This window comes from Crinia signifera, chromosome 2, assembly GCF_055691185.1.
Source record: "Crinia signifera chromosome 2, ASM5569118v1, whole genome shotgun sequence".
NCBI lineage: Eukaryota > Metazoa > Chordata > Amphibia > Anura > Myobatrachidae > Crinia > Crinia signifera.
In genome coordinates, this window is record NC_139218.1 from 209992520 (window position 1) to 210064608 (window position 72089).

Below are 72089 nucleotides of genomic sequence, written 5' to 3' on the forward strand. Positions count from 1 at the left end.
GGTACAATCGGTACAAGGATTTTTAGCCGGTACAGGCCGTTAAAAAACGGTACTGTACCGGCTAAAACGGTACAGTTGGAGGGTATGGTACAGACACAATGCCGTGGCTGTTTATGATAGTCTAGTGCTGATTCAGGTATGTGATGAGACATTTGTACATTTGTACAAACAAATGGTGGATATTTTAGGGGAGTGACTGTGACCATACTGAAGTAAGTGGCTTTTCTAAAATACAAAAACTTTATCTGTCGAGTGACCATTGGTAGGCTCCTCACTATGGTCTTATTCCACCAGACGACTCCAACAAGGTGCTTCAACTAAATGCTCATGGAAATTGAAAACCTCTGCCAATTCCTTCCAGGAAAGTATATGTAAACTAACCAGCAAACCTGACAATTACTTAGCTTGGCTGGACCGTGTCATTTAATTGCCAGCTAAAGTAAAGGTGCCCACACATGGTAAGATTTTTTAAACAATATGGCCGCTCAGTCTGGTCGGAATGACCAATCGTTTAATGATGATGATTATATGATGTGGGTCCCCTTGGGTCGTTCATCGAGCCTGCTGATCCACACCTCCACCGCCTCTGCACTCTGCTGCCACACCTCCGCACCCTGCAACCACACCCCTGCAGCTGGCAGACAGAGAGAGAGGCTTGTGGGGGCAGGAGATTTCAAATGAATAGGGTGGCTGTTGATTGGCTGAGAGAGCTCTCTCAGCCAATCAGTGGCTGCCCTATTCATTTGAAATCTCCTGCCCACCACCGGCCTCTCACTGTCTACCATGGCAGGGTGCAGAGTGGTAGACCCCAAACACCCTTGATCATGGCCACAGATGAATGATTAAGTAAACCCTCTGATTGTTTACTCAATCATTCTGCGTGTGGCCCTAATCAGGGGTGCTCTGGATTTCAAAGGAAATTGGGTAGATGCTAGATTGGATGTGGGCACCATTACTGTTTATATCTCTCAGAAAATTCCTTACTGATCTTTAATTGTGTAAAAGGAAAACTGAAAAGAAACATACTGTAAACAGAAACACACTGTAAAAAGAAACATACTATAGATCTGTCCAGCAGGGCTTTTAGCATATTTAGCAGACTAACCATGGGGTGAATGGATGGATATTATCTACCATTTAAATATAGGTGCTCATTTATCAATGAGGGATAAAAATCTCAGTGAATGATAAAACTTGTTGCATATGAAAAATGGTACACCAGCCATTCAGCTACCAACTACCATTTTTCAGACATGTGATATGAGCTGAACACATGGCAATTTGAAGCTGATTGGATGGAGTACCATTTTATCATAAGGTTTTTATCATCTACAAATCAGATTTATCATTTGTTGATAAATAAGCCCCATAGATTGTACATAATGTATATCAGTATCTCCCAGACTGTGGAGCTTATTCTGATCGGTGCGGCCAAACGTGCGTACGTACCAAAACAACGTACGCTATCCGTACGCGGCCGTTGGGGTTAAGTCCACCCACAACTCAGCCGCATACGTACGGCCAGAAATATCGGCAAAGGGGAGTGGCGTACAATTGAGCGTACGCCAACGTACACAGACGGGCCAGCCCTTACACTCCGACAACTGGCGTACAATTGAGCGTACACCACCATTTACGGACGTCTCTCGGCCGTCTTCCCACCGACTTCTTGCGGCTATCTGAGCGTACGCCAGCTTGCACGGACGGGTCCCTATTGTTTTCAATAGAAAAGTCAGCTTATGGCACCGCTCGTGAGAGTGAGCGTACGTCCGTGTACGCTGACATACCCTTCACATATATGGACCAGCATATCTTCCCTTTCAACTATAATTATGAAAATTAATTAATTGATTGAATTAATTAATGTGCAAAATAGTGGCCATGGGATTAAAACATTGCTGAAACATCCTTTGTAGGTGTTAGATGTGGTTTATGTTATTGTATCATAAATACAAAACCTATGTTTGTATTAGAGTGAACACGTTGACACATGTCGACTTGTGTCGATTGAGTGTGCTACTGTGTAAAGTCTATGAAAGCACGTAGTGAATGTGTATAACTGTTTAACAAATACCTACCTTTGCATATATAAGCAGGTCTTACAAAGATTCTTACCTTAAATTAAACAAACCTTTAAATGTAGAGAAGTATAGAAAGATAAGCTTCCAATGTGTTAGAGTGATGTGTGTGGCTTGCAGGTAGTGAAATCATGGTTTGGACTTAATAGACTGCAGCATTGCTTATTACATTCAGGTGTATGTGTTTGGTAGTAATCCGCGTAAATTAGCTAACCCAGGCGCACGCTGGCATGCGGTATCTGTAGGGGTGGTTTGAGATGGCGGTTGGCGGCCGCCTGTTTTGTGTCCGAAATGAACGGTGCTTTAGTCGATCGTGCGGTAGTAGCACCGCTCATTTTTGGTGCACACCCCCGTGTACGCCCATATTTACGCCCATTTTCCCTCATTATTTCGGCCGCTCCCCTCATCACGCCCCTATGCCGCCCCCAATGCCCGTACACTCGCGTACAGGTTTTTTCGCACGTAGAGACCCGTCCGTAAGCGTTGTGGAGTGTTCGTGCCTGCGCATTAGCGAATGTACGCATGCGCAGATCATTAAAAACCCCGGGACGTGCGCGTACGGCCCGGCCGCTCCAACCAGAATAAGGCCCTGTGTGCCATGGCACCCTGGGGTTCCTCTGTTGGATAGTCCCGGTTGGAAGTCCAGGACCAATGCAAATTATTTCTGATCATTGTAATAGGCAGAACCAGTGCTAGTAGTTGCCAATAATAAGCTATGTGGACAAACAGAAGTAATTCCTGTCACTCACTACATAATTAAACCTGAGGATGACATATAAATACAATGTACTTAATTTACATTTGTTTTTCTGAATTTCTCAATAAGAAACTTTTATCCTAGGGATGCCATGAATAGATTCTAGTGCTCCAGGGTGCTGTGATTCAAAAAGGTTTGGAAACCAGTGACATCCGTGGTTCTGGGGCTTAATCTTCAGTCCAGTCATGAAATACTGGAAAAAAGAAAGGCAAAAACACTAACAATATCGTAATACGTATAGGGAAATTAAATACTATTACATTTTACTCATAAAACTTGTGGTATCCAGCACATGGTCTTTAGTGAGACACTATCATGTTTTTATGCTTTTTGAGTGAAGTTACCTTTTATTGATTTTGCAAACAGTCAAATCTCTCTAATGTTCTCTGGAATGTTCCACTGGCTGGAATGTGAGTACTGTTGTTTGTTCAGTTACCAGTTTGAACCTGCAATATTACAAGTGTGAAACATGGGTTTGCTTTTCTCAGTAAAATAATCATTTTCACACGCCCGCATAAAAAAAATAATATAATACTGTTACCATGGATACTGTGCAAGGTATGCTGGGATTTGTAGTTTCACAACATCTGGAGGGCCACAGTTTGAAGATCCATGGTCTAGGTCGACAGTTACTAGGCCGACCACTAACGGTCAACAGTGACTAGGTCGACACCTAAGAATGGTCGACATTGACAGAAGGTTGACACAAACTTTAGGTCAACATGGACTTGGTCGACCTGAATAAGGTTGACAGGAGTTTTTCATTTTTTTTTGTCTATGTCGACATGGACACTGTATAAGTGTACTGCATCCCCTCACCACACTATTATATTCTCACTCTATGCCCACTTGGATAGCAAAGTATGAAAAACCACCTTTAAAAAAAATGAAACTTATGACGACCCATATATAGGATATGTCGATCATTCTTAGGTGCCTACCTAGTTGCTGTCTACCATTAGTGGTTGACCTAGTGACTTTCGACCTAGACAATGTCAACCCAGGGACCGTTTACCCTTTCATTATAGATGGAAGGAATGTGCCAGCGCTGGCTGAACAATTAGGAAGACCAGACGGTTTCTCAAAAATGTATCAATTTATTTTAACCATATAAAAACAATCAAGAAAAATAATAAAACACACATTAAAAAAATAAAATGAGCACAGGATGCTTGTTTGCTAGTGAATTGCGGAGCTCCACAAGTGTGGAATTCTTGTGAAATGAAGTTATAGTTATATTACCATCTGTTGTTCTCTGGTGTAAAGGTTGTGGGCACCAGGAAGAGCTATTGAAAGAAAGACCATCTCTCATCTTTACAAGTGATGCCCCTTCTCCCACAGACGTCCATCATCTCCTAAAATTCATTTGGAATACAAATCGTTTGGGGACTCAAGCCTAATTCCTAATTATCCAGCATCAAGGAGAAGACGCCAAATAGGGAGACCTGCTATATCCCTCATTAGGGAACCATCATATGGGACCTCATCATCACATCTTCCTGGTGCCCACAACCTTTAGACCAGAGAACAACAGATGGTAATATAACTATAACTTCATTTCACAAGAATTCCACACTTGTGGAGCTCCGCAATTCACTAGCAAACAAGCATCCTGTGCTCATTTTTTTTTTTTTTTTTTAATGTGTGTTTTATTATTTTTCTTGATTGTTTTTATATGGTTAAAATAAATTAATACATTTTTGAGAAACCGTTTGGTCTTCCTAATTGTTCAGCCAGCGCTGGCACATTCCTTTTTTCTTTACTACAAAATTTTGGGCTTGACAACCCAGTGCCAGCAGCTGTTGATAGCGCACCACTCACCTTGTTTCTTTCATTATAGATGTCTAGTCATATGTAGAATAGCTAGGAAGTGTTTTTTAAGTTTCTCTCCCAACAAAGCATATGCCAGAAATTACACCTGAGTGTATTAAAGCCATAAAAGGAATATCTGGCCATTAGAGTCACTAGATGAAAGGGTACAGGATGTAGTCGGGATTCCGGTGCTAAAAATCCCGACAGCACCGTTGGTACTGACGGTGAGTAGTAAGGTTAGTTTCAGGGTTAAGCACTAAAATGATGGTTAGGGTTCGGATGTGGGACTGGACATTTAGGTTTAGGCTGCTGAAGTTGATGGCAAGGGCTAGGCCAGCGATTCTCAAACCGTGGGTCCTGACTCCAGAGTGGGTCCCGCGCTTCTCAGCATGGGGTCGCGACTCCATGTTGCTGACCATCAGGCTGATGACTTTTCTAATCTCAGTAAGTGATTCAAGGAGTTAGAAAAATCTTTTGAATTGTCTGTTATTTTAGACTCCTCCCATCATTTTGTGCCTCCACAATGCTGTCATGTATGTGCTGTCTGTAATTATTTTTATTGTCTGATGGGGTCCCAGAGCAAATAGTTTGAGGACCCCTGGGCAAGGCTGTGGCAGGGGTGAAATATGGTTAAAAAGAATACTCACCGAAATCCATTTGGATTTAAACCATCAAGATTTCACAGCCAGTGTTTAGTTAAGCCACCTTGCAAATTAATGCGATTTCTGTGCGAATGGATGTGTAAGGCTACACATTCACCTGCAGCCATACAAATATCTCCAAAACCTACCGTAACGGGCCCACTATATAATTATTTTTACACTGGCCACAACTCATCGCAGGTAGCCTTGTACTTACTCGGTGGTGCAATCAAAGGCATATCCAGGATGTTACTGCCCTCACACACCCTCCCCTAAAATGCTCAGGCATGCCTAGTGTTTTCCCAGGCACTCCTAGTGTTTTTCTATGCATGGCTGCATTTTCATTCTAGCATTCCCACTAAACAGTCGGTTGCCACCCCCAGACATCTACTTCCTGTCAATCATCACAGTTGCTGGACTTCATCGCAGGATGGCCTTGTGCAGGCATACTGTGAACCATACGCATGTGCAGAGTATCGATAATCGCACAGCTGTGCAAATTCAAAGCTGTGCAATCAGGTCTGAATCAGGCCCCGTACTATTAGCAGTTTACACTTTGGCTGGCAATTGGGTACTTGTTTCCTAGCACGGCCACACCGATTTACATCGGGGTGGTCGTGTCGGAAAAATCGGGTCGATCGCATCGCATGCGATTTGGTCGCATGCAATGCGATCGTCGCGACCGACCGATTTTGGACCCGATTTTTTTTTTTTAATGAAATGTAAATCGGGTCCCTGGGACCCGATTTTACATTGTATTCAATGTAAAAATATTCCCAACCCCCCCAAATTTAACGGCGTACACCGTACCCCACGATAGACGCCAACCCGAAGCGTGGCGAGCGCAGCGAGCCCGCGAGGGGCGGCGGTGCGCGTCCTCCGACCTTTTCATTCCCCTACTATCCACGTCGGCGTGGAGTTGAGAATAGAATAGTGTGGCGAGCACAGCGAGCCACCGAGCCCGAAGCGTGGCGAGGGGACGCGGATACCTTCACAGGTAAACGCGTCCCTTCGCGGACTTCACAGGTGTCCGCGTCGCCACGGACACCTGTGAAGCCCGCGAGGGGACGCGTATAACTGTGAAGGTATCCGCGTCCGCTCGCCACGCTTCGGGCTCGGTGGCTCGCTGCGCTCGCCACACTATTCTATTCTCAACTCCACGCCGACGTGGATAGTAGGGGAATGAAAAGGTCGGAGGACGCGCACCGCCGCCCCTCGCGGGCTCGCTGCGCTCGCCACGCTTCGGGTTGGCGTCTATCGTGGGGTGACGACGGGGACATCTATAATGTGAAATGGGTCATATTGGCCCATTTCACATTTTTCACATTTTTTCACTATTTCAATGTCAAAAAATATTTTAACATTGAACCCGATGGAAAAATCGGGGGCATCGCGTCGTGACCATTGTTAATGGTCCCGACCGACGCGATGCCCCCGATATTTTACCTTTCCCGACACGATTTCAATGTTAAAATATTTTTTAACATTGAAGCCTATGGGGAAATCGCGGGCATCGCGTCGGTCGCGTCGGGACCATTGTTAACGGTCCCGACGCGACGCGATGCCCCCGATATTTTATCCTAGCCGGCCAAATGGACCTGATTTCAAAGGAAATCGGGTCCATCTTATGGATCGTGTACCTTAACTAAAGGTACACGATCCATAAGATTTGTGGCCGTGCTAGGAAACAAGTACCGGCAATTGTATTAGTACAATATAGTTGGCAAATTGGAGATAATTTCTCAAATATTTGCTTTATTAACCTGACTGAAAATAGGAGTATGCCTACAGTTGGATACACTGAAATTTAGCAAATGTGTTTTTAAATGGTAATTTTAAGCCCTACAAATATAAATGATGAACAGTTGAACTGGGGCCTAATTGTAGACTAATCGACAAGTAAAGGCGTCGCCCACAGCAACCAATCAGATTCTCATTATCATTGAGATAGTTCATTCAACAAAATAATTAGAATCAAATTGGTTGCTATGGGCAAAACCTCCACTTGTTCTCTTTAAAAGGACTGATAAATCTTGCTCTATGAATCTCCACCATTATCCTTGAAAACTGTGGAATAATGATACTGACCTTTTAGAGTGTACAGACGGTTAGATTTGGCTTCCGATGTTCCCGATATAGTGAACATCGGAAGCCATATCGCATGCAAATCGCATGCTTTTTTAGGGCTTGCGAGCCCGATGCGCTGCCGAAGCATGCTCCCGTGTGAGCGCAAATCGGCAGCCAGATAGAGAGGGCAGGCAAGACTATATAGAGCAGATCTGCACTATATAGTGTAAATTGTGCCCCTCTAGCATGCCGTGAGATGTGAGTCCCGATGCGATCTGATCGCATTGGGACTTGCATCTCATGGCAGGATCTGCCGTGTGTACACACCTTTAGTCCTATGCATTCCTCAATTGCAGCAGTTGGCAGGGCTCTTCATGATTCTTCTCACTTGCAGAGTATCACTGTCATTATTTCAAGTGTGTGCTAGGCTGATTCATAGTTTCTTGGTATTCTAAGCAAAGTTTTAAGGTGTGTTGCCTTTGCAATTTGATCAGGATTTTTGAGTACAGACCTGCAGTCTTGCATGCACAGTCTATTTTTCAGTTTGATGGGAGCGCGCATCGGAATTGAATCGGCATCAAAATTTTCCTAGATCACTTAGAAATTAAGCACAAATCACTCCGTGTGCGCACTTCATAGTGATGGCGACATCACCCGTCATCATCGTCAGCTCAGATCTTTAGCACATGCCAACCCTTTCCACTGACTTATCTCTTAAATACAAAACCTGCCCACCAGGGGGGCATTGGGAACTAAAATTGGTCCTGGAAAATTTTCTAGAAGTGGTCTCACCTGCGCGGCACCAAATTAAATGTGAGGTTATCATACTCACTGTAAATCTGTAATTACTATATTTTATTAGGTGTAGTAATTAATGTACTATTTTAGTCCGTCGGTACCCTCTTATTCTCCATAGATGTTTCTATCCCCCAAATCTGTGTGTATTTCCAGATCAGATCGCTCTTGCCCTAATATGGTCTGCCAGGAAATACCCAGGAAATAATTCACCAAAAGGTTATGTCCCATTACCATACTTTTGTTCCTGCTATCACAGGAGGGTGTTAGCTGAGGGACAATCTTCACAGGGGGTGATCCAATTCCCCTGCTACCAACAGGAAATGTTCACAGGGGGTAATCAGGACATAATGTAATCCGACTATGATTGTGTCTCTACCTTCAGCTCCTTTGTGTCAATACCAGACTTAGTGGAACCCGGCACCACAGGGGGTGATCAGCCCATAACGTAATCTTGTGTTGTATTGTATCTTGCTCTGCATATCCCTGGCCACTTCCAGACTTACTGGAACCGACCCAGCAGGGGTTGAGAGCAGCAGTTGGACAACTGTGGATTGAAGGTGGGATATACCTTATGCTTGAATCCACCAATCAGGAACTTGGGCAACCCCACAGATGATGCGATCACCGTGGGAATTTGAGAAGTTTTTAAAATGACTTGCAGACTAGCCAGGAGGAGAGATTTTGATGGACTGTCCTGGACTAAGAGGTTATGCTCTGTCTAGGTATCGTGTGGACTTTTCTGCTATTACAGCTGTGTGGATAAGTGATAGTTTGCCCTGTGGAACTGATCTGGGACTGTGACTATACAAGGACTGTCTGTTTGGGCCTGCTACCCGATAACGTTTATATGCTACATTTGCCTCTTTTTCCTGTCTTCATCTACTTTCGTGTGCTGTGATAAAAATAAACCATATTTTGGTTTCATCTGCTCGGTGTCTGAGTGATTGAGGAACCTCGTACCCTCACATTTGGCGGCAGCGACAGTGGGATCATTCAGACACCAACCATCGAGCACAGAAAGCACAGAGAACAGAGGATCAGACCATATGTAAGGAAACGGAAAATGCAATAAGGTGATGTTCAGCAAGTGAGCAGGTGTCAGTCCTGTGAAAGGGAAAATGTTTCCAAGGGAAGGAGCAGAGGAGCTCAGGGATGGAGGTTCTTCAGTGTATCGGCAGGCTGGTAAGCCGGATCTGTTATTTATTGTCAGAAAGATGCATTATATCTGGGAGTACTGGCAAGAAGCTCAGCAGATGGTCAGCGGGTGGAGAGTATCCAGCATACAGGACAAGTTGTGTTACCTGGGGGATGCATTCCTGCACTGTAAAGGTGAGGCCACCTCGTGGAATCTGCTGGGAGAGCCAGAGTTTGTAGAATTTACAGAGGAAGTGATTGCTACAGTTACCCAGATGCTACAAAGAGGACAATATTCTGAGGCTGAAGGACAAGTCCAGAATAAATTGATGCCCCAGATAGAACCAGAGGAAAGGTCTAGAAGGGGGCTACTGCAATCTGGGCAGACAACCGAGGGGTCTGCCACAGAATTAATTGTTACTGCAAGAGAAGGGTCGTTGTCAGGGGGGCCCCTAACTGCCCTTGAAGAAATGAGTATGGAGGAGCTGATAGCAGAATGTCAGCTGCGGGGTATACCAGTTCAATCCTGCACTCGCGGGGAAATCCTTCAGCAGATCCTTCACGATCAGGGAGATCCTACAAATGCATTTGCTGATTATCGGGCATGGATCCTCCATTTCGGTGCACAGCTGAGTGTGTGGGAACAATTGCAGTGTCTGGAGGAGTGCTTCGTGGTGGCAGAGGAAGAGGCGATTGATCGCGGGCTCCTGGATACCCCAGCATGGCAAGATCAGTGTCGCAGGGGGCGTGATGAAAGGCACCGCCTGCAACAGCTTCTCCCACAGCCTAGGGGAGAAGCTGCTCAGTGTTCTATACAGGGGAAGGTTATCCCCAAAATGAAGGAAGTGAGGCCTCTGAGCCAGGCACCCCGGGAGGAGCTGCACTACTGCTTCCCTTTTGCTGAGGTGGGAGATGCAGAATTATTAACCTGCTGCCAGGGGATCTATGAGGACTGCGTCCAGGAGGAGATCACCGTGGTTAGAGGAGTATCCAACAACATCCAGGCCACCAGCCCACCAGTCACAGATGACGTCGTGTTTCGGGCTGCCCAGCATACTCAGCTGGGGAAGGAGGCTATCGCGGAGAAGGAGCTGTGCGCAGAAGTAGCTGCAGGTGAGCATCTGGCTTTTAAGGGGACAGAGCTGACACAGCCTGTCCTGCAGCCACCAGCGGAATTGTTTGTGATGGAGGGTCCCTCCTCAGCCCTGGACATTGAGACCAAATGCTGGACTGAAATTTGCCATGCCCCTAGTTTGGGTTTGGGGGAGGAAGGACATGACGGGGTGGTGGAAGTGCCAGGGCCAGAGCCCCTATATTGGCCTGCTGTTTGGCCCCTGTTCCTTGGGCAAGAGGGGGAGGTGGAAAGTGGTCCCTGCCCCATTGTGCCCGAGGCAAAAGTATTAGTAGGTTACAATGTTGCAGAGGGGGGGTACCCAGAATCCGAAGAAGAGGAATCGCTACATCCCTTGTTAGTTCCAATGTATGACTTAGACTGTAATCATGCCCTTGCTGGTTCTGCAAACCAGCCGCCTTTTACAAGATGGGTTTGGTATGATGTCACCCTGTGGGACTCAGGTGGTAAATCCAAACCCCAGATTCTCTGCTCTGCATCCCGCTATTCCAGGTTGTTATTGGTTCCAGAACAGCTTGGTACCGGGACTACAATAGTAGGGGAAGGAATGTGAGGTTATCATACTCACTGTAAATCTGTAATTACTATATTTTATTAGGTTTAGTAATTAATGTACTATTTTAGTCCGTCGGTACCCTCTTATTCTCCATAGATGTTTCTATCCCCCAAATCTGTGTGTATTTCCAGATCAGATCGCTCTTGCCCTAATATGGTCTGCCAGGAAATACCCAGGAAATAATTCACCAAAAGGTTATGTCCCATTACCATACTTTTGTTCCTGCTATCACAGGAGGGTGTTAGCTGAGGGACAATCTTCACAGGGGGTGATCCAATTCCCCTGCTACCAACAGGAAATGTTCACAGGGGGTAATCAGGACATAATGTAATCCGACTATGATTGTGTCTCTACCTTCAGCTCCTTTGTGTCAATACCAGACTTAGTGGAACCCGGCACCACAGGGGGTGATCAGCCCATAACGTAATCTTGTGTTGTATTGTATCTTGCTCTGCATATCCCTGGCCACTTCCAGACTTACTGGAACCGACCCAGCAGGGGTTGAGAGCAGCAGTTGGACAACTGTGGATTGAAGGTGGAATATACCTTATGCTTGAATCCACCAATCAGGAACTTGGGCAACCCCACAGATGATGCGATCACCGTGGGAATTTGAGAAGTTTTTAAAATGACTTGCAGACTAGCCAGGAGGAGAGATTTTGATGGACTGTCCTGGACTAAGAGGTTATGCTCTGTCTAGGTATCGTGTGGACTTTTCTGCTATTACAGCTGTGTGGATAAGTGATAGTTTGCCCTGTGGAACTGATCTGGGACTGTGACTATACAAGGACTGTCTGTTTGGGCCTGCTACCCGATAACGTTTATATGCTACATTTGCCTCTTTTTCCTGTCTTCATCTACTTTCGTGTGCTGTGATAAAAATAAACCATAGTTTGGTTTCATCTGCTCGGTGTCTGAGTGATTGAGGAACCTCGTACCCTCACATTAAATTTAGTCAGAACCGGCACAAAAATAGGCGCGATTAATACCTCATTACCTTGTAGAAGCCATTGGCTTCAATATGCTTGTCAATATGGCGGCCCCCATATCTTTAAGCTACTGCAACAAACCACAAACCTCCACATTTAAAATAATACCCCACCTCCCCCCACTGAGACAACAAAAACTGTACACCAAAACCTTCTTCCAGCAGACAAACAGCTCATTAAAATAATCCTCCAAATATCACATATATTCCTACTATTCCATTTAAATTAGCCCAAAATGGGCCGGTACTAAAATTGGGGAAAGCTGGAAGTGATTTGAATTCACTTGGGGCATCCCATATACTGTACTGTCAGATGCTATAGCCAAAAAACTGTGAAATGTTTGCTGTTTTTTCAGTTATTCGAAAATAACTCAAAAGCATTTTTGGACAGAAGCTACTATACTAAGTTGTACAGCATTACATTCTGCCTCGAATGAGTACCAACACTTTGAAATTTGAGCAGGTATTTGTTTGGGAAAATGGTGCAAACTCAGTTTACTCTTATTTTGGATGCCCCAGGTGAATTAAAAACACTTTCAGGTTTCTTCGAATTTTTGGAAACCAAAATCTTAATTTGACTGGGCTATACCCCACCACAAATGGAGTCCAGTAGCACATGATTAATTGTTACATCCCCAGATAGCACACACTCCTGTCCTTTTAACATATGTCACCATTTAAATAGATGGGCTCTGCCTTAGAGGAATTCTGCTATGTGAACCAGCAACGACTGTTTGTGTGGGAGACAGGAGGGTGACGGGGCCACTACCTTGGGCAGGGACACATCTTTAAAAAAAAGTAACTCACAGATGGTCCCACAGGTTCATGGGCCTACTGGAATTATTCCTTGTAAAGTCAATGACCAATCGCCCGAGCTGCCCATCAATTTTCCAATCAAATGGCCATCTTCCCCCCAACTAAACTCTCAAATGCTCAGATTTTCCATAACGTATTTGCTTACATATGCTTAGTAGTTCTTCCACAGAAGTCCCCCTACCCTTCAAATTTTCCTCTGTGTATCTGTCCACTGGTTCTTCTTTTCTTGTACATTTCCTTATTTTCTATTATATGGGCCTATTATTTATACCTGATCGCCATCAGTTTTCCCTCACATACCCACTATCTCATACCATATGCAAATTCTAATCATGTTCTCAGACAAAAAGCTATTTATATTTTAATTGTAATTGTCTTGGGCAGGGCATGTTAATTTCTATAGCTAGTGTTGCAGGAGATTCCTAAATCAAGAATGCATATTGGGCCTGATTCAGCATGGATCTCTAATTCTGGGCGGAAATTCTCTAAAGCAGAAATGCAGTAAAAACCCCGTTATCAGGGGTTATACCACATTTCTGTATTCTCTGTTGCCCCTCCACAGTGTCAGCGCTGTGGAGGGACTCGCCAGCATAGGCTTCTTACTGCAGTGCTGTGTGAGGAATCCATCACGGATCACTTTAGCTTGCCCTGCAGCTGGAGTCGCATCGCAAGGGACAGCTCTTATCGCAAGAGCTGTCCCTTGTGTTAATAATCGCATATGTTAGAGCATATGCAATTATTAAGAATGTGGTGGCCGGCGAAGGGGGGCGATACAGGGCAGCAGATGTTAGAACTCTAATGGGCAATAAAATGTGCACTGCTTGTGGGGTAAATGTAACATGTGCAGAGGAGAGAGTTAGATTTGGGTGGGGTGTGTTCAAACTAAACTCTAAATTGCAGTGTAAAAACAGCCAGTAAAGAAACGAAAAAAAAAAAAAAAAAAAAAAAAAATATATATATATATATACACATATACACAAGTACATGTTCTGCACTTAATTCACTCATAACCCCCCAACACTTTCTGAGCAATATTTTGAATTTTTTTTTTAACCCTTCCACTTTTTGTCTCTATGGTTACCAAGTGCATGAAAGTAAGAACAGCTACAGTATATAAGCCTATGATAGCGTGTATTGGTAACAATTACATCTGCCCAGCAGAAGTGATGACGGGGCTCAGAAGAAATAATGATAGGGACTCAGCTGGAGTGATGACATACTGTAATGCTGATGATCTGAATGTTTCACATTCATATCTTTACATGCCACACAGATTTTTGTTTTAAAAAACATGTATACATATTAAATACATATTGACATGATTCATTAGACATTAATCACTTTCTGTTATATAAAGACACAGCCATAGTTTCAGAAATACTTAATTTATTGCATTTCCAATGACAAGATATTTTTTGTTTTTACAAAACATGGAATATAAAAATCTAAAAAAAAATAAATAAACATTTTTATATTGCAATACAATTGCAGCTTCCATATTGCTTCTGTTATAAATATACTATATATAGATTATATTTATTGTAAATTGTACAATAAAGTTTTGAAAGAGAACACATTCTACACAGTACTGAATAACGCATTCATCCATCCAGCATCATGCCTGCTTTAATTCTGACATGGTATCCGGTTTTCCTGGGCAATGTGGGGATGTGGGACAACACTACTAACTTACACTAGGTGGATGTGCAGCTTTACATTAGTACATTACATTATTTACTGTCTAGATCAGGGGTTCTCAAACTCGGTCCACAGGACCCTACACAGTTCACCTTTTCCAGGTCACCCATCAGGTGCACAGGTGCATACATTACTCAATGGGGGGTATTCAATGCTGCAGCGAGCGGCCGGCGAGGGGGTTAAACAGCGAGGATTGCAGAAAACCAGCGATCCTCGCTGTTTAACCCCCGCGCCGGCCGCTCGCTCTATTCAACGTTCTGGGGAAATCCTCGCCGTCACAGGACGGTGAGAATTCCCCAAAACAGCGAGACCCGCGGCTACTGCAGAAAACTCGCTGTTTTTAGCCGCGAGTCTCGCTGCTTCTGGAGCCGCATCCGCCAATTCTCCCTCGCTCAAAAAATGGAGAATGGGGAATTTGCGTATGCTGAGGGTGTGTTGAATACTGTCAGGGTGAGTGGTGACAGCGAGCAGAAAGCCCTGCTCGCTGTCACCACTCGCAAACAGCAATGAATACCTGCCATTGACAAATTGTAAAAGATCCACAGGTGGAGCTAATTAGTTCACTTGCAATTATATGAGGAGACCTGCAAAACTTGCACTTTGCGGGGACGTAAGGACCGAGTCTGAGAACCCGTTGTTCTAGATTACAGCCTGTTTACATTTCAGTAATAATAATGTACAAAAAACTAGAACACATAACATAATATTTCTTTTTGGAGTCTCAATAGAACCTTTGACAATTCTCAGGATCTTTCCTGTGTGCCATTTGCATGACAAGAGATGATCAGAAAACCATAATTAGCTAAATGTTTCTGCATTGCAGTATTTCGCAGTTCAGAGACCTTGATGCTATTATGCACTTATCAAGTTTATAGGTCTGACCTTTACACTTGTAAGGGAACAATAACGTTATGTACACTACTACACTATAGCAAATAAGACAGTTATATAATGAATGGCAATGCTTTCAGCTAAAACATTACTTTCTCCTTGGAAAATACTTTGCTATAAATCAGCATTTAAAAGCAGTAGAAAGCTAGAACTACAGTATGTGAAAAACAGTGACGACTCCAGATATAAATCTGTCCTTGAACAGTCATTATGTAAAAAGCTTGTGTTTCTTGTTTCTCTCACATAAATGTTCTTGTTCTGGGTGGGGATTTTTCATTGGCTAGGGCGCTCGCAGCCTGAGTGACAGGCAGGGGGCATTTGAGTTTCATGGGTGCGCCCAAAAAAATTGTGGGAGCACCGATAGAAACACTGGGCAGAACCCAGCAAATGCTCGGGGTAGGCAGATGATGTCACATGATATCAGCGCCCACCCAATGAGGCGGAAAGTGTTCAAATGAAAAGTAAGTCCTAGCTTACTTTTCACAATGAACAGAGGAAAAATCATGGGCACATGAGAGGAAATGTGTAAGTGTACACATCCGCTCACAGTGGAGCATTGGCATTCGGATGGCGGTGTGGAGCAGCGTTTACCTTCACGCTAGACAGCTCTTGTAAGCAGCCTAGCAAACAGGTCTGAATCGGACCCTTTATCTCGTTGCTTTATTACTCTCCAAGACAATTGTCTTCTTCATGTCACTTTAACTGAGTTTTTGGAGGTGTGACATAGATGGAAGGGTGGATTAGGTCGATCTCTTCATTTAACTTGTTATTGTCACGACATGTGTCTTGCTTCTGGAGGAATGTGATGACCTTCTTAGATTGATATCTGGACGAATGATTCCTTTCGGCAGAACATTCACAACACCTCTTGCCCACCAGATATCCTATCTCAATCAAGTTCAGTAAGATGCAAATAATAGAAGTGATAACCATAAATAGGGTGAATATGTTTTTTTCAGTGGGTCTTGATATAAAACAGTCTACAATATTGGGACATGGCGACAATGTACACTTGACAACATTGGGGAGAGTGTAGTTCTGGTAGATATGGTGGAAGATGTAAAGGAACCCTGAATCCACTGCAGCTTTAACTATGAGACTTATGAGGTAAGTCCACCATAAACCACCTCTTTTCTTTCCAGTGTCTAAATACAGGCGTCCACAATTCTCCCCCTGCTTTTCCCTGTGCTTTCTCTCCCGATCTTCCCTGTAGGCCACATGCATTATTACAAGGAGAGATGGGCAGGTGACCATAATTAGCTGGAGGGCCCAGAGTCTTATGTGTGATACTGGAAAATAGTTGTCATAGCAGACATTGGTGCAGCCTGGCTGTCGTGTATTGCAGTCAAAGTCTCCTTGGTCATCACCCCAGACCCTCTCTGCAGCCACCACATAAACCAGCAGCCGGAAGATAAATACTACTGACAGCCAGATTCGTCCAAAGGCAGTGGAGAAATGGCTTGCTCCACTTAGGAGACCCTGGAAAACTCCCCAATTCATAGTTTATCTGTAAATAAAAAGAATCACAGGTCATTCATGTAATATGATGTTAATGTTCCAAAGCTTTAAATACAGGGGACCAGATGCACTAAACTTCAAAAGTGATAAAATGGAGAATGATAAGCAGCCAGCCAATCAGCTCCTACCTGCCATGTTGCAGACTGGGTTTGAAAAATGTAATGCAGGAGCTTATTGGCTGGTTGTTTATTACTCTCTATTTTATCACTTTTAAAGCTTAGTGCATCTGGCCCAAGTCTTTATTTTTTTTTTAAAGGAAAAGCGAACTGAAACTTGAATGTGTATTATGGATCTTATGTTAGAAGTTGAGTGACAGTCACAGTACACCATCCAGGCAGTGTGGTATGTGGAACATTATTTATGAAGTTACGGGACAGGATGGAATGGCTGGCATCTGTAACATCTGGGTTCCAGGACAATTTCCAGAAACCTGTACCACCAAACAGAACTATCCTTTCTTTGTTGGAAATGTTCTGACAAACAGGGGTTGTGGCTATTTATTATAATAAGGTTCCAGCAGACCCCACATCACCACAAGCAATTACAATGTCAGTCATATGATAGACAAAGTTTCAGTTACCTTTTTGTTTTTAAGGGGCAGATTTATTAAGCTTGGAGAAGAGATAAACTGGAGATAAAGCGGAGAAAAGGTAAAGGGCCAGATGTATCAAGCTTCAAAAAGTGATAAAATGGAGAGTGTAAAGCAACCAGCCAATCAGCTCACATCTGTTATTTTTCAAATCCAACCTGTAACATGACAGGTAGGAGCTGATTGGCTGGCTGTTTATCACTCTACATTTTATCACTTTTGAAGCTTGATACATCTGGCCCAAAAGGAGATAAAGCACAGCCAATCAGCTGTGTTTGAAAAAGACAGTTGGGAGTTGATTGGCTGGTGCTTTATCTCCTTTTACCTTTTCTCCGCTTTATCTCAAGTTTATCTCTTCTCCAAGCTTAATAAATCTGCCCCTAAATCTTTAAAATGCCACTAAGAAATGCATGCATATGACCTGAAACTAAAATGCAAAGAGGAAAAATATGTCCCCCACTCCCACAGAGCACTTGCTAAGCAGATCAACTTTAGCAGCGGGTACTAATCATCAGTCCTCCCTCATTCGCGTTCCGCTGTGATCTGCATGAGGTGTGATATTTTGGCACCAGGGGAATGTACAGTAGGTGTTTGTATGTGAAGGGAAGGGGGATAATACTGCACATAACAATTTGTGGCCCTGGGGAGAGGTGGATAGCTTAAACATATATTAATACTGACATAAAGAGGTGTCCACACATACATCTATCCTCTGTGTGCTAGAAGTCGCTTTGCAGATAATGGGCAGTATTCAATGAAAAAAGTTCTCTGTGCATGGCGAGAGATTTTTTCTCTCGCCATGCACTCTCCGTGTTCCGGAGCATCCTGCTCCCACTATTCAATGTATTTAAGACTCGCCGCCACACGTGGCGAGTCTTAACCCCTGCAGCGGACGAGCGTCCGCGGCAGGGAGCTGACAGGGAGCCGTGGGACGGTGGCATCCAGGGAGATTAAAGTCTCCCTGGATGCCCCAGAACATATGTGGAGGGGGCTCCCCGGGACCCAGGCAGCACAGGCTGCCCCCCCCCTATAGCCAGCGGGGGACCCAGTATTCGTTGCACCCGATCGTGCATATTAATGATCGGGTGCAGTGAATATATGAATATCTAATGAGCGGCTCGAGCGCTCCGGCCCCCTGCTGGCTGCACTTTTTATTAAATATATATTCATGTGCTATAAGCACATGAATAAAAATAACATGCCCCTTCACAGAAAAAAAACCTGATTTTTTTACACCAAAATTAAAAAAAAAAAACTTTTAGTTTAAAAGTTCACATTCCAGCTCTCCATCAAAAGATGGAGAATTTCTACACGGAGAGAGACGGCGAAAATCACTTAGAAAGACGGCAAATATTTCACATTGAATAGGGTGGTTCACTTTTGGAGAGCAAAATGCTCCGTCCAAGGCGAAAAAAAGCAAAAATTCTCCATAAAACACGGAGAATTTTTCTCATTGAATACTGCCAAATATGTGAGCTCCAGGTGTCTCAATAGTGCTGAGTGCCATTGAGTACAACATTTTCCCATTACAATGTGTATTAAAATAATATGTGGCATACCTATATTGTGTGTGTGACTGCGGATGTGTGTATTACTGAAAACACTGTAGGGTAGCATTGCACATGCAGATACAGCCATGGTCAGGGCCGGCGCCACCACTAGGCAAATCTAGGCATTTGCCTAGGGCGCCGGCCACTGGAGGGCGGCATTTTGCCCCCCCTTACCGCGGGGGTACCTGTTCTGCGGCGCTGTGTATTTAAAGCTGGCAGCGGGGGTCCCTGCACTCAATAAGAAATAACGAGCGCTTCCGCCGGGCTATGCGGAAGCGCTTCTGTTGTGAAAACACTGTCCGCACGCTGATTGGCTGAGATCAGCGTGCGCCGTGCGGACAGTTATTTTTTATTGAGTGCAGGGACCCCCGCTGCCTCTGCCGCCAGCTTTAAATACACAGCGCCGCAGGACAGGTACCTCCCCCCCCCTCCCCCGGCACCGGGGCGCCCCCACCCCGACTCGCCTGGGGCGCTCCGGTGCCTTGCACCGGCCCTGGCCATGGTCACACACAGAATATAGGCAAGCCACATATAATATTAAGAAGCTGCTTGTGCATCCTTTTACACTATTTTAGAATAAAGCACACTGGGTTTTCTATTGCCAGTCATGCTTTGGATGTACTTTGTAATGGGATGGAAATTAGATGTTTTGAGAAACCCCACGGCATTTTGTCTAATAAAATATTTAAATACATTGAAAAAAATATTTTCTCAAATAATTAAAATAACAAAAAAAAGAAACCAACCAATTTCTGAGCAATTTTTAAGGAAATAGTCAGAGGCGTTACTTGCCTTGGTGACACCCATGCTTATTCCTATGTCATGCAGTGCTAGGGACATGGCCTTACAGGAAGGAGTATGACTTCATGGGGACCCTTGTTTTCTTCTCTCCAGGGGTCCCGGAAATGCTGGGCTGCCCCAGGTGACTGTTATGTCTGCAGTGCTGGCTCCTACAGTGTGACAGAAGCTGAGTGTTGCATGTAATACTACAGTGTCTCATGTCACTGAGCAGGAGCCGGCATTTTGGTGTCACCCATCAGCTGGTGACACCCCGAGTATTCGCAACCCCATAGTGACGCAGCTGGTTAAGTTAAAAAATTATTTACAGTGGCTGCCAATACAAATGTTTTCACTATAATATGTATGGCTTTAAATACAAAGATGGATTCTTTAGGGGATAAGCAATTTATTTTTTAGGCTGCACAAAAGGCACAGGTTTTTAAATAGGTTGGTTATGAAATTCTGACAGTCATTATCCTAAAGGTCAGGATTCCGACAATGGCTTTTATCCATACCCTAACCATCTTCCACCCTCCGCGCAGCCTAACTATAATGTCATTCTGCAGCCTATCCCTAACCCTTTTCTCCTAGTGCCTAAACATAACCTTGAGTATTCTGTCTGTCAGGATCCTGACACCAACCTTTTTTACACTTCTATCACATTGACATTACCCGCTAATTTTCTAATAGTATCAGCAACTTTTTTTTTCAAAAAAGCAAAACGAGTTTCATGTAATTAAAATGTAAACATTTATACAATATTTCACCTGCAGTAAAGTATTCCCTTATTACCAAATGCTATATAATGAAAGTATAATTGGAGAAAAATAGAGTATGGACCCTATTCTAAATGATCTCTAATGTTATTATTTACACAGAACATGTAGAAACAAATTCAGTTTATTGTATATAAATTCACTGAGTGTTCCCATTGAGTGCCACCAGAGGTGGATTTTCCATTAAGAAACCTAGGAGTCTGCATATGGCCTGGCCCTAGCAGATGCCCCCTAAAGATATTCTGGTCATTCAAAACGCTCCTAGCACTGTGCGGCTGTTGCATGACATCATGACATCACATTTTACTGCCCACACTTCCATAGTCCCTTTGATGTTCTTTGATATAAAAAAATAAATAAAAAATGATTGGACACACAAAATGGTTTCATCCACTGTACGTGGGCAGTCAGTTTACTGTAAATGTGACACGAGTATTACGCCTACTTCCAAATGACCTATTGTAGAGCCGGGTTCCGATTTTTTTATTTTACAGGGATGCAGGGGATCACTTTGATTTAAAGGTCCTACTGTGATGCTTGGGCATGACAGTGAGTACCCATTAGTGGTTATACCAGTACCGCAGGTGGAGAAGCATTGCTCTGAGAGATGTTTCCCACATCCTAAATTTCTCCCGTGCACTGATTATTTATATGTGTTAAGCTATAACATAGTAACTTAACGTTTATGGTAGAAAACTAGTCAGGGACAGCTACAGTAGTCTATATGTATGTATGTAGTACTGTCTACATCAGTGGTATCAAACTCACAGCACAACAGCTGTTGTGGAACTACCCATTCCAGCATGCCCTGCCAAATATTTGATATATTGGATTGCTAAAAGTGTGGCAGGGCATGCTGGGAGTTGTAGTTCAACAACAGCTGGAGGGCCATGAGTTTGACACCACCGGTGTACATTGTTTTTTATATCATTTGTTATTTTTAGGTCATAAGTTTAAATTATTGTTATTTGTCAGACTGGCTTCCAAAAAGTGCCAATGTGTACCTGATTAGTTTACATTTCTAAGTAAAATTATTGTACAGTATAAGCATATTGTCTGTTAATGTTGTTTTTATATCGGACTACAACACAGACTCCAGAGATAATAATGAATTAATTACAAATACATTTTATTCCCTCCTAACTTATTTTAAGATTCTTTTGGCTATTAGCCCCTGCAATAAAACATTTTGCCATAACCTGTCTAAAAGTTCGAGGAGACCTATTCTGAACTGACAATCATGATTTTATATATATATATATATATATATATATATATATATATATATATATATACAGTATGTTGTGTGTGTATGAGTATATATATATATATATATATATATATACACACACACACACATACTGTGTGTGTATGTATGTATATATGTATGTGAGTGTTTTATAACATGGGCCCTTGATAAAAATGCCTATAACGGCATTGAAACGTCGGGGCAATAACCTATGCTTGTAAAGTATTTGACTTGTATGATGTCTGCAACTTGATCTAAATACAAAAAGAAAACTTTATTTACAAGACCCTTTGAGTGCCGCAATTCTTCCAGACACTTGTACTTACCTCATTGGAGGCACCTGGACAATCTATATCAAGTTAAGGAGAGTGCTGGATCAACAAGAATCCTATATATATATATATATGTATATATATATATATATATATATATATATATATATATATAAACACTGACATACAATCATATACTTGATAAAGAGAAATAGACACTTACCTTTTCAGTGTTCAAAGACGTTCATACAAGACTGTATCTGCTTAGAATTGCCATATTGTACTTAGATACAAAAGATGGTTGTGTTTTTGTCTGTAGGTTTGTTTTTTGTCTGTCTGTAGTTGTGAGTAAAAAGACACACAGGTCCCGGCTCCCAGGGAGTGTCTATAGTTTCTTATTTCAAAGCTTTCTTTGCAACACACAGTACTCAATGCAAACCGGATCTTTCTGTTTCGTAGCCAATCTGTGGAAAGTGGGCAGGTAAAGGTGTGTTCTGGAATTCCTCAAGAAATAAAGCAAGACTGAAAAGATTAACCCTTTAGTAACATTGGTAGTATCTAGCATGTGAATGTGAAGTCTGAAAGGGATAATGTTCACAAATGTGCAGCAATGTTTTCTCAAAGAGAATGAGTAATCAGTGCCTTGCTCTAAAGTCAATAATTGTGTCATAATATAAATGCTAGTATAATATAGTTCCATTTGAAGTGTAAAGGCTCATACACACTGGGCGATTTTGAGCTGAACGCTGCTTAAAATACCAAGTTCGAGCGGCTTTTAGCTCAAAGCCGCTCCCACATTATCGCCGGGAAAGGCGCATATCTGCTGGTATTACCAGCAGATGAGCGGCTTTGAGGATGGCTTTGCATAGAGCTGTGATATGCAAAGACGTCCGACCCCCCCCCCCCCGCTGACCATGCCGGGTAGGGAAAAAACCGCAGTGCATACACACAGCGGTCATCGCTATCCATACACGGTGGGCATAATCGCCCAGTGTGTAAGGACCTTTACAACTAGGACATAATCAGTGTGATATTGAAATTATAGGTTCAACTTTTTTGCCTTGAATGGACTAGCGACAGTAAATTAAGATGTCTTTGACTGTTCAGGATCAGGGTGCAGACATAATTACATTGCAGAGGCCACCATTTAAAAAAATTCCAATATAATGACATGTATAGTATGCATTTAAGGGTCATGCAGGATGATGTGATAATATTTTTGAAGGTCTATGGGGCATGTGGCGACTGCTGATCTAGCTCCTGAAGATTGTGTACCACACCGAAACGCATCGAGCATCCCAGCACCACTCACCACTGCAGCTCTGGACCAGCTGCAATCTGCAGATGCCCTTCATCCACCGCCTCCATAAATATTGCCATCATTGCAAGGACGCCTTGCTAATTTCATGGACTTTTAGACCACCGATGGGTAATTACTAAGGCTCCAGCAGGGCATTTGACTGGAACTTGTTCCATTATAGCTAAAGTATATATCGATGCACTCACCCACTGCCATCTGTGGGAGTGTTTTTGGACTATGTATTTCATTTGATTGGTTCCATAGTGGTGATATTGTCTCCTTTACCAGGTATACTGATACTGGTATGATATAAACACATATCATGTGATTGCCGATATCAAACAAAACTTTTGTACAATTGTTGTTGAGTATCCTGTTTTTAAAGTGTTAATACATTTTTATATATTGTGATTGTTCCATTGTTTGATTATACATTGTTTGAGTTAATTGCGCTGTTCTACCCTCCTTTTTTGCATTGAAGCATGTGGGCTGGTTTAAAGCCATTTCTTTCTGCTTCCTTGTCATGTTCAGTAGATATGCCATTGTCAGTGAGAAATGCCATTTTATATATATATATATATATATATATATATATATATGTATATATATATATATATATATATAAGCAGAAAAGGTGCGGCACTCGGCGATGGTACAGAAATAAATCACGGAGCCATGTACCATTGCCGAGTGCCGCACCTTTTCTGCTTGTATTATTCTATTTGTGAGGGCACCGGACGCATTATTCATCATTGTTGGGAGTGCCTGACCTGCTATCTTTTATATATATATATATATATATATATATATATATAAAAGAAGGGTTTGTCTGGCACTCAGTCCTTCTATGCAGAAATATGCCCAGGTGCCTTCCTCAATACTCCAATCCAGGAGTAGAATCAATAGTAATATAGAGAGGTGTCACTCACGTGTCTTTGAAGAAATATCAGGCGTGAAACACCATTCGTTTATCAACGTTTCAGTTTAATTATAAACTTTCATCAGGATACAAAGAATACAATGTGCAGAGCACAGTGAAGTTTGCTCTGCACACTGTATTCTTTGTATCCTCACGAAAGTTGATGCTGCCACGAGGGATCTTGATCCATCATCCGTATCTGGTTGTTGTTGCAGTGACTGAAGGACAAAGTGAGGGCTGCCAAGGGAGGACTCCTGAAGCAGCAGCATCTAATATCTCTGGTGAGCTGGGCAATATATTACATAATTACTCTATTTTTCTGCATACGTGGGTGGCATAATTGTAATGGTGGGCACTGTGGTGGGTCATATAATGTGTAATGGCGGGCACTGTGGTGGGTTGCATAATGTTTAATGTCTAGGGAATGTTCTTAAACACGCTGGTAAAGACCTGGGGGGGGGGTTATTATAAATTTTGCTATGGGGCCCACAAAGTTCTAGTTACGCCGACGGCATCACCAGAACATGAGCAATAGGTGCATGGCTCCTAATCATGACCTTACAAGAATATAAAACCTTACATTAGCACTGATTTCAAAGCCAGCACTTCCACCCATATCTTATGCTTCAATTCAAAATCCTTTGTTATATTTTTTTTGAACCGTATCTTTATTTCCATTCATTCTAGTTCTGATATATGATACAACACTACTATCTTCAAACTACTTCCCCTAATCTCTCCCTTCCATATAAACTCTCACTTACTGTAGCGCTGTTACTCTTTGTGATCACTTTCCTACAGTCAAGTAGAATCATAAATAATGTACAGTATTTGTATGGCGTGTGGAAATGTAGAACATTTTTTGCATCATACAGCACATGGACAAAGAACACACAACATAGCTGAATAGCGGATAGATATAAAACAGTGGAAAAACAGGAACTTGTCCGTAACAGCTTACATTCTAGAGGAGTTAGTAAACAGAAACAGTATGTACAACTGGACCATTTTAATTTTGGCTATGGACTGGGTTATGAAGCAAAATGGGCAGTTTTTATTATGGAACGCAATCAGACTAATAGAGGTGTTTGGTAATAGAGCACTAAGGGGTAGATTTTTTAAGCTTGGTGAAGTGATAAAGCTTTTGGTTTTTATCACCGGCCAATCAGCTCCTACCTGTCATTTTTCAAACCAAGCCTGTAACTTCACAGTTAAGAGCTGATTGGTCAGTGATAAAAACCAGACACTTTATCACTTCACCGAGCTTAAATGTCTGCCCCTAAGGCACAATGCATAAGGTCCATAAATATGTAGCAACAGATGGTTCTCTGGTAGTCAAGCCTTATTGGAAGCAGAACGGCACAAAGTAGATAAAAGTGGCGGATTACCCACGGGGAATTGTGTGTGTGTGTGTGTGTGTGTGTGTGGGGGGGGGGCACAAACCTTGTGTTGTCCAGGGCCCCCACAAACCTTAATTCGGCCCTGGATAGGATGGAATGTGGTTACAAAAGAACACATAGAGGTGCATTTACAGATGGAGCCAGCCTCATCTAGCCATCTCTGGATAGCCATGGTGAGCCATGCTGAGCCAAGGCCTATTGTTTTCAGCTGCAATACAATACATAGAACAATGTAGTAGGGGATTAGCAGAGTAATCCCATTATTCACTTAATCCTATTAATGGGCTAGATGATAATGGCTCCATCTGTACTAAAATGGGAGTTCTATTGAAGATGGAATGTTTCTATGGGCAACCAATCAGAATCTACTTATTTTTTTAGCTCCTTCTAAAAGATAATGGAATCTTATGGGTTGCACTTAGCAACAACCCATCTGAAATACAACTCCCATATTATACAAATAATAAATAAATAAATGTACAAATAAATAAAAGTAAACCCCTCAGTGCGTAGATACAGTATATTATACCAGTTAGAAAGTTGCACAAATGGTAGGCTGCCCATATAATGCCTCTAAATATGTTAAATACAGGTGGGGCAGGTAGCTGTCAGGAAAAGGAACATTGACTGGAATAGAGGGAACAGTGGAAGCTAAATATATACCCATTGGAATAATGAAACTTTGCTCACACTCAGGAACTTAGCATCACTGATAAGTATGTTAAAGTATGTTGAAGGCTTATAGGGGCAGATATATTAAGCTTTAACAAGAGATAAATCCAAGGGTGATACGGAGAGATAAAAGTCCAGCCAATCACCTGCTAACTGCCATGGTACAGCCTGTGTTTGAAAAAAGTCAGTAAGGAGCTGTTTGGCTGGACGTTTATCTCTCCTTATCACACTTGCATTTATCTCTTGTTAAGGCTTAATACAGGTGTGGGGAACCTTTTGTGTGCCAAGGGCCATTTGTATGGGGGGGGGAATCCTTTGAGGGCCTTATGTAAAAATGTATCTTACAAATTGTCCTGCTGCAGCCGTCCCACGCTCCAGGCCACTGAATAGGACTAACAGTGTCCTGCTGCTGTTGATTAAAATGGATCTTGTGAGAACTACCAACCTCTTGCGTGAATTCCCCTGTACTTGACTCCCAGCAAAGCCGCCGGGCGGGTAGGAGGGCCACTCAGACAGGCTACGGGGGCTGCATACACCCCTGGCTTAATACATCTGCCCCATTGTATCTGATTATATATAATCCGATACAATAATTATATACTTAGTGGTAAATTTACTAAGATGGAAAAGTTCTTAGGAAAAAGACTGAGGAACAGAGAGAATAATAGTCTCTGGGCTGACTCAGGGAATCAGCAAAAATACAGAGGGGATATGTGCAAACCCTCAGCAGAGATTTAATGCTTCATTGTAAAACTCAAGAGGTAACACCTAGATGTGGTGTACAGATGTGTCAATGAACTCCTTATTTGTATTTCAAACTGATACCTATATTGCAGAGTGTAAAAATAAAGCAGCCAGTATTTACCCTGCACAGAAACAAAATAACACCCAATGTTACATATGTTACATCTGCTCCAAGCAGCTGACTCGAAGGAAGGTCAGTTCCCAAAACAATAGATGCAAACACAAGCAAAAGAATAGAGTAGCACTAAAAACAATTTTAAACCAGTTGGATCAACTGGCAATATATATTGTAATGTAATATGAAATAATGTAATAAACAATAAAAATGCATAAAAATATATAAACAGGAGCACAGGAGGGCTATAGCTCAGTTCTTGAGAGCCAACATAAATAACCACACAGTTCTGTCCAATTGTGTTGGAACATCCACTTCAATTTATATACATTACCACAGATGGCCTTTTATCTGGATGAATGGTAATTACCGCAGGAGGGTTTACCTACAGGGGAGCAGATTGTAGCCTCACGATAATGTGGAGAAATCCGACAGGGCGTAGAGAGTTCACAGAGTGGTGTCCCAAATCCCAAGAATTTAGAGTTAGGCACTAAAGCAGGACTGAAAGGTTTAGGTTTAGGGAAGAGTTAGGGTCAGGGATACTTTAAGAGAGGAGGAGGCCGGTGTGCAGCCTTCTCCAGCCAGACCCCTCCTCTCTGCCGGGAGCAGCACCCGCCCACTACCTAGTACAGTAGAGTCTGAACACTAGAGCACTCAGACTCTACTGTGTATGCACAAACAGCTGGAAAAATGGTGACTCTGGAGGGTAAGTATTAAAGAATGGGTGCAGTGTGTGAGGTGTGGGCCCCCCTTGGACACAGGGGCATATGTGCTCTGCGCACATTGCACCAATTTTAAATGTACCGCTGTTTAGGGTTGCTCATAAAAGGAGGCTTAGGGAGGTTAGGGGATAATCTACCCCATTATCCTTTTCTATATTACTGGAAGTTTCATCATAGTCATTCACTTGTTATTCAGGAAGTACCCTGAGGCCATCTTGGCCTCTAGGTTACTGTTGTGCTTTACTCTCAGGCTTTTCACTGGCAAATCAATGCATCTTATGTGCTGACACATGTGGATGCAACAGTTCCTATGCCATAGCTCTAAATGATGTATGTTTTTAAATCATACTTCACTGGCATATCACATGGAGGAGATTAAATTGGGAAGTATGGGGGCATAATGATATGATTCCCCTGGCTCATATTACTAATGAAGTAGGTGGAGTGCAAGTGTGTACCCTGCCCTAGCAGGAAGGTTTCCATTAAAATTCAGGAATTTCTGGGAAGTTTTTTGGGAAGAACACTTGTATAATTGAGCCAGGTTTATTTCTTCCCATTTCAGTAGGGAATTGAGCAGAGGACAAGGTGGTGGACTATAGCAACCAGAGAGGCCCCACACTGTAGAGGTTATTCGGTAGAGGTTATTCTGGCTGACACACAGCGATGCAATGTTTGCTGCGCTGTGTGTCTTTTTAAGCCCGCAACCGCCCACAGGGATGCCCCACCTTGCACGCTGCGATCCCCGCAACCATTCGCAGCCTATGGGGGGGGGGGGGTGGACCACATAATTTGATGGGGGGTGGACCAATCATCGTATGATGTGGAATGACAACGCAAAACGAAGACACTCTCAGGTGCCTTCGTTTTGCATGTGCCAAGTGCATAGACAGGGCAGGCAGCTGACATCCGGTGACATCAGCTGCCCACCACCTGCTGCCGCGTCACTGCCTCATTACCATGGGAATGCCCAGAGTTTTCATGGGAACACTGAAGAAACGCTGGGCATTCCCATGGGCGCATCTATCCGCTGCCGCCCCATGCCCTCCGCCTGCACTGTTGGGTGGGAATGGGTCAGTGAACTTGCAGTTCGCCACAGCCATTCGCACCAGGGATCTGCACATACGCATAAATGTGTTTAAGCAAAACATTGGTCCTCCATGTGAACACGCAGAGGACCGATCCAACTAGAATAATGTCCTGTAAGTAAAATCTAATTTACAGTGGTGGTGGGGTGGGGGGGGGGGGGATTAGGATATTATATTTATAAAGACTACCTTTAAAGCATTTAATACAAGGTAGGATATTCAAACAGGACCTTAACATACTGTATTATGAAGTACAATTTAAATCAGGGTTGCCAACTCTCCCGGAACGTCCGTGAGAGTCCCGGAATCCTGGGACATCTCACGGACTCCCAGAAGATGACTCCATTCTCTAAATAACGGCAATGATGCCGCATTAGCTTGCGCAATGTGTACTGCGCTAGATAATGGCAATGACGCCACAGCGTGTCATCGCGCTGGAGGCATCATCGCAACCATGCTGCCAGACTAAAACAGAGAACTGTGTGTCTAATGGGTGGGGTAAGTACTCAATCACTGGCACTCTCTTTTCGTTGACTTTACTATGTTCTGTGTCACTGTCAATATGAAAGCCCTTTGCCTGCTCTCCTGACACTGTCCCCACTACAGTACACTGTCTACTCCTTCCTTGCCCTCCCCTCTGCCTACTCTCCTGGCACTGCCCCCACTACTCTTTCCATGCCCTTTCCCCTGACTACTCTCTGCCTGCTCTCCCAGCACTGTCCCCACTACAGTACACTACTCCTTCCCTGCCCTCCCCTCTGCCTGGCCTCTCAGCACTGCCGACACTACTTCTTCCCGGCCCTCTCCCCTGACTCCCCTCTGCCTGCTCTCCCAGCACTGCTCCCACTTACACAGACAATAGGGCACCATACCTCTGTCTACAATATGTAAAGCAGCAGCTGAAGGAATGGGCCTGCAGAGAGTGGTGGCTGATGGGCCATGGAACTTTCTGTTTTTATCTTGCATCAGGCTAATGCTGCTAAGCACTAGAGCAAGAACTGTTATTGGTACTTGTTTCCTAGCACGGCCACACCGATTTACATCGGGGTGGTCGTGTCGGAAAAATCGGGTCGATCGCATCGCATGCGATTTGGTCGCATGCGATGCGATCGACGCGACCGACTCGATTTTGGACCCGATTTTTTGATTGAATGAAATGTAAATCGGGTCCCTGGGACCCGATTTTACATTGGATTCAATGTAAAATATTCCCTAGACCCCCAAATTTAACGACGTAAACCCCACCCCACGATAGACGCCAACCCGAAGCGTGGCGAGCGCAGCGAGCCCGCGAGGGGCGGCAGTGCGCGTCCTCCGACCTTTTCATTTCCCTACTATCCACGTCGGCGTGGAGTTGAGAATAGAATAGTGTGGCGAGCGCACGCGAATACCTGTGAAGTTATACGCGTCCCCTCGCGGGGCTCGCTGCGCTCGCCACGCTTCGGGCTCGGTGGCTCGCTGCGCTCGCCACACTATTCTATTCTCAACTCCACGCCGACGTGGATAGTAGGGGAATGAAAAGGTCGGAGGACGCGCACCGCCGCCCCTCGCGGGCTCGCTGCGCTCGCCACGCTTCGGGTTGGCGTCTATCGTGGGGTGACGACGGGGACATCTATAATGCGAAATGGGTCATATTGGCCCATTTCACATTTTTCACATTTTTTTAAAGGTGAGATGGACTTAATCAAGTCCATCTCATCTTGTGCCATTATAATGGCACAAGACCGACGCGATCCTCACGATTTCAATGTTAAAAAATATTTTAACATTGAAGCCTATGGGGAAATCGGGGGCATCGCGTCGGTCGCGTCGGGACCAATGTTAATGGTCCCGACCGATGCGATGCCCCCGATTTTGTACCTTTGCCGGCAAAATGGACCTGATTTCAAAGGAAATCGGGTCCATCGTGTGGATCGTGTACCTTAACTTAAAGGTACACGATCCACAAGATTGTGGCCGTGCTAGGAAACAAGTACCCTGTTATTAAATCGTTCACAGTAAATATTATTCTGAGCAACTGCCATCTTAAATGAGACCTAAATGTGTATGATAACGTGCAATTGTCTGCATCAAAATGACTTCTTCACTGAAGACATTGTTTTTGCAAATATTTAACCACTGTCAATGCCATTCTCTGGTCATATTAATAACATGTTATTTTAGAATTAGCATTGCCCCCCCTGGTGAATTGTGTGGCCCCTGGTGATGCAAGGCCCGCCCCCTGGCTTTTATTTTTCTCCCTGAAATGAGTTTTCAAAAGTAGGCAACCCTTAAAATATGTCAATAATCTTAATGCAGATGTACTGTACATATTTGTGTAGTTTTGCAGCTGTTCAAACATGTTTTATTAAATTGCCCATTGTAGCTAACTAGACCTTGAACTGAATTTTCCATACAGGTATTAGTGATGAGTTTTGCTTTTCACAGCATTTTCTGCAAGTCGCCATGGAGACGCTTTCAGCCAATCAAATAGAGTTCTCCACATTGGAGGCTCTTGGGATACATCTTAATTCTCAATGTACAGTATAAACACACGACTCTATGGCCCAATTAAAGGACTTTCATTGTTTAGTGAGGACCTCCAGCAGAATTACTGTTAACTGGCTGATTAGCTTATCATATATTTGCAAATATGTGTAACTAACCTTTTGTATTTCATTTCTATATACAAAAGCTGGGGACTGAAGATGTATTAAAATCATTTCCATTCTGTGTGTTCAAATTTGTCTTCTGCTACCTGACAGGAACAATGGCGGACTGGCATGATAGCAATGACAACCTCAGTTATACGAAGGTAGCTTAGATCATTTACATTTTTTATTGGACACCTTTATTGACTTTTAAGGATTAAACAAGTGCTTGGCATTCATTGGTGTTGTGAGGTTTTTAGCTGATAAACTTTCTTCAATTAGCATTTATTTATGTGGCACAAAAAAAGTTCCACAATACTATATGGAGCAATGATAGAAAACAGGGCTAACAAAGTACCAAAACGACATGTACAAAATGACATACAGTCAATACATATTACAGGCTTAGTAAGTGTGGTTAAGAAGGAGGAACGAGAAAAGATGAGAGAGGGTCCTGCTCACAAGATGGAGTTGGGTATTGAGATACAAGGGTAGGTTATTGAGGTGGTAAAGTAGAGATCTATTAAAAAAGTATGGTTGCAAAGAAAAGACAGCCAGGACAAAACCATACAATGTACAACCGACCTTAACAAACATGCTCTGTAGGCAGAGACCAACACAACAAGCGTATGGGTATCCAATTCCTTCTAAAGTTGTCTATCCATACTGTGAGGGAGGTACAGTATTGCTACCACTGTAAAGGTGGTGTACCTTACAACATAGGGCATGATTCATAGTTATGGAATGACTGCGCAATACTGCACAACTTATATACTAATGCAGCAGGAGGCGTCTATTGGAAAAAGATGCCTCCTTCCAGCATCTGTGATCCATGCAGTGGCGTAACTAAGTTTTGGGCACCCCCCCCGCCGCCGCCCCGCCAAGCACCCCCAATCCCCAGCCGCCCCGCCACCCATGCAACCCCCCCCCAATGCCCTGCCGCCCATGCAACCCCCCCCCAATCCCCTGCAGCCTTACCTATCACGCTGGTCCCGGCGGCTCCGTTCTTCTTCTGCTGAGGACCACCACAAAATGGCCGCCCCCATACAGCAGACAGTTTCAGAGAACTGTGTGCTATATGGGGGCGGCCATTTTGTGGTGGTCCTCAGCAGAAGAACGGAGCCGCCGGGACCAGCGAGATAGGTAAGTCTGCGGGGGATTGGGGGGGGGGGGTGTAACTATAGCACCGCAGCCCCCGGCGCCCCCACATGCACAGCGCCCCCCGCGGTGGCGGGGGCTGCGGTGCTATAGTTACGCCGCTGGATCCATGCACTTTGACAAGGATACACCATTGCAGTGGCGTAACTATAAATTTAGCTCCCCCCTGCCAAAAAACATTGTGGTGCCCCCCCCTTTCTTTAGTAAAACATGACAATGGTGCAGACTAGTTACCTGGGCCACTGTGCACCGCCATGTATAGTGCTGCAACTCCCCAGGAGTGACGTGCCTCCATGCGGAATAACAGGCAGGGAGGACATCCTATCCGCTGACATATTGTAGCCTTCTGTCACCAGCCTCAGCTTCCAAAGACCGACCAGGTATACTAGCAGAAGTGTGTGCAGGTAATGATACCGGCCGCCCCCACGTGCAGAGGAGGTGAGGAGACTGGTGAGATGGGGCGATCTGTCACCTACAGTATGCAGCTACAGAACACAGCCACCGCCGCCCACTACTACTGACTGACAGCAAGTTGTGTATTCGTAGAGGACAGCAGGACAGCAGGTATTTTTCAGTGAACCCCGAGACTGCTGGCTCCCCCAAGCCACAGCTGGGGTCGCCACACCATAGTTACGCCACTGCACCATTGCTGCCCTCAACCATCACTCTAATATCCAGCTGCGGCCGGGGGCATTGAATGCAACCACACAGGATCCGTTCTGCACATGCAGACTACTACAAACAAAATCGATACAAATGTAACTAAAGTGAAGCATTCAATTGTAACTAAATATGTTTTATTGACAGTAACCAATATTAGGGAGCCTAATTATCATGAAATATTTGTGGAATATAATATTAAGCAGTATTAAGCATCATTCCACTGTACCATATAGGAATCACAGCAGATATTAGTCCTTCCATTTCTGATAGCAGCCACAGCCCCATAGGTTTTTATGGGAGTTGATCAACTGGCAGATTGATCAATGTCAGGAATGTACAGCATTCCAGAGTTTGTCCCTGCAGAGAACATCTAAATATGACATCAGGCTGCAGAAGCTTATGGGCTACAATCAGCAAAATGTACCCCAGGTAACAGTAGAGGAGTGAGGATGCTAATGGGATCACTTTACCCTGAGCACATTTCACAGATGGACTGTTCTCGGTGCCCCGGTAATTGCAGGTGTACATAGATACATTCTGACTGTGTTACCACATAGAGTACCACAATGCAATTTTTAGGCAATATTATAATGATGAGAGCACACTGTAACATGAGTCCTAATTTTGCAAACACAATGTTATAGGCCCTTATTTAGATCTGTTACATCTGCCCCACCTACAGTTCACATGGTTTTGCCCATTTTGAGAACAAATTTGTACTGCGATCAGATCTGAATAAGGAACATAGTCTGTGTTATCGGTCAAAAAGTTACCGATTTTGATCTGATAAGACATGGGATCTGGGATATGTTCCAGAACCCTTGTGTTATTGCAGCTTTCAGGGCTGGTTAATAGCAATTATGATTCATGGCTTGATGTACAGATGTAGCCATTCTCATATTTGCTGCACTGAGCTACTGCCGGCTGCGAACAGTCTATTTATGCTCCCTGCTATACCTTCTGTGTCACTCCTGTCTGTCTTACCCTTCCCTCTAGAATGTAAGCTCTCACGAGCAGGGCCCTCTCTCCTCTTCCCCCCTGTTCTGACAGCACTCTTCTTGCATTTCAACTACAGCTCTCTTACTCACATACAATCTATACCTGCATCTAGTCTCATTAACTTCCTTATATCTCAGCTGTATTTTGTACTAAGAATTGTGCTTTAATTGTGTTATGCAGGGCCGGCGGAACCCGCTCAGTGAGGGATGCAAAGCAGGGAGGCGCCGGCCAGTAGAGGCGCTTTTCCCTCCCTGCTCTGCACCCTGCTGTCTGCTGCTGCCTGTCCTACTGCATGACAGACAGCGGCACCGGCAACATGAGGCACTTACCCACCGCTGATGTCCTGCATGCAGGAAAGGGTGAGGGCCGGGGGAAGCAGAGACGTGATGAGATCTGCAGAGGATGGCTCCGGAGTTACTGCTGACTGCAGTACTGCCAGGAGCCACTAGATGCCTCCTGCTGATCCCACTGTGGAGCTCTCTGCCCGGGACCCGGCTGTAGAGAAACTGGCTGATGTGAGTTTGTTTTTGTCTGCCTGTCTGTCTATATCTCTCTGTCTATATCTATATCTCACTGTCTGTCTGTATATTTCTCTCTCTCTGTCTATATCTCACTCTGTCTGTCTATATCTTTCTCTGTCTATATATATATTTACATCTATCTATCTATCTATCTATCTATCTATCTATCTATCTATCTATCTATCTATCTATCTATCTATCTATCTAGCTGTCTGTCTGTCTGTCTATCTATATCTCTCTCTGTCTATATCTTTCTATATCTATTTAACTCTATCTATCTATCTATCTATCTATCTATCTATCTATCTGTCTGTCTGTCTGTCTGTCTGTCTGTCTGTCTGTCTGTCTGTCTGTCTGTCTATATCTGGGGGTGAATATACTTATAGGGGGGCTCAGCCTCTTCATAGTAAAATGCAACTTTTACTCCAAAATACTGACACAAACACTTATCAACCATTAAAAATCATGTGAAAGGGAAACTGTAACAAAAAAAAAACAAATGGGTGAGCTACTCGAACAAAATGGTTTTTTTTGTAGCACGAGTTATCACTTTATGGGCAATGGAAGGGAGGGCGCAAAATGTCAGTTTGCAGGGGGGCGCCAGACACCCTAGCATCGGCCCTGGTGTTATGTCTAGTTCTGTGTACCCTGTACTGTTCTATATGTACGGTGCAGGCTTGTGCAATCACAATGTGGTGCCGCTGAATGGCTGCCTGGGTACTGCACAGCTCGGTAATTATATGTTCCCCATGTCCGTGTCCCTTATTAGAATGCGTCTAGTACATACTGTATCTGTACGTGTGATGTACAGTATATCTGTACCGCCATTGTTGCTTGTTCCTTGTACTGATAACCCTTTGTATTACAGTATGTGCACTGTTATTTTTAATGTCTGTAAAGCGCCTTGAGTCCTATTGGAGAAAATGCGATATATAAATCTAACTTTCTTACTTACTACTTACAGTCTGGCATTCCATGCAGCGTCACAGCATAAATGAGCATCTGTACGTAAATCATAATCCCACATAAGTGCTGGCTATTGGGGCTAATTGGAAAGTTTCTAGGCAATACCTTAGCTGTTACTAATTGGATTTCACCATTAGTGTTCATTGGGTGGTACAACATGTATATAGGGGTGTACTGTACATCTAATTATCTTTCATAAATGTAATTTAATATAATAAGATAGAATATAACACATGTTATTAATATATTATAATATATATTAGTGCTGTAAAAAGGATGCATGAACACATGCTTTATTTGTGGCCTTACTGCAATCACAAATACGCACAATAATGAGTCTGTAGTAGACATGGGTGACGTGGGTGACGGGGTGGGGAAGTGGGCGAGCCACTTACTGGTGTGCTAGACACACTACTCAGTGTAGAAGTAGGAGCACCTAGCACACGTGAGGCCTCCATTTGTTGTATTTGGGCCTGCATGGCCATCAACGCATTGCACTGCACAGTACTGGCATGGGTAATGGAGCCCACACACGCACTGATCCCGGCGTGCGTTGTGGGCTTAACTAGCACACATAGCATCGCATCGTATGCCTTGTGCATGCGATGCGATAAAAAGCTAGTACAAAAAGTATGTGCAGCACATACTTTTTGTACTGTACGATGAGGTGCCGTGGGAGCGCGCACCCCATCGTACAGCATCGCACCGCCGGCAACAGTGCGTGTGTGGGCTCCTTAAGGGCTACTAAACTTTGTGCAAGAGTGCCAATATGGCTGTTCTGCTCCCTTAAAGCCGCAGCAATTTCTGAAAGACGGGTGTCTATGTTATTTGCTATGCGCACCTGAGTGTCTACACCAATCCTCACATGTCTAGCCATTTTGCGTAATTGCAGAAAGGTGTCACGCATGTACCCCTTGATGTTCAATATTTCCAGGCTTTGGGAGGCCATAAATTCCAGCTGCTTGTCCTTGAAATGTGCCAAGGAGGCAGCTACCTGGGCAGAAGAAGCTACTGTAGGGGGTGTATTTGTGGGTGGGGGTGGGTTAAGAGCCACGCCACTTGGTGGTGCATCTCTCGGTGATGAGGCCTGTGTTTCCTCCTCAGCATCAAACGTGTCTACGGGTTCCAGAATGATGTGGATGTCCTCCGGCATAATATCCACGGATTCTGTGGCTTGTGGTCCACCTTCAACATTACCTGTGGATAGAGATGAAGATGTAAGTCCTGATGCATATATAGGCCAGTCTCTCAGCAGTACTATATTTGAAAGTGATTGAGATGCTGGTTGTACATCACTAGGGGTACTATTTACTAACATATGTACCCTGAAACTAAATGTAGCCTTCACATGAGGATTTATTGTCATGTGTAGGTCACATTACAATCATGTACATTGTAATGTTGCTTCAGCAGATGAATGTAATGTAAGAGATTGTGGATGTGATATGGGTGTGTGTACTTTATGTGTAATGGGAATTTGTTTTTTAGTTACCTGCTTCAACAGTTTCGGGTCCAACTGGCCTTCTTGTATGTGATGCTGTTGCACCTCGGGAAGGACATTCTGTTAAAGAAAACATGGCAAGGCATTATCTACCTTGCAGTGATGAAAGTTATGCAAAAATTATGGCTACAATTTTCCAGAATGGAGAAAACTACCTTTGGTGAAGGGCAGCATCATTTACTTGACACATTTTTGGTTATATGTTTTGCACCTGTAGTTTGATTCAATAAATAAAACACTGTTTTGCACATGGCAACTGGAGTAAAATCTGTGGTATGTAGGCATGCCAGCCAGGGCCGGCGCCACCACTAGGCAAATCTAGGCATTTGCCTAGGGCGCCGGCCACTGGAGGGCGGTATTTCGCCCCCCCCTTGCCGCCCGGGTACCTGTCCTGCGGTGTATATGTGCGTAAAAGCTGGCGGCAGGGGCGCTATCCGCCGGGCTATGCGGAAGCGCTTCTGTTTTGGAAACACTGGCCGTACGCTGATTGGCTGAGATTCAGCCAATCAGCGTGCGCCGTGCGGCTAGTGTTTCCAAAACAGAAGCGCTTCAGCATAGCCCAGCGGATAGCGCTCGTTATTTCTTATTGACTGCAGGGACCCCCCGCTGCCGCCGCCAGCTTTACAGCGCTGCAGGACAGGTACCCGGGCGGCAGACACCGGGGCGCCCCCACCCCGACTTGCCTGGGGCGCTCTGGTGCCTTGCACCGGCCCTGATGCCAGCACTAGCACCAGTACACCAGTGTTGTTTGGGCACATACATGATAAGCAGCTTTACAGAATGTTACAGTGTGGAATAGTATGTGCAGTTGTGGAACTACAAGGCCCAGCATTCTGACCTATTTGAAAGTATGAGTAGACAATTTCAATTTCCAATACTGGCTGGCCTATGTAGTTCCACTGCAGCACTTTACTTAGTATAACAATACAACATAATATTACAGAAATTAAACTTACCAGCTCTGGGTGGTGTAGGAGGCACATCCGTATCTGCAATGTGGCTGCCTGGTAGGACCTCAGGGGGTATAATTCTTCGCAATTTGATCTCATAGGAAGTGTATGAAATAGGGGTTGCCACTCCTCCACCAGTCTGGGTGGCCTCCTCCAACTCAAGTTCCATTATTTTTTTCAGCTGGCGCTTTATGTCGTTGAAACGGTTTTTTTACGTTTCTCACCAGCCGCTTGTGGTGACTTACCGCGTTGACCGCCTGGGTTATCTCCATCCATATAGACCTTTTACGGTGGGGAGTGGTCCGGTGGTGGGTTTTCCCCAGAAAGCGGTCATAGACTGGTATGATGGCCCTGACAAGGGCTACATTTTCTTCATAACTGAAGCGGATCTTTCTGCCACTTTGTGTACGGTCATCTTCAGCCTCCTCCTCCTCCTCTGCAAAATCTTCACCTCCCATTTCATACTCCTCACCCATGCCAGTGTCCTCCTCCTCCTCAACATATTCCTCCACCTCCGACATGTGGGCCTCCTTCAGCTGCTGTGGGGTATGGGAAAGGTTATATGGGCACACAGAAGGAAGAAAGAGTTGTATGTGGGACGCACACCTTTTTTTTGTAAAGGAGATTTTTTGTTATTTTGGAGAATATTTTCTTATTTAAAAATGTCCTTCAAGTTTTTCTTTTATTATTTGAAACTGGAAGACACGTAAACTCTTAGACACTGTGAAATTATAGAGGTTAAAAATAACATACACTTAACAACATAACCATATAGTGAGACAAGGAAATTTTAGTGTGAAGAAAAATAGGATTAAAAAGGTTGGTACTGAGCTGGGGCTGTTAATGTAATCTTTTGGTGGTTTTTACCGTCTGGGATAAGTGCTGGTATATTTTAACCTTTCTTAGTGGCTTTTATTGCCTCTCTTAGGTATTGTTGCTCTGTGTTTAATGCAGAGCCCAGCTTGTTATCGCCTCTCGGGTGGCTTATAGAAATTTCTAGTCTTTATTCTGCACGGTGGATTCTACTTTGTATCCACTTTACATAGACTCACGGTGATCCTGACAGTGCATTTCAAATGGTTATTGAAAGTTTGTATATATTTTGTACTGATTCTCAATTTTGGATGGAGAGTTAGTTAGGCTTTTTATAGTAGCCGATGTAATATAATATTCAGCTAAATGCTTTTATTACATATATTTTGCTCTGGGTTATTACCGCAGAGCCTGGCTTTTAATCTCTCTCCAGAGAGTATTATGTAGTTATGTAACCTTTATTTCTCTGCTTTGTTTTTTAAATTTGCAGAAGGTTCATATATCCTCTCCTGTCGTTAGTGTGTTAATATAATCCTTACAGTATGTATGGTTTCCACCTAGATTGGCAGTAAACTGTACCAGGATTTATATAGGATTTCAGTTTATTCAAGAATCAGTTTTAATATATAACAATATTCTTTCAGGACACTTCAAGTCAGTGATCAGGAATACAACAATTTTTAAATATCCATATATGTACATACAGGTCATGTATACCTGGTTGTGACAATATTATATTGTATTGCTGAAATCAGCAGTCAGATTAAATAATTCTCTAGTACTGTCTTCCTATTGACCTTTGTAGAGATTAATCGGTCACCTAGTGTCAAGGGTCTTCTCTCTATTACCACATTTGCTGTATGCTGATGACACGTATTGGTCCTGTGTCAGATCTCAATTCAATAGCCTAAGTGATTTACACTTAGTGCAAAAGATGAGAAGCCAATGTAATTTAATTTGTAGCTAATTGCTTTTATTACATATAGTTTGCTCTGAATTCTTAGGCACAGAGCCTGGCTTTTTTTTCTAAGGATATTTTATACAATGTTGCAATAGTGTTGTTACACTTCTTTTCACTGCTTAATATCTCATTTGGCAGTGAGTTGTTTATACAGCCTCTGCTTGCGAGTAATCTGATGCACAGAAAGTGCAGGGTGTAAATTTATGAGAGGGACACAAGAATCGTTTTTTTATGACAATTATTACTTTTTTAAATAAACAGTGTTGACATAGTACTAGGATCAGTAGTCTAAATGACTTAATTTGTACTGTATGTTCTAGGTGAACAGATTGATCGTTCATATGTGCATCCAGGCAGTCTCTGTCTGTAGTGACAGTTTTATTATGCTGGATTCAGCGATTGGAAATACAGGTGCCTGATACTAGTTTTCTATTAGCCTATAGAGGAGATCTGTCTGGCGTCTGATGCCAGTACTCTTCTCTCTATTGCCACGTTTGATACATATTTATAACATGATTAAATTCATTTTAAATGTAACACATTCCCCAGCTCAGCCCACTCCCGACACGTGTTTCAACTGTCTAAGTCTTTTTAAAAAAAAAAAGACTTAGACAGTTGAAACACGTGTCGGGAGTGGGCTGAGCTGGGGAATGTGTTACATTTAAAATTAATTTAATCATGTTATAAATATGTATCAAACGTGGCAATAGAGAGAAGAGTACTGGCATCAGACGCCAGACAGATCTCCTCTATAGGCTAATAGAAAACTAGTATCAGGCACCTGTATTTCCAATCGCTGAATCCAGCATAATAAAACTGTCACTACAGACAGAGACTGCCTGGATGCACATATGAACGATCAATCTGTTCACCTAGAACATACAGTACAAATTAAGTCATTTAGACTATTGATCCTAGTACTATGTCAACACTGTTTATTTAAAAAAGTAATAATTGTCATAAAAAACGATTCTTGTGTCCCTCTCATAAATTTACACCCTGCACTTTCTGTGCATCAGATTACTCGCAAGCAGAGGCTGTATAAACAACTCACTGCCAAATGAGATATTAAGCAGTGAAAAGAAGTGTAACAACACTATTGCAACATTGTATAAAATATCCTTAGAGAAAAAAGCCAGGCTCTGTGCCTAAGAATTCAGAGCAAACTATATGTAATAAAAGCAATTAGCTACAAATTAAATTACATTGGCTTCTCATCTTTTGCACTAAGTGTAAATCACTTAGGCTATTGAATTGAGATCTGACACAGGACCAATACGTGTCATCAGCATACAGCAAATGTGGTAATAGAGAGAAGACCCTTGACACTAGGTGACCGATTAATCTCTACAAAGGTCAATAGGAAGACAGTACTAGAGAATTATTTAATCTGACTGCTGATTTCAGCAATACAATATAATATTGTCACAACCAGGTATACATGACCTGTATGTACATATATGGATATTTAAAAATTGTTGTATTCCTGATCACTGACTTGAAGTGTCCTGAAAGAATATTGTTATATATTAAAACTGATTCTTGAATAAACTGAAATCCTATATAAATCCTGGTACAGTTTACTGCCAATCTAGGTGGAAACCATACATACTGTAAGGATTATATTAACACACTAACGACAGGAGAGGATATATGAACCTTCTGCAAATTTAAAAAACAAAGCAGAGAAATAAAGGTTACATAACTACATAATACTCTCTGGAGAGAGATTAAAAGCCAGGCTCTGCGGTAATAACCCAGAGCAAAATATATGTAATAAAAGCATTTAGCTGAATATTATATTACATCGGCTACTATAAAAAGCCTAACTAACTCTCCATCCAAAATTGAGAATCAGTACAAAATATATACAAACTTTCAATAACCATTTGAAATGCACTGTCAGGATCACCGTGAGTCTATGTAAAGTGGATACAAAGTAGAATCCACCGTGCAGAATAAAGACTAGAAATTTCTATAAGCCACCCGAGAGGCGATAACAAGCTGGGCTCTGCATTAAACACAGAGCAACAATACCTAAGAGAGGCAATAAAAGCCACTAAGAAAGGTTAAAATATACCAGCACTTATCCCAGACGGTAAAAACCACCAAAAGATTACATTAACAGCCCCAGCTCAGTACCAACCTTTTTAATCCTATTTTTCTTCACACTAAAATTTCCTTGTCTCACTATATGGTTATGTTGTTAAATGTATGTTATTTTTAACCTCTATAATTTCACAGTGTCTAAGAGTTTACGTGTCTTCCAGTTTCAAATAATAAAAGAAAAACTTGAAGGACATTTTTAAATAAGAAAATATTCTCCAAAATAACAAAAAATCTCCTTTACAAAAAAAAGGTGTGCGTCCCACATACAACTCTTTCTTCCTTCTGTGTGCCCATATAAGTTTACCTAGTTGTAAGGACAGCACCCGCACCAAAACCTAAAAACAAAATTGGTGACAAGACCTACATCGATAGGTTGACAAGTAACAAAGTGTGCAGACTTACAACCTTCTTTCTGCCTTGGGTATGGGAAAGGTCCTGGGTATCAGAAGTGGATGGTTGCGGATCATCCACCTCCTCCTGCTGGTGCTGGTCCGCCAGGGCCTGTTGTGGGGCAGGCCTTGTTGTGGCCATGCTGTCTGGCACACTGCTGCCACTCCCTGTAATGGAGGACGCCCTCACCAGTCCTCTGCTGCCTCTCCCACTGGCTCCTCTTGGCTGCCTGCTGACACTGCTCCCTCTTCCTCTGCTCCCTCTTCCTCTGCTCCATCTGCCACTGCTCCCTCTGCCACTGCTCCCTCTGCCACTCATGACTCTGCCACCAACACCTCTTCCTCTGCTCACACTGACACTGCTCCTCTCCATACTCCTTACTTCCTATCAAAGAGTCAAATGGCGCCAGTGGCCCTTTATATAGGGGGTGTGATGCATAATGGAGGGGACCTAGGTGGGCCAATAGGTTAGGGTGTTATTTGTCATGTGGAGACAGTCTTGAAAATCGCACTCCGGTTGGTCTAAAATGCGCACATGACCGGCGGAAGAAATCGCACTTTTTAGTGACATCATTTTGCATCAATTCGCCACAATTCGCACTACATCGCACTTTTTACCCTCTAATGCGCATTCCATTAAATATGCGAATTATGACCAAAAAATGCGAATTCAGAAAGTGCGAAGTGCGGCGATGTGGAGTGCGATAAATATATGCGCTTTTCTCGCATTCTATAGAATGTCACCCTGTATCTCTACTTTTCTAGTAGGCTAAGTTCAGAGAGAGTGTGCCAAGGCAATTGAGAGCTATGTAGAGTTTTACATACGCATAATAATGCCCAGTGGCGTTAATACAGGGGTGCAGGTGTCAGCTGCTATGGGGGAGACAGCAAAGTGGCGACTCCTCAGTGACAGGAGCCAGGTTCTGAACTGTAACGTTATGTGCAACACTCAGCTCCTGTCACAGTGTAGAAGCTTGTGCATCATACAGATTGGTCTCTGGGAACAGCCCAGCACCTCTGAGACCACTGGAGTGCCCTCTGCTATAAGGCTTAGGGCCAATATAACCAACTTAAATGACATTCACAATTATGGCTTTTTCAGATGTATCTTTATATAGATAGGGTGGTACAACCGCAGAGATACATATAACTGAGTACATCTGTGTATATAGGTGAATATCAGCATTTAGTTCTCTGTACGCAATGCAGGAATAAATACGGCTGATTTGCCTTTAACTCTGCATCGCTCTCAAAGTGTTACTACATTGTGGGGTAGATGTATGAATCAATGATAAGGGAGGAGACATGATAAAGTGGCTGATACTTTATCACCGGCCAATCGGGTGACGGATGGCTGACAGACAGTCGGGATTCCGAGTCATTACACCAATTTTGGAATGCCGAATGTTCCAACCCAGACACTCAGGATCCCGACGGCCACCGGCTATTCTCCCTCGTGGGGGTCCATGACCCCCATAGAGGGAGAATAGAATAGGTGGATAGTATAGCGAGCCACTGTGCCCGCATAGGGCTTCGTTGCGCTCCCTCGCTGTCTAAGTCCAGGCAATCGGGATCCCGACTGTGGTGTGCTATACCACACCTGGCCAATCAGCTCCTGACTGTTAAGTTACAGGCTGGGTTTAAAAAGGGTCAGTTAGGAGCTGATTGGCCGGTGATAATTTACCAGGCACTTTATCACTTCTCCCTTATCACTGCTTCATATATCTACCCCCCAGGTATATTATGTCAATGGCAATGTTTACAATGGTGAATTGGTCTTACAACAGACATGCACACATTTTGCAACTTTGCTAAAAATCCATTATTTATGTGCCATTACCCTAGATTCAATCTCACATTATTTTAATAGGATAAAAGATGGTAAAAAGAGACCATATTATTCGGATATGAAAAGGAGTCAGACTGTCAGATATCAATACACTCTTTTTAAATATTAATTCTGTATTTCTTGTTCTAATAAACATCAGATCATAAATAATGCGCTTAGCCAATACTTACGCCATATTAAAGGGGCCTTCACAAGCAGCTACAATGCTAAGCATTCTCAGATATGCTAGATCGCTCAGAACATACAGCAAGGTCGCTCAGCACACAGCTATGTGACAGTGCTGTGTGCTGAGTGATCTGTCAGGGCCAGTGTTATCCTCAGAGTTCCCGTGTGTGACACCCAACCCCACCGCCATCAACCCCTGGCCCACCAGATCCCTGCAAATGGCTCTGCGACTATGCAAGTCCCCAAAGTCGTTCACAAAGAGCACCTACTCATATGCATAAAAGACCAATGTGCAGTCCCCAAACTATCGGAATGGGGCCTAATTCGTCTCAGTCCGAACAAACTGGAATGACCCCCAATGTCAAATATTTGTTAACACTCCGCAATGGCCACTATTAAAATTAAAATTTTGGCAACTGCAGTGAGCATGAACTAAAATATCTAAGGGTTACAAGACAACTTTGTATGTGTCAGAAAATATTGTTTATTTTTTTCCATTTATAAAAATTACACGAATGAACGAAGTGCTTCCACAAATGTGAAATAGCCATGCTATAGATTGCAATGTGTATTAACAATAGAAAAATAAAAATAACTGACAAATTCAATACATTATATCAGTACCGTTAGTACTTCTTCTTATTCCTCCTCTTCCACATCATCATATATTTCCTAAACCATTCAAAATTAATGACTTGAGGCATTCTTACTTTGTTTTTCCAAGTTATTATTCTATTTAGTCTGAAATGATTTGATGAATATTACAGTAGTTCAGGGTTGCCGACTTTAAAAAAATCCTCTCCGGGCTTCTTGCATTACGAGTTTTGGGGGCGGGGCTTAACCGTGACGTCATTAAGCCCCGCCCCATTACATCAAATAGCAGAAATAACTGATATCCATGGAGGGGGCGGGGCTAAAACGACACAATTGCGCCGTTTTAGCTCCGCCCCCTCCCCTGAGCCCCGCGGATTGCGGCATATAAATGCCGCAATCGGGGGGCTCAGTGGGGGTCCCCCTGATTCCGGGAGGGTTGCCCACCCTTCCGGGGGTCGGGAGGAAGGACCCGATTTTCGTGAGACTCCCGCAAATTCCGGGAGGGTCTGCAACCCTGCAGTAGTTTAGAATGGAAGTATCTATGTTTTTTTAGTCACATTTATCAGTCTAAAGGACAGTAGGTTTGATGTAGGGTTGAATAAAAATGACTTTTGCAATTATGAGTGTGTATGCTCCAAAAAACCATTGTTCTAATCAGAGTCATAAGCAACTGTCCGCTTGTAAGTGCATAATTGGTAGTGATGGGGTAATTACATATGGGGTGGAATGTAGTAATGCAGTGAAAACTCTGTCTTTTTGGGTTTTTACTGCATTTTCAAATGTTATAACCATGATGCCGGGGCTGTAATGTAAAACGTACTGTAATGCCAGCTATGCCTGACATGACCTTATGGAAGCCTGTGAGCTTCTTTCCGCATCGCTGCATGATGCATCTGGTACCTCCTAGCATGCCCGTGGACACCCACATACTTCTGCACATGCACAGAGGATCTCCTGGGTCATAAACCCAGAAGTTCAGGTACTGGATTACAATGCAAAGGGAAACTCTCAGAAGAGCTGCCCTTTGCATTACTAGTTGCATACAGAATGTTAGAACATGCAATTAGTATTGGCAGGATGGATGGTGGGATGTATCACAAGTCACAAGAGACAATAGAGAGACAGAGAGCTGTAGAAGCTTGGAGAGAAAAGTTCAGAGCGATAAATTGCCAACCAATCAGCTCCTAGCTGTCATGATTCAAACACAGCCTGTAAAATGACAGAAGTTGATTGGTTGGTACTATAAATACAATCATGTGGATAAGGGCAGTTTGGCTGCAGAAAAAAGTACAACTCTCAATATGGTTGAATATCTGCATTTAGGATCCGATTCAGACCTGTCCGCTAGACAGCATATATTTGCTGCCTTGTGAACAGATAAACACCACCCCGCTGAGCATAGGTGCCGATTTATGTTTTTGCTGGTGGGTGCTCAAACAAAAAATATAGGGGAGTGGCTTCCTGGGAAAGGGGCGTGGCCACACAATAACACTGCTTTATATTACGCAGAACAGTTGTCTCCAATATTCAAATTATGGCAACAGTGACAAATACATAAATGCCCCCACAGTGCAGGTACATAAATGCCCACACAGTACCTGTGCCAGCGACGAGGGAGGGAGGGTGCAGTGGGACACAGGCGGGTGGCCCGCTGCTGAGCAGGTGGGTGCTCATCAATTTTCGTGGGTGCTTGGGCCCACAAGCACCCACAGAATCGGCACCTATGCCGCTGAGCAATTCCCCGCACTTGCATGCGAGTGAATGTGTACGCTTACACATCCACTCGCATGCGGCCACATTTGTGAAAAATCATTGGATGGTTGCTCACCAGCATATTCGTTCATGTGCAGATGCCCCCCAACCAAATTCGGCCCTCAACGAGCAGGTTTGAATCCCCCCTTAGTTCTGAGCACAAAATGTAGCAGCAATTTCTGCTAACTTGCATTTAATACTACATTAGCTCCATCCCTGGATATGCACATCTTGGTAAGCCATAGGTCAGAGCCATTTATATTTTAGTCGTTATTGGTTCCTCATGGTCGAGAGTTTATCTGAATTTTACATTTACAAAGGAACGAGTCTGTAATTACAGCTTGGTCCATGGTACACAGACATCACAAACAGACATCACAAAGGCTGTATGAATGAACTATGTTGGTCCTTGGTATCATTATAGTCTATTCACTGAACTAAACATTTTACAATGAAATATATGTTTATAAACAGAGAATTATATATCAAAACCATTGTTGCGGAGTAACTAATCATAATCTCCTTTGGCTACTTGTAGTACTCTTACATACTGTTTGCATTAACTACAGTATAAGTTTCCTATCTTTGCCATCACAAAACATAATGTACAGTCTGGTGATTAAGAGCACATAGAAGACTTCTAAACATTATTTACAATGATAATGACCAATTTCTAAAGTGTCCTTAGAAATATAATACTGTATACAATAGAATATGCTTCTGAACAAATATTCCTTAGCTACAGTATCACTTGTGCAAATAGTTTATAAGGTATGTCCATGAAATGCTATACTATTTTCAGTTAACACACACTATCACTGAACAGCATGGTAACAAAATTGTTCAGTATTTTTGCTTTAACATCAACACTTGAGGTATAGAGTTATATACTTGAAGCTGGGTCTTTACAATTTGCTGTGTTTTTGCCCATGGACAAAACTATCAGAGCACTGCTACAGGCATCTTGCTTCTGCTTTGGATTGTTTCTTTACACTTCTTTCCAATAAGGTATGCAGCCTCCATAAGGTTTAGAAGGACACATACAGCAGAAGTAATGATCATGAAGAGAGTGAAGATGTTTTTTTCAGATGGCCTGGATATGAAGCAGTCCACAGTGTTGGGACATGGTGGAAGAGTGCATTTCACTAATCGAGGAAGAAATAAATTCTCATACAGACGATGGAAGATATAAATGAAAACAGAGTCCACAGAAGCTTTGATGAAAAGACTGATGAGATAGGTCCACCATAGCCCCCCTCTTTTTTTCCCTATATTTTGATAAAGTTTGCCAGAGTTTTCCCCTAACTTCTCTATGTGCTTCCTCTCTCGATTCTCTCGGTAGGCCACATGCATTACAACAAGAAGAGAAGGACATGTGACCAAGATAAGTTGTAAAGCCCAAAGTCGGATGTGGGAAACAGGAAAGTAATCATCATAACAGACATTGGTACATCCAGGTTGTCGAGTGTTGCAGTCAAAGTCTTTCTGATCATCTCCCCAGACCCTAGTTGCTGAGACTGCATATACAAGGATGCGGAAGATAAAGACAACCGAAAGCCAGAGACGACCAAATTCCGTGGAGAATTTATTGACGCCTGTCAATAGAGCTTCATACACTCCCCAGTTCATGGCTGTACGGGACTGAAAGAAAAACACATATTAACATATTTAAACCGAAAGGTTTTCTAATGGGGGATCAGGCATGTTATGCTATACAATGGGGGATAGCCAATTATCTCAGAAGCAGTTTTGGCCATAACAAAAGAAAAAAAAATCGGATATAGTCATTTTTGACCGATTGTCATCAGCGCGGTATCCAATTAGAGGCCATCTTTAACAGCTAACAAAGAACCTGTGATCATGCAAAAATACATGGGATCAGGGATAAGACCCCAATTCCATGTGTTATCGCATATCCAGTGACTGCTTAACAGGGATTATGCTGAGGTACGCAAAGCATTTTCTACGATAAATGCAGGTATCGGGAGATACAGTGCCGGCATGGGGTTATTTGCATAGCCCTTCCATGCAAAAGATATTCAAAATGTCCACACCGGTTTGACATACTAATAACTGGACTGCCATTATACATATCAAGGAGTAGGTTTGTCATCTATCAAATTACCTTATATTACACCTTCATTCTTTGTTCCATAATCCTTTATGGTGGGTGTAGAATAAAGTTACAGTATTAGTGATCTCCTTCAAGAGGTAAGCAAATACAGGGCCAGAATACCATGGGATTGATGGAGCTGCAGCTCCAGGCCTCCACCTATAAATAGGTCCATCACCATGACAACATGATGATTGCCAGACAGACACCAGCTGCCTCATAGTTCGCTATAAATCATGAGTATGAAAAATGCATTCCTATTTTACACTTTAATGCAATCACTTTACTTTATATATTTTTGGGGCGTATAGTGTATGGGTTCTTCATGCCTACATGCATAGGCGTGCGCACATAGAGTGTTAGGGGTGCACAGGCACCCCCTAAAGCTGTGCCCACCCTTATAAACACCTCCCTGCCCTAGCAACCAGCAATACCTTTTACCAAAGACTTTTGCTTTTTAGAACTGTATTATATTAAAAGAAAATCCCATCATTCAATTATGTGTGTTTTGCATTGTTAATTGTACTAGACCATTGTCATATCACTTCATACCTGTGTCATCCATATATGTTTTTGACTTTATTTGCATGAACTGTTACAGAGAGTAATAAGAAGATTAACAACTGACTGAAATAGGCAGGAGATTATGTTGTGGCTGAGAGACTTTTATATTGTAGTGAGTGCCAATAGATGATGGTAGACACGCCTGATTGGTGGTGTTAGACGCACCCAATGGGTGTTGTTAGACATGCACAATAGGTGGTGCACCCCCTAATAAAATGTGCCTACATGGCATTAGCATCACCTCCTTCATTTCTCATAATAGGCACTTGAACATTTTCAGCTCCAGGCTCAAAAGACCCTTAATCTGGCCCTGAGCCTAGGAATAGATTTTACGCACTTCAGGTGAATGTCCACATAGTTTGTAGGTTTTAAAATATGTATAGGATTTCAAATTTCACATGTAAATTATATTAAATTAATTAAGTGAAATTCCCTCAAACTTTTATTCTCATATTTGACTACTTGTCTGGGGACATCTTAAATCTCGATTGACTTTCCCAGACTCTGGTAAAAATCAGCCAATTCTTCTGGAATCTATAACTGTCATCTGCTGACTGCCCATTCCATGAGTGGACAGTGCTGCTGGTATAATTTTTGGTTGACCGCACACCATACAACCTACCGTCTGGAAATGGCCAGGAAACTCCCAAAACTCAGGTGGCCCTCCTGGCCCCTCAGCAAGGTGGGAAAGTCTCCCACATGATCCCCAGAACCTTGCATTCCCCTTGGTCACCAAGACAAATACCAGCAATTGCAATGCTCTGGGGAGGTGCTAAAATGATGCCAATTGCACCATTGGAGTAAGTATAGTCCACACTATTTGAGTTGTAATTTTGTAGCTTCCTGCCTAGGCTTTGAGCAGTGGTGCTTTGACACTGCAGATGGAACGCAAGTTTGTTTGGTACTTGTGTAGTTTCATGCGATCACATGCGATGCGATGGTACTTTTGTAGTTTTAAGTTCCCCTGCCCGCGGATCGCATCGCATGTGATCAGATTGCATGTGCAATCGGATCGCATGCAATGCGATTAAGCACATTTAGCACACCCCCACTATCCACGCCACCCCGAAGCGTGGCGAGCGGACGCGGTACGCGTCCTCCCGACTTGTTCATATCCGCACTATCTACGTCGGCGCAGAGTTGAATTTATAAAGTGTGGAGAGCGCAGCGAGCCACCGAGCCTGAAGCATGGTGAGGGATACACGGTAAGTAATCCGTGTCCGCTCGCCACACTTTATAAAAACAACTCTGCACTGAAGTGAATAGTGGGGGTATGAACAAGTCGGGGGGGGGACGCGTACCGCGTGCGCTCCCCATGCTTCGGGGTGGGTGGATATTGTGGGTGTGCTAAATGTACACTGAGGCGCAAAAGATATTCAGAGATGTTATGAAATATAGTCCTCCTCTCTGATATCGTCTCTTTATGTGATGTTGGGGTCCGGTTCAATTGGCCCATCTCGAAAACAGGTTAGTGTCCATGATGGTGTGTGAATTATTTCTCTATTTATTCGTGTTTGGCAAAAGTGCTGTTCAATTGGATAAACCAAAATAAGATGTGCATACCAGACTCACGTTTATGTAAGCTTGTGTGAAGCTCATAAAGGTATCTTTAGTGTTATATCGTAGTTACTCAGTGATGAATATATCCTCGTAGATACACTCGGAAGAAAAGAGATACAGCATGTGTAGAATTATAATACAAAAGTGTTTGGTAATATGTGAGGGGCTGAAACCACGTACCTCACTCACCAAGACTATAGAGGTGATAAGTGTATAAAGGTTTCTTTAAAATGTGGGCGTACCCCAACTCATGGAAATTAGGGAAAATGCAGATAACCCAAAATTTTGCAATGTCCAGTTCAGAATAAGAGTCTTACGTAGATGGGAGAAGGACAAGTCACAAGCAGGATGGAGAACCCAGGTATTGGATAAGCTCAACGCGTTTCCCCGGATGTTTGCGTCCGGCTTCTTCAGGAGCAAGTGCTGGACATTGCAAAATTTTGGGTTATCTGCATTTTCCCTAATTTCCAGCTGCAAGGAGGAAATACACGCCTAATTGGGAGGCCTGAGCCCTTGCAATTATAGGGCAACCAAGGACACTTGCCATCACCTTCACTGGACATTATCCAGACGACCCCTAAGGATGGTAACATACGCCAATTACTTTCATCATTTATAACACTCCTATCATCAAAATATCCCTGATAGCAACTCATTGCTCATTTTTATATATTTTTATATCTGTATTTTTATTTTTTATTTTTTTATTATGTGATAGATGTACATTAAACATTAACTCCTGAGAACCGTCTTGTCACATTATTGGGAACAGCTAGCGCTGGCACATCTATTTGCTTTTTATACTATATGTCAGATATTGACATTATGATTGCTGAACTGGTATACTTCACCTATTTGAACTGTGAAATGTTATATATTGCACAAACATAAAAGGGTAATTGCGTGATGATGCCAAGTTTAATAAGACATCTCATAAATCAGGTTGTGCATGTGAATAAGAATCTGGGTCGTGAGGATTGTACAGTAAATTTCATATGCATTCTTTAAGCAATAATAACTAAAATAATTAGAGTACTGCAACCTGAAATGTAATTGTGCACTGTTATGTGAGCTACAGTAAATAATGAATCCTCTAGTCTATTTTTAATTACCGTTCCACATACTGTACTTATGGCATAAACAGAGTGCAGCACAATGGTACATGTTATTGATCATTTTACTGTTTCTTTTTAAAAATTAAAAAGTTTTCCTAAACTGATTATATGTCAGTGAGAATACAAATGTCTCTGTTAATTAGAAGACAATTAAATATTGATTATGTATGTTAAAGTTGTAACACATGAAGTAAGATAACAACCGAGAAAGTTATTGTCCATATGTATTATTTCTTTCTTTAAAAAAAAAAAATCACTTCATATTGTCCAAGCTTATGTAAGCATTGTAATTTTTTTTTTTGTTAAATGTTTTAAAAGCAGAGCGTTTCAAATACAAACATTTCTGTCTATAAAAAGTAATGTACAGCAGTAAAACTTCAGTAGACAATATCATCATACGGTACATGTTTTTTGTAGCTTTATAGAGTGTGATGATTTAAAAAAGCCAGGCTAATTCTTTAAACATTTTTTTACCTTTCTTTGTATTTTCTCTGCTACTTTCTCACACATGAATAGACAAAATGTCGGGCTAAAAAGGGCATTACTGAATTATTAAAAGTACAAAGACCTCCAGAAATCATACACTTACCCCCAAATACAAAGTTTCAAGTCGCAGTTAAAACTTTCGGACAAACTTCATAGTCTTTCGCTGTCAGCCATTCTTCTCTCTCTCTTTTTAAAACTAACTCAAATAGCATACCTGGGTGTGTCATATAGCTTAAGGTGGAGTTGAAACTAAAGAATCTTACTGTAATTTATTTCTTACAACTATCTTCTTGCATGTCTAGTGATTTAGTCACTACATAGAAGCATCTAAAGCAGTGGTGTCAAACCCATGGCCCTCCAGCTGTTGTGGAACTACACGTCCCAGCATGCCCTGCCACAGTGTTAGCAATCCATTATATAAAATCTGTGGCAGGGCATGCTGGGATGTGTAGTTCCACAACAGCTGGAGGGCCATGAGTTTGATGCCTCTGATCTAAAGCAATTTTATTGTATAAAGTATAAACACGAAAGCTTAGAAAACACACATTTATGTGTAACCAGGGCAGAGCTCTCTCTCTCTCTCCCCCTCTCTCCTCACCCTCTCTCTTCCCCCTCTCTCTTCCCCCTCTCTCTTTCTCTCTCTCCCCCCCTTCTCTCTCTCCTCCTCTCTCACCTCCTCTTTCTTTCTCTCACTATCTCTCTCTCTCCTTCTCGCCCTCTCTATCTCCGCCTCCTCTCTCTCTTCCTTTTATCTCCCTCCCTATAATGGGGGGGCAGCAAAAAAAGTGGTGAAGAGGGGCGGTCTGACACTTAAATCTGGCCCTGCTCACCCCCCCCCCCCTTTCTCCACTGGTGCACCATGCAGAAGTCCCAACATCGGAAAGACAAATTGTTGGGAGGTATGATTTATATTTCTTATTATCATCATTTACTAACATTTCACTATTTGTTTTAAAGGGATGTACTATATTAAGGGTGGCTCTGTCATTGTTCCTAGTTATTTCTGGATCATTTATCAATCTTTCGAAGATGCCCTGGATTTGGCCCTGATTTACGTTCACAATGTTTGGGGGTCTGCACATGCACACGTGCGTATTTGTGCATGTGCAGATCCCGGCAATGAATGGTGGACTGGGGCGGTGACAGCACTGGACCATGGGAACGCCAGAATTTTGTGGATGACCCCATGAAAATGAGTGGGCAGCAGAAGTCCTGTGGGCATAGAAGTCCCAACCTTTTAATGAAACAAAAACAGCAGAGACATCATGGTGACCTATGATTAAATCCTTAACACTATCCGATAAGTAAAAGAAACAAACACTGGTATACGACCGGGTGTAAGGAAATATGATGGTCACATATTTTTCAGAAATCTTCCGATAACCATACCTATACTTAACCCAGCCGGTTATAGTAAAATATTAGCAATTAAGGCATAAATATAGGAAGTATTAACATTCCTTTGCGTTTCTTTCTTCCTTTCCCCTCCTTCGTCGGTAACGTTGTGTGGAACCATATATATTTAAAAAAAACTAACTTAATAAAATGTTTTAAATTGCAGTAAGGCATACCATTTTGAGGGAGTCTAGCGTGCACCCCACCCGAGTTTCTTTTCTCTTGTTTGTTGTATAAATGATCCCATGAAAATGTTGGGAGTTCCCATGGCGGGTCAATGCTTGCCAGGGGTCGGCGGCACAGAAAGTCAGCCAGCCACCCCATTTTCACTGATTTTTATATTTGCGATGGCAGGAGAAATCATTAGATGGTCAGCAACCGTCAAATGATTTCTCCTGCTAGCGGAGCCATGCAAGGGGATGTGTTCTAGTACACATCCCCTCACATGGTACGGGGGGGGGGGGGATCCGGCCAGGAGGCAGGCAGAGTCTCAGGAATTTTCGCAGCTTACTGTGCCAACCTGAATCAGGGCCTTGGTGCTTTCTTTTGACGCTTGCCAAGGTTGACATCGAGTAAACTTTCTGGTTGTGTATCTAGCACCTGTTTCCTTTTATTGGTTTTTGTTTTCCTGATGGCTTTTGTGTGGGCAAGTTTTTGCTCATGGACCTGTGTTATGTGTTATGCCTTGTGTTGTGCATAGTTGTACTTCCTTTCTTCCTGATTTATTTAAGTTGGTATACAGCATTCTGACCTGGCTCCCAACTTCTAAGACTTTCTGAGTGTTTGGTTGAGTGAATGTGGAGTCTTTGAAGACATGCTGATCTCTGTCACTGCTCTATTTAGTGCTCTTGGGTTGGTCATTGTTTGAAGAAAGCCAAGGGCCCCATTACCTGTTTGATTTTCCTGGGCATTGAGATAGATGGCTTGTGTTTTCTGCCAATGGACAAAGTTTTAAAGCTTCATGATTGGCATGCTATGTGCCCAGGTAATAGGGGTATTATGCGCCAGCAGGCTCAGCCATTATTGGGTCTTCTGAATTTTTACACGTTGAGATATACATATAGGGCATACGATTTGCAGAAAAGTTTAAACATGCTACTGCTGGAATGAGAAAAAATACAAAATGTAACTGCACTAAATGACCAGGTGTCAATTCAAGCAATAAACCATGTCATAAATAATGCAAATGTAATTAAGGTACCTAGTGCTTGTCCTTTTGATGATGTCTGTGTTTCCCCTATCTGGCAGGTCATCAGCCGAGACAGGTGGAATGGGTTGAAGAAGCCATAGCTCCTGGGATGCTGCTCCCCAACCATACAGCATGGTTTGTTTAACATTCCTCTGTCCATTGGGCTCAATGGATGTTTGAGGCAGATACTTTCTTGGGTGTGCATTCTATGAAGTGGTTGGTGAAGCATGAGATGGTCTGCTTTCCCGCCTGCAGCTGATGGGTTTGGTGGCCTGGACTGCCTGATCATTTACAGTACTTGGAAGTAAAATATATATGTTCCAGGTACATGGCTTATTTGATATTGCAGATCAGGGAGTTACAAAGCTGTTGGCCTGGTATGGTGATTGGTTGGTCAGAAATTGGACCCCATCACATCTGGCAATAGGTCAAGGATGTCTTTTAACGGAGTTAATATCTGATGAGGAAATGTCAATGGTACAACACAACAAGAAACTCACTGTAAATGTAAACTTGCTCAGATGCGAACCCACAGAGAACGCAGCATTATTCTCCCAAAAAATCATACTGTGTTACTAACTCACTTTTTATTTCACATGGAATTACAGCATCTCGTCACATCTTGGTAACTACTCTATCTTATAGTTTCTGCTGACTGAGGATAGACCAACTAAGAAACACTAAAAGATACTTACTACAAATGTAGACTTGCGCAGATGGGAACTGATAACAGCCCAGTTCCTTGTGAAATAAGCACAAGCTGGCACAGGTCTTGGAAGTCTCACATATTTGATGTGCATACCTTTAACACTTTACTAGATGGATTAAATACAGCAAACAAAGTAAGTGACACATTGGTTATTCAGCAGAGGGAGGGGTAACCAGTCATACAACTGAGAGACAACTGCCAGAAAATAATGTCTGCTTTATTGTTGTAGTTTTTATGCACATTTTACAAAAAAACACATTAATAAATAAGAAAATAAATAATACAAAGACTGTCAATTGTCATCCTCCCCTGCTGTGGCTATCTGTTGGGGGAATTGATTGGGCAATAAAGCAGAATTTTCTGCTTTTTGTGAGCTTTTAAATGACTGCCAGTCCATGAGCTATGATCAGCTCGTAAACTGTGACAAATACAAAAGGCCTCCACTTATTTTGATTGGTTACTGTCTACAAGCTGTGATTGGCTTACATATGGCAAAAGCGGGGCTAGATTTTCTGATTCTTTTTCTATTGTGTTGGCCTCAGGGAAGCTAATGGAGTTCCACTGTTCAGATCCTTTTTTCGGCATCTATAGTTGTTCTGGAGCGTGTAATGCACTTACATAACTTGTCATAGCATTTAAGACATCTTTTTCTACATGGGACATGATTCATTTGCATTGCATAAATTGGTATTTGAGACTGCTTGGCGGTTGCCATCTGGGATGGGCCCCAGAGGGGAGTAGTTTATTGCTGCTAATATTGCACCTGTATTTCCCTGGCACAATTTACAGCTGCGGTCTTCTGCCACATGTGGTTATGCTCCACTGAGCAACACAGTCCTTTCTGTATACTGCAGAACTCTGTGTAGGAATGATTCCATTGACCCCCATATGGGTGTTGTAGCCATGTACAGACATGTGTTAAATAGATCTGCCCGATGTGGTACACTAGTGAGCTAATTACAGACCTGTGAGCTTAACATCAATAGTGGGTAAATTATTTGAAGAAATTTTAAGGGATGGTATCCAAAATTAATTAGAACTTCATAGTTTACTTAGCATTAACCAGCATGGGTTCGTAAAAAATCGATCATGCCAAACAAACTTACTAAGCTTCTCTGAGGTCGTCAGCAAAAACCTTGATAATGGTAACGCTGTAAATGTGGTCTTCCTAGATTTTGCTAAAGCTTTCGGTACAGTGCCACGCAAGAGGTTGATAAATAAAATTAAGGATTAGGGGTAAAAATCTGTAAATGGGTAGGGAACTGGCTGTGTAATAGAGAGCAGAGAGTGGTTGTGAACAGTGCTGTATCAAATATGATACCAGTGCTAAGTAGAGTGCCACAGTGGTCAGTACTAGGGCCCACTTTATTTAACATATTTATTAACGATATTGGGCTGGGATTACTCAGCAACGATTCCATCTTTGCTGATGATACAAAACTGAGTAGCGTAAATAGATGAACCGAGGATGTCTCTGCGCTTCAGAATGATCTTAATAAACTAGATGAGTGGGCAAAATAATGGAAGATGGGGTTCAATGTGGATAAATGCAAGGTTATGCACCTTGGGAGACTTGGGTAATTCAGTCCAAATAGATAACAAACTGGGGTGTAGTGCTCAATGTCACATAGCAACATAAAAGGCAAACAAAATTCTAGCATGTATAAAAAGGGGCATGGATACTAGGGTCGCAAAAGTAATTATTATGTACAAAGCATTGGTTAGACCACACCTTGAATATGGAGTACAATTCTGGGCCCCATACTATAAAAAGGACATCATAGAATTGGAGAAAAAAAAACAAAAAAGAGCAACAAAGCTAATTAAGGGAATGGAGAATTTAAGCTATGAGGACAGATTGAACAAATTGGGACTATTTAGACTAGAGAAGAGACGTTTAAGGGGGGACATGCTCAAGATGTACAAATATATCAGGGGCCAATATAAGGAACTGTCAAGCGCCCTTTTTACTGCAAGAAAGGACTCTAGGACACGTGGGCATGAGTTTAGATTGGAAGAAAAAGATTTTGTTCCCTTAGAAGGAAAAAATTCTTTATAGTCAGGGCATCTAAACTATGGAACTCTCTTCCTGGTGAGGTGGTGTCGGCTGACACAATACGTTTAAAATAAGGTTGGACAAACATTTATAAGGGATAAACACATATAACAAGGGATAAGCTATTAAAACCAAGGTTGAACTCGATGGATGCAAGTCTTTATTCAGCCTTATTTACTATGTCACTATGTAACTATGTAACTATTATATAATATACAGCATTACCATAGGATTTCATTATTGTGCTCCAGGGTAGCACCTCCCTCACTTGAAAGTTTTTGTTTTTCTTTTTTGCTTCTCAGCTGGAAGGTCTTACTGCTGAGTTCCAAGACATCTTTCCCTATCCTCTGGGATCTTCCCTTCCTCCTTCAAACACGCTCTTGTCTCCCCAATTCTCCAAAAAACAAATCTCGGCCCCAACTCTCCGTCCAACTACAGGCCCATCTCCCTCCTTCCTTTAGCCTCCAAGCTCCTAGAACGTCTGGCCTATAATCGTCTCCTAAGCCACCTTACTGCTAACTCCATTCTAGACCCCCTCCAATCCGGGTCCCGCCCTTTACATTCCACTGAAACTGCCCTGACGAAAGTCACTAACGATCTACTATCGGCTAAATCCAAAGGCCTCTTCTCTATCCTCATCCAGCTTGATCTGTTGGCTTCCTTTGACACTGTTGACCACCCTCTCCTGCTCAACACCCTCCACTCCTTTGGCATCACTGGCACGGTCTTCTCTTGGTTCACCTCATACCTCTCAGATCGCTCCTTCTCCGTCTCCACTCCGAGCTCCTCCTCTCCTACTACCCCCTAATCTATCTCTCCTCCCCCAAACTATCCCCATCACTCCTGTCCAAGGTCTCCGAATGCCTCACGGCCATCTCAGCCTGGATGACCCAACGCTTCCTGAAACTAAACATGACTAAAACTGAACTTCTAATCTTCCATCCCCCGAACATCCCCTCTTCTCCCACTATCTCCATCAGCATTGGTGAAACCGAGATCACCTCCACGGACCAAACGCGATGCCTCGTGTTATCATTGACTCCTCCCTCTCTTTCACACCCACATTCGTGCTCTCTCACAGTCTTGTCAACATCTCGCACATCAGACCATTCCTCTCCACTGACGCGACCAAAATTCTCATTCATTCTCTTGTCATCACCCGCCTTGACTACTGCAACATCCTTCTCTCTGGGCTACCTCTCACCCGCCTCGCACCTCTCCAATCCATTCTTAATGCTGCTGCTAGGCTCATCTTTCTCTCCTGCCACTCTACCTCTGCCTCCCCCTTTGTCTATCTCTTCACTGGCTCCCCATTCCTTTCCAAGTTCTCTTTAAACTCCCCACCACCACCTACAAGGCTCTCTCCTCCTCCACGGCTCCTTACCTCTCTTCACTGATCTCTATCCACACTCCCTCCCGTCCTCTTCGCTCCGCCGCTGACCACCGACTGACCTCTCACCTAATCACCTCCTCCCACTCCCGCGTCCAAGACTTCTCTCGCGCTGCCCCCCTGCACTGGAACAACCTCCCGCCACCAATCAGGCTTTCTGATTCCCTTACCTCCTTCAAGCGCTCCCTCAAAACCCACTTTTTTCGACTAGCCTATCCCTCCTCCTAACCTCTTTTGATCCTCCTATCCTGCCTCTGTCCCATTCGTTCCTACTTATCCTATTGTTTTTCGTTCGTCCACCCACCTCCTTTTAGTCTGTTAACTCTTATGGGTAGGGCCCTCTTTCCTCACGTACTCACCCTACCTCTTTACCTCACCTGTGCTCCTGTCCTGTTCTTCCCTTCCTCTACTTCATCTTCAGTCTCCTCGACAATTTCGACACCTACTTCAGAACTGAGGCTGATTTTAGTTCTACCAGCTATACCTCTATTTATGCTGTATTTTATCAAACACCTTACCTTGTAATTTGTTTTTTTGTTTGCTATGTACGGCACTGCAGACACTTTGTGGCGCCTTATAAATAAATGTACTACTACTATACCATTTCATAATGTCATATCTGCTTTTGTACTATACACAGAATCAAACACCACTTTCAAGACACATGCAGGGAACCCTTGCCCCTCGGAAGCCCAGTCTTTTAGAGCTGATGCTTTTTGTAGTGGTTTTGTGCTTTCTTTCCTTTGCCTCTTTAATAAATGACATATTAATGCTGCATCTAGTTGGGGGCTTGTCTGAGGCTTGTCTGAGTATATCATAGACAGAGCTGCTTCACATGAACATATTGGTCTACTTTGAATCTTTCTTTCACATTGGATAACTTATTTGGAACGGGTGACACCAGATAACTAGCCTGTAAAAGCGCAGCACTTCATTCATGGACACTGTGTCAGTGTACCGCGTCCCCTCTCATAGCTCGCTGCGCTCAACATACTATTATAGTCTCCCTCCATGCCCTAGTGAATGGTAGGGTATGAAAAACTGCTTGTTTAAAAAAAAAAAAAAAAATACTCCTGTTGACCTATTGACTGTTGATCTTCCCATTGTTGACCTAATGTTTGTATTGACCTTCTGACCCTGTCAACCTAAGCCCTGTCGACCTTTAGTGGTCAATTTATCTCCTGAAATTACTGTCAACATCACACTCATAATGGGGTCCCTCAAAGCTAATGGTTTAAAGTCACTGGAGAAGAAGACTCTAGGATACTATACCTTGCTCTTTTATGCATAGTCATCTCGTGATGTGGCAGGATGCTGCAGAGACATTTGGCAGAAGGCTGGAGAGACACAGGAGGCAGGAGGGGACATGGGACAGGAGGTGACACAGGTGGCATCAGTCTGGTTGAACCTCTGTTGTTTGATGATAACATTGGTTTTATTCCTACACACACACACACAGGTGTATTCCGGACTAGTGGATTTCCTACATAAATTTTACAAAGGAAAAAGATACCTTGATGAGCGTTCTTTCACTGCATTTCACCGTGAGTACTGGTACGCCTTCGTGATTATATACAAAGATACCTTGATGTGTGTCAATATACATTTTATTGTGTGAGTCTGGTACGCTAACCCACTCCACTATAAAAAAAATTTTTGTCTGGAAATAGATCTATTTGAAAACATTTACATTTGCTGTATATTTGTGTCTTTTTCCATATCGCTCTGTGAGCTGAAAATCTATGAACAGGAGAAATCCACAAGGGAGACAGACAACATAAGGAGAAGGGAAGTTATCCTTATTCTACTTACTGTTTTGTCAGAGAAAGACCCCCTCTGTTCCCCCCACCCATTGTCCAAAACAAAAAGGAGCGCCAAAGTGTCTTTACCTCACACCATTCTTTTTAAATTGTCTATTTGGGATATTTGGGATATCCTTTTGGAAAAGACCAGGCTGATCCTTATAAATAAGCGCCACGTTACTCCACCAAAAACCCAAACAATCTCTTCCCCTATACGTTTTGTTGCTCTATTGTTCTTATGGGATCACCACAGTGTAGGCTTGGAATCGCTTACATGAAGCTTACATTCATTCAGAAGTTCGGAAACATATGAAGGTTTTTTTAAGCTGTTCACATACACCACAAACAGAAAACACAATAGGTGCTCACCCGATCGCTTACACCAGCTTGATGTATCTCCTCATATAACGGTTTCTTTCAAATCACTCCTCCTTATATCAAAGCAATTTTTCTCTTTATTCTCAAAAAAAGTTCATAATAAAAATTACAGGTACCAAATATCATGGAAAACAGTTTACAAAAAGTCTGCACTCACAGACAAGCTGACCCGCACCAAATAATGTACTGGGATTATAATCACGTGGATGTCAAATTTTTGCTCAAGCAGAGAGGACTTTTATATATAATGTTCCTCTCAGATTGTGGGTGCTATCAACTGATTTTAGAATATGGATTATACAAAAAGAGGAAAGAAGAAATCAGTTCTACTGGGATGCACTCCTCATCCACGTGGTCCCACAGGACCCAAAAAAAGTTTTTTTTAATTTAATGATGTCTTTAATAACAAACAATTAAAGGTAAAAGGCCATCTGTTACTTTATTATTATAGGTCAATTGTATTAATTGTTTGTGACCTAATATAAAGTCCCTGTGTCAGGGATATTGATGGCGAAGTATTAAAAACAAAGTAATGAATAAAGATTAGAAAAGAAAATCAAGAAGATTAAAATCTGTAAACTGTTGTTTATGATATTGTTTATTCTGATACTTCTTTGATAAGTGTCAGTAAGATTATACCTGTGTGTGCTTTATAATAAATGATTTAAAGCCGCTCGGTGTGCTGTGTTTTATGCCACTTCCACATTCATACTGCTAATACGGCTTATTAGATGAATGTTGCATTTTTCCCCGTTTTTACTTTACACACACTGTTGCAATTGTTTAAATACTGTCCTCCAAGTGAGGTAACAAAATATATATCTGGCTGGATAGATTTGAATCTAGATATTATTCGGGCAGTATTATTTTAAGCCCAGTCAGGGGTATTTGTGGTATGGTGAGATACTGTGTTTGGTGTATCACAACTTTATTTTACATATATTTACCCAACCTGATAGTCAGATATTAATGCTGAAAAGGCAGAGAGATCTTCACTAGTGATAGTATAACTAGTGTCTCTACTGCATCTGCAACAGTTAAATTAATGTTATGGTGCATCAATGTGCACATAAACGGTAAAACGAGTGACACATACAATCAGCACTTATAGCGAGTTGAAATAGAGCAACTGGGGTAGCGGGCGTTAGAAGCACCTTCACAGCTTGGGTATGTATTCCCTTTAGGTTGGCTGTATGCGCCGGCTTCTTGTACGTAGCTAACTGCCAGAGTCTATTATTCCAGATCTCCGTTGCTTAGTACAATTCGCAGCATAGGGATATGTTCCCTTGTAATGACTGCGTGTACTCGCGTGTTAATCACGCTTGCTGCCGACAGCGCTAACTCCCCTGCCCCACTGCAATCTGCAATCTATTCTAATACATATTTATGGTAAAACACAGGTAATTACAAATAAACAGTTTACAGCGATCTGCCAATGCGCATTTTGCTATCTTTAAGCTTTGTCAAGGCTTAATCTAAGTGTCTTAGATTAAGCCTTGACAAAGCTTAAAGATAGCGAAATGTGCATTGGCGGATCGCTGTAAACTGTTTATATGTAATTACCTGTGTTTTACCATAAATATATATTAGAATAGATTGCAGTAGGCAGGGGAGTTAGCACCTGGCCAGTGTTTGACAGTGAGTGTCACACAGACAATCCCCACTGAAGCTTACACAGAGCCTATTGGCTACTGTGCACAGGATGAGCAGGCTCAGGGCAGGAACAGAGGGGAAGCAGGCTGAGCTGTCTGGATCCCTCTGGGTTATGCACTGCGTGGAGAAGAGGAGTGGCATATTCCCTAAAAGGGATGTATGGTATCTTTCCCCTATTCTGATGAAGTGGTGAAGGGAACATAGACGACACCCTCTTTACATTGTTGAAGTATATGTGCACGCATTCTAAAGGTGGATAAGAGGAACCCTTCCTCCATAGATAGAGATGTTATAGTCACCCCTATGTATTACAGAGCGCAGGAGATCCAAACACCACTGCATGTGTCTTAGACACATCATCCAATTTGTTTATCTCTCTGATATGGGGTCAACCAGGGTCGGATTGGGAATAAAAGTGACCCTGGAAAATATCTGGAAGTGGCCTCATGTGGGTCGTAGCAAATCATTAATGGGCGGAGCCAGCATAACATGGAACCCATGGGGCAGCCCGGCGCCCCCGCCTTTCTCTGCGCTCCCACACGCCGCCATGGGGTGTCGTTTGCCGTGGGTGCACGCACCGTACATCTGCGCAGAAACGCAACATCGGTCCTCCGAGCGAATGCACGGAGGATCAAACAAATGTGAATAACCCCCTTTATCCCCAACCAGGGATATTTGGACAAATATATATATATATATATATATATATATATATATATATATATATATATATATATATAGCAATGGGGGGCAGATGGCACTCGCACGGACTTGGAGAAATAAGGTCAGCCAACACAGAGAGGTACCGACGTTTCGGATTTTAATCCGTTATCAAGGTGAGAACACAGATAATGACAAAAGCACTTACATTTAACAGCGTGGACCGGGATCAACCTCGCGCTGCCCTCTCTGTCACTCACTCTTCCTAGCCCCGACTTCCTGTTTGGTCACCTGATTCAGACAAACCGTCTGACGTCATTGGGATTTCCATAGGAGGCGTCTGTTGCTAGGAGACAGCGGTGCTAGAGCCGGGACAGCAGCTTGGAAGCGGCCAGTTACAAAACACCTAAAAGAAAAGTGAACACCATTAAGTTAATCACACAAGGGAAACAGGGGGAAAGGAGAGGGGAAGAGAGGCACAAGGGGAGTGGGGGAGCAGTACATATACCGTTGGCACATCATGGACAACATGTTAAGCAAAACATAAACAAAGCGGAAAAGGTCAGAAAAATCTGAAAAAATCGCAAAAAGAGGATGATGCATGTGTCGACTAAAGAAGTCGGCACTTGGCTTCCTGCGGGACCGTTCCGATCAAAAGAACATGTTAAATGAAAGTTGTTCATTAAGACCTCTAGGATTGACGGTGTCCAGTCTAAAAATCCATTGCGTCTCGATTTGAAGGAGATGTTTTCCTCTGTCGCCACCTCTCATGTCATCAGGGACATGGTCAATTATGATGTACCGTAGGTTTGCGGGACTGTGTTTGGCAGCTAGGAAATGTTTGGCGACTGGTTGTTCTACAGGCTTGTTCAGTAGAGCAGCGCGTATAGCAGTCCGATGAAGGGCGATCCGTTCTTTGAACGTCCTAATCGTCTTCCCCACATACCCTAAGCCGCATGGGCAGGTGATCAGATATACCACGAATGAAGAGGAACAGGTGAGTATATGCTTGATGGGTATCGAGCGTCCAGAGTGGGGATGTGTGAAAGACTTGCAGGCTATTAGTGAGCTGCAAGTGGTGCAGCCAGAACACCGATAGCATCCTGCTGCTTTGCGTGTAGTACCCATTGGTAATCTCTTGGAGATATCCGTGCGGACCACTATATCACGTATGTTGCGCCCCCGAGTGAAGCAAGGCATGAGGCGGGCATTTTTGAGGGTTTTGAGATCCCTATCTTGTTGGATTACAGGCCAAAGGCTCTTAGAGGGAACCCTTTGGACTTGTGTTTCTGAAGTAACTCACACCTGGGGATCAGGTTCACTTTCTTCCTGGCTTGTTTCAATATGGTGGGGGAATAACCCCTGGCAGAGAATCTGGCTTCCATTCTGTCTAGATCCTTAGGTAGTTGTTCTTCAGAGCTGGTGATGCGTTTGACACGCAAGAATTGCGAGAAAGGCAGTCCTTTAATCAAAGCGGGCGGGTGATGGCTGTGGGCTAGTAACAGAGTATTTCGGTCTGTTATTTTTGAATAGATGGCAGTGGCCAGCTTCCCATTCTTAACAGAGATGCAGACATCAAGATAATTTATTGACGTCTGGCTCATCGAGTAGGTGAATTTTATTGGACAGTCCAGTTCATTGACATCTTTGATGGCCAAGGACAGCTCTAGGTCAGTACCCGTCCAGAACAGCAGGACGTCCTCAATGTAACGGGTGTAAAATAGGATCCTGTTGGCCAGTGGGGTGTCCAGGAAAAGAGTCTTTTCAATCTGTGCCATATATGCGTTGGCATATGACGGAGCGACTGGCGATCCCATCGCGCAGCCTGTGCGCTGTTGGAAGTATTGGCTGTTGAAAAGAAAGAAATTGCGATGCAGGATGAGGAACAACAGGGACATCATCAGACTGAGAGGTGGTCCTTTGTAATTTAAATCATTTTCAAGTAGTTTTTTAGTTGCCTCCATGCCTTCTTTGTGGGGGATGCTAGTGTATAAGCTGCATATATCCATGGTCACCAGCCATGTCCCTATCGGCAGAGTCTCTAATTCTTTGAGTTTGTTTAATAACGCCGTAGGATCTTGTAGATAGGTCGAAGTGTTCTGGACCGCTGGTTGCAGGAAAAAGTCTAAAAAAGTCGAAGTATTGCTGAACAGCGAATTGCGGGCAGATATAATTGGTCTGCCGGGTGGAGACCTAAGATTCTTATGAATCTTAGGAAGGCAGTATAGCAGGGGCACTCGCGGTGTGTCGGTCACAAGCCAATCTTTGACTGATGTTGGCAGGTCTTTCTTTTCCACTGCTTCATTCAAAATCAGATCAAGTTCAGCCTTATAGATACTGGTGGGGTCACAACTGAGGCGTTCATACGTATCTGTATGTAACTGCGAATAGACTTCAGTTTTATAGTGGTTGATATCCCAGATGACGATGCCTCCCCCCTTGTCGGCCGGGAGTATCATTATGTCATCATATGACCGCAGGTTCTGCAGTGCTGTCCATTCATTTTTGGTTAAGTTGGAGAACTTGGTGGAGTCTTCATTGTTATGCAGTGTGACAACTTTGGATTCTAGGATCCGTGTAAAGCTGTGTATGGTCTGGTTGGATGAAGCCGGGTCAAACCTGGATTTGTTCTTGAAATTGTCGTAGATGAATGGGGGCTGAGCGGGGGACAAGATGTCAGAGCGACTGAAGAATTCTTTCAGTCTAAGTTTTCTGTTCAGTTTGATATTCTCAATTTTCCATTCAAAAGGTTTAAATTTGTTTGTAGGCACGAAAGACAGTCCCCTATTCAATACGGCCACTTCTGTCGTTGTCAAAGTACGGTTGGAGATATTAAACGTTACGTCCTCTTGCCTCGAACCAGATTTTGCGAGGCAATGATTTTGTCCACCTCTTCTGGTGGGTCTTTGTCTTTTTCCCGTATGGCACGGGTTCTGACGCCTGTTGGGGGGCGCTGGTAGTTTTTTGACGCCGGGTTTTTTGCACTGGCTTCGCCAGCTGAAGAGGCAGCATCGATAGAGGACTCCCTGTCAGTGGACGTGCGGTTCCCCCGTCTCTTAAACCTCCGATCTTTGTTTTGTTGCCTGTGTGGTCCCGAGATCCACCTGTATACGTTTTGTTCAGAATAGTCCCGGTTGACACTATGGTATTTATTCTTTTTGAAGGCAATGAGTTCTTTCTTAAAGGTGGCCAGTTGGATATTCATTTTAGACAGCCAGTCAGTGTCATGATCTTGGGTCAATTTATCTAGATGCAAGTCCTCATAGTCGCTTATACGTTTGCGCATGGTTTCCATTTCCCTAGCCGCCTCATTGATGACAAGAGTCATGAGATCAAATGAGCAGGTATTCAGGATAGCGCACCATTTCCTGCAAAACTCTTGGTTGTAGCGACCTATGGTGGGGGTGTTTCGAACGCGAAAGCCCCTAGAGATCTTTTTTTCTTTATAGTACTCTGAAAGGGTTACCCCATGCAACAGAAATTCCACTTCCTTTTTCTTTAATTTATAGAGATTATTATAGATGTCTTCGGTAGACAGGTCACCTTCCAGTTCCAGGAGTCGCTGGGTAAAGAGAGCAGCAGAGGCTTCATCTTCTGAGAATCTAAGACGTTCTCCCAAGGGTAGTGTCGGTCCCAGAACTTGGTCGAGTCGGTCTGTTGCAGCAGGTAATTGCGACATGACAGCATAGACGGTAGATGAGACCAGAGGGGATGGTTGGTGATTAAAATAACAGCCGCGGTTTTGGAGCACCCAAACACCGGGGCGGCACAGTTCTTGAGGCGTTCGTAGCTTGATGGCAGATGGGGGTCAACTGTAGAAACAGGATGCGGGTGCACGTTCCAAGAACCACAACAGCAAAGTGGGGTCCGTATGTAGATTGGCGTAGGAAGGCACTCCTGATGCTGGGGAGCAACTGCCGGGGTGCCACTGAGGAGGGACAATGCAGCAATGGGGGGCAGAGGGCACTCGCACGGACTTGGAGAAATAAGGTCAGCCAACACAGAGAGGTACCGACGTTTCGGATTTTAATCCGTTATCAAGGTGAGAACACAGATAATGACAAAAGCACTTACATTTAACAGCGTGGACCGGGATCAACCTCGCGCTGCCCTCTCTGTCACTCACTCCTCCGAGCCCCGACTTCCTGTTTGGTCACCTGATTCAGACAAACCGTCTGACAACATTGGGATTTCCATAGGAGGCGTCTGTTACTAGGAGACAGCGGTGCTAGAGCCGGGACAGCAGCTTGGAAGCGGCCAGTTACAAAACACCTAAAAGAAAAGTGAACACAATTAAATTAATCACACAAGGGAAACAGGGGGAAAGGAGAGGGGAAGAGAGGGACAAGGGGAGTGGGGGAGCAGTACATATCCCAGAATCCAAAGTTGTCACACTGCATAACAATGAAGACTCCACCAAGTTCTCCAACTTAACCAAAAATGAATGGACAGCACTGCAGAACCTGCGGTCATATGATGACATAATGATACTCCCGGCCAACAAGGGGGGAGGCATCGTCATCTGGGATATCAACCACTATAAAACTGAAGTCTATTCGCAGTTACATACAGATACGTATGAACGCCTCAGTTGTGACCCCACCAGTATCTATAAGGCTGAACTTGATCTGATTTTGAATGAAGCAGTGGAAAACAAAGACCTGCCGACATCAGTCAAAGATTGGCTTGTGACCGACACACCGTGAGTGCCCCTGCTATACTGCCTTCCTAAGATTCATAAGAATCTTAGGTCTCCACCCGGCACCCGCCCGCAATTCGCTGTTCAGCAATACTTCGACTTTTTTAGACTTTTTCCTGCAACCAGCGGTCCAGAACACTTCGACCTATCTACAAGATCCTACGGCGTTATTAAACAAACTCAAAGAATTAGAGACTCTGCCGATAGGGACATGGCTGGTGACCATGGATATATGCAGCTTATACACTAGCATCCCCCACAAAGAAGGCATGGAGGCAACTAAAAAACTACTTGAAAATGATTTAAATTACAAAGGACCACCTCTCAGTCTGATGATGTCCCTGTTGTTCCTCATCCTGCATCGCAATTTCTTTCTTTTCAACAGCCAATACTTCCAACAGCGCACAGGCTGCGCGATGGGATCGCCAGTCGCTCCGTCATATGCCAACGCATATATGGCACAGATTGAAAAGACTCTTTTCCTGGACACCCCACTGGCCAACAGGATCCTATTTTACACCTGTTACATTGATGACGTCCTGCTGTTCTGGACGGGTACTGACCTAGAGCTGTCCTTGGCCATCAAAGATGTCAATGAACTGGACTGTCCAATAAAATTCACCTACTCAATGAGCCAGACGTCAATAAATTATCTTGATGTCTGCATCTCTGTTGAGAATGGGAAGCTGGCCACTGCCATCTATTCAAAAATAACAGACCGCAATACTCTGTTACTAGCCCACAGCCATCACCCGCCCGCTTTGATTAAAGGACTGCCTTTCTCGCAATTCTTGCGTATCAAACGCATCACCAGCTCTGAAGAACAACTACCTAAGGATCTAGACAGAATGGAAGCCAGATTCTCTGCCAGGGGTTATTCCCCCACCATATTGAAACAAGCCAGGAAGAAAGTGAACCTGATCCCCAGGTGTGAGTTACTTCAGAAACACAAGTCCAAAGGGTTCCCTGAGAACACCCTCGGGTGGGTACGATCCTACAACACCGCTGACGGACATATCCGAGATACCTCTGAGAGCCTTTGGCCTTTAATCCAACAAGATAGGGATCTCAAAACCCTCAAAAATGCCCGCCTCATGCCTTGCTTCACTCGGGGGCGCAACATACGTGATATAGTGGTCCGCACGGATATCTCCAAGTGATTACCAATGGGTACTACACGCAAAGCAGCAGGATGCTATCGGTGTTCTGGCTGCACCACTTGCAGCTCACTAATAGCCTGCAAGTCTTTCACACATCCCCACTCTGGACGCTCGATACCCATCAAGCATATACTCACCTGTTCCTCTTCATTCGTGGTATATCTGATCACCTGCCCATGCGGCTTAGGGTATGTGGGGAAGACGATTAGGACGTTCAAAGAACGGATCGCCCTTCATCGGACTGCTATACGTGCTGCTCTACTGAACAAGCCTGTAGAACAACCAGTCGCCAAACATTTCCTAGCTGCCAAACACAGTCTCGCAAACCTACGGTACACCATAATTGACCATGTCCCTGATGACATGAGAGGTGGCGACAGAGGAAAACGTCTCCTTCAAATCGAGACGCAATGGATTTTTAGACTGGACACTGTCAATCCTAGAGGTCTTAATGAACAACTTTCATTTAACATGTTCTTTTGATCGGAACGGTCCCGCAGGAAGCCAAGTGCCGACTTCTTTAGTCGACACATGCATCATCCTCTTTTTGCGATTTTTTTCAGATTTTTCTGACCTTTTCCGCTTTGTTCATGTTTTGCTTAACATGTTGTCCATGATGTGCCAACGGTATATGTACTGCTCCCCCACTCCCCTTGTCCCTCTCTTCCCCTCTCCTTTCCCCCTGTTTCCCTTGTGTTATTAACTTAATGGTGTTCACTTTTCTTTTAGGTGTTTTGTAACTGGCCGCTTCCAAGTTGCTGTCCCGGCTCTAGCACCGCTGTCTCCTAGCAACAGACGCCTCCTATGGAAATCCCAATGACGTCAGACGGTTTGTCTGAATCAGGTGACCAAACAGGAAGTCGGGGCTCGGAGTAGTGAGTGACAGAGAGGGCAGCGCGAGGTTGATCCCGGTCCACGCTGTTAAATGTAAGTGCTTTTGTCATTATCTGTGTTCTCACCTTGATAACGGATTAAAATCCGAAACGTCGGTACCTCTCTGTGTTGGCTGACCTTATTTCTCCAAGTCCGTGCGAGTGCCATCTGCCCCCCATTGCTGCATTGTCCCTCCTCAGTGGCACCCCGGCAGTTGCTCCCCAGCATCAGGAGTGCCTTCCTACGCCAATCTATATATATATATATATATATATATATATATCCAAGAATTCGGATCACACTCTCCTCCAAAGGGTTCAAGCAACTGCTGGGGTGCCAAACTCAGTTATCCAGACCAGTCCAGTAACAATAACATTCTACAAGGCATAGAGGACACTCACCAGTCTTCTTCTTAAGCAGATATATTTATTTCATCATCCCAACAGTAAAGTGCAAATAGTGCAAGACAGTGGGCCAAGGGCCGACGTTTCGGTCTGACTCCAGACCTTTTTCAAGGCCCCCACTCTCTCCTCATAAAGTGCATGCCCAGTTACCGACAGTAGCAGTGCAACTTATACTGTACATATCGCCCACACCAGTTGCCGTCAGTAGTAGCGTAACTTATGCATAACACCCAAACCATTTGCCAGTTGTATCGCTGCTAATACATAAAGCCCACAACAGTTTCTGACAGGAGTAGCGCAACTTACACGTAACACCCACACCAGCTGCCAACAGTAGTATCGCTGCTTATGCATAATGCCCCCAACCAATTGCCGACAGGAGTAGCGCTGCTTATATAATGCCCACACCAATTGCCGACAGGAGTAGCTCTGCTTATACGTAACACCCACACGAGTTACTGACAGGAGTAGCGCTGCTTATACGTAACACTCACACCAGTTACTGACAGTAGTAGCGCTGCTTATGCGAAATGCCCACACCAATTGCCGCCAGGAGTAGCGCTGCTTATACGTAACCACCACACCAATTGCCGACTGGAGTAACGCTGCTTATACGTACGCCCCCACACAAGTTACTGACAGTAGTAGCGCTGCTTATACATAACCACCACACCAATTGCTGACTGGAGTAACGCTGCTTATATGTAACCCCCACACCAGTTACTGACAGTAGTAGCGCTGCCTATGCGTAACGCCCACACCAATTGCCGACAGTAGTAGCGCTACTTACACGTAACACCCACA

The 72089-nt window shown here is 43.4% G+C and overlaps 2 protein-coding genes across 2 annotated transcripts; both read right to left on the reverse strand.

Annotated features, from left to right (window-relative positions):
* Positions 1-16061: 16061 nt before the first annotated feature.
* On the reverse strand, positions 16062-16868 carry LOC146058963 (gap junction beta-5 protein-like). The gene has a single exon (XM_083171144.1). The coding sequence runs from the start codon at positions 16866-16868 to the stop codon at positions 16062-16064; it is 807 nt and encodes a 268-aa protein (XP_083027270.1).
* A 31153-nt stretch (positions 16869-48021) lies between these two features.
* On the reverse strand, positions 48022-48708 carry LOC146058481 (gap junction beta-5 protein-like). Its single transcript, XM_083170770.1, has one exon. The coding sequence runs from the start codon at positions 48706-48708 to the stop codon at positions 48022-48024; it is 687 nt and encodes a 228-aa protein (XP_083026896.1).
* Between the last annotated feature and the right edge of the window lie 23381 nt (positions 48709-72089).

Bases quoted from the DNA above. Each gene is read 5' to 3' on its own strand.
- LOC146058963 (XM_083171144.1), bottom strand. From the start codon at position 16,868: ATGAATTGGGGAGTTTTCCAGGGTCTCCTAAGTGGAGCAAGCCATTTC.
- LOC146058481 (XM_083170770.1), bottom strand. From the start codon at position 48,708: ATGAACTGGGGAGTGTATGAAGCTCTATTGACAGGCGTCAATAAATTC.